Source organism: Bidens hawaiensis, unplaced genomic scaffold (genome assembly GCF_021521415.1).
Source record: "Bidens hawaiensis isolate Kalapana, Puna unplaced genomic scaffold, B.hawaiensis_p1.1 tig00028319_1, whole genome shotgun sequence".
In the NCBI taxonomy this organism is placed as follows: Eukaryota; Viridiplantae; Streptophyta; class Magnoliopsida; order Asterales; family Asteraceae; genus Bidens; species Bidens hawaiensis.
The window spans coordinates 57,896-110,701 of record NW_027494623.1 but is presented as its reverse complement, the minus strand read 5'-3'; the positions used below and the strand labels follow the sequence as shown (position 1 = coordinate 110,701).

Genomic DNA, 52,806 nt, shown 5'->3' with positions numbered 1-52,806 from the left:
GTATTAAATTCCCTTTTTTGATTACAAAACTTCTTGTTTAAGAACGAGTTACAATTAATATACAAAAGTTAGTTAGTCTATCTTGACATTTCCTTTCTGAGCTCGCGCCTCGTGTCGCCACGTGGCGTGACACGTCTGCCATGTGGTCTGACACGTGTCCTGCCCTGCTGCCACGTGTCACCAGAGTGTGACACGTGGGTGATGCGTCATCACGGCCCATCGCGCTACGCGATGGGCGTCTCCTTGGACTCATCGCGTAGCGCGATGGGTCCCTGAATAATATTTTTCATTTTCAGTCCTTCATCTTTTGTAGCTTGTCACTTCTGGTCTAATTCTAGTTATCCAAAAATACTAAGGCGGCTCTTAAAGCGGCTAGCAGCGATGCGAGCGTGCGAAGTGCAAAGTGCGTCATCAAAGCGCCACATTGCGCCCAACGCCCTTTGCCGTCGCCGTCGCCTTCGCCATCGGCCTCGTCCACGCCCGAGCTCGTACCCGTCGGGTGTTGCGCACTCTCCGCTAGGACCACTTGGTGCATGATATTCATAAAAGAATATAACTATGGAAATTCTATCTCTTATAAAGAGCTTCCATTTCTTTACCACTTTCCATGTGGAATGAATTCCATTTTCCTTATTTATACCTTGGTGGAATGCTTCACTTTCTTACATCTTCCAATGTGGGATGGATTTTTAGTTTACTTATTTCCTTTATATGGGAATACTTAACTTAGGAAATATTTTTATTTCCTTATTTTTCTTATATTTCCTTATTTAATAATCTCCCATGACTTGTCTTAGAGATTATTTTTGATCCCTCAACTTTCCTAAGTTGTCAAATTTGGATCGAAATTTTCGGGATGTTACACTGAGTTAGGAGTTTACTTGACTCATTATGAGTCACCCATGAACTCATGAGTCAAGGGGTATGTTTGGCAAGGAGCTTTTAGGAGTTTCAAGCTTTAAGCTTTTAAGAAAAATCTCATATTTAATAAAAAGCTTTGTTTGGTTGAAGTAGCTTCAAGCTTTTAGATTGGTAGAAAAAGCTCCATATTTGAACGCTAGTATTGGTAGCGTTTGAGAAAAAGCTAGCTACAAGCTTTTACATATGAATTTACATGTTTGGTACTTGAACTTATATAAACTTTTGTTAATTTATATAATAGTTACACATTCAACCCTTATTCAAAACTAACTACCCCCACGACTTTTTTATGATCCATAACTTTTTCACACGTTAATACTTTTTTAAACAAATTACATCATAAAAACGAGCATTTTATTCTCTTTAATTTGAGTATAATATTGTTATACTTCTTTAACTTTAAAAATTTAACATACTACGTGATTATCGGTTATGATCGATAACAAGTCAAGTCAGGTGAGCTCGAGTCATGTGTAAGACCAAATTAGGAGTCGAGTCAGATGAACTTGAGTCATGTGTAAAACCAAATTAGGGTCAGAAAGAGTCGATACAAAAAGGGTTAAAATAGTTCGATTCGCGTCGGTACGCTTTTGAGTCGAAATGGGCCAGGTCAGAACATGTTTTAGATTAGAACAGTGCATATTCAGAAAGGGATTCATATCAATATAGGTTGGTTTAAAAAATTATCTATTTAAAATTACTGTATATTTCAGCTTTGTTTCATGATTTTCGGCATCAGTTACACACTTACTAACTTTCCATGAATTATACGTCTACATTCAGGTTATGTATGCACTGTCATCAGGGAATCATGTACTGACACTAATTATGCGGTTAAATGTTAGGTTGTGCGCCCATTCTATTGCACCACGCAGACACCCAGCTAGTTTTATTAAAAGCTTCAGATACTCTGTCAAACACCTAAATATATTTAAAAAGCTACAGCTTCCAGCCTTCAGCTTCCTGCTTACAGCTTACAGCTAACAGCCAGCAGTTAGTTTTGCCAAACATACCCAAGGTATGATCAGTCGGGTATAGGTACAACCCACCTACGTCACCTCATGTTTAGTACAAGACATTACTAATATATATGTAATTGTTCCTCCATATTAATGAATTTTGATTACAAAATTTGTCTTGTATTGTAAAGAAGTCAAGTTTGTACATTTATGTTTGGGAAGAACCTTTTAGGAGCTTCAAGTTTTAAGCTTTTAAGAAAAAACTCATATTTAATAAAAAGCTTTGTTTGGTAGGTTTGAGAAAAAGCCAGCTACAAGCTTTTACATTTGCATTTACAAGTTTGGTACTTGAACTTATATATATTTTTGTTAATTTATATAATAGTTACACATTTAACCCTTATTCAAAACTAACTACCCCCACGACTTTTTTAGGAGCCACAACTTTTTCACAAGTTAATAACTTTTTAAACAAATTACATTTTAAAAACGAGCATTTTATTCTCTTTAATTTAAGTATGATATTGTTATACTTCTTTAACTTTAAAAATTTAACATACTACGTGATTATCGGTTATGATCGATAACAAGTCGAGTTAGGTGAGCTCGAGTCATTTGTAAGACCAAATTAGGAGTCGAGCCAGATGAACTTGAGTCATGTGTAAGACTAAATTAGGGTCAGAACGAGTCGATACAAAAAGGGTTAAAATAGTTCGATTCGTGTCGGTACGCTTTTGAGTCGAAAGGGGTCAGGTCAGAACATGTTTCAGATTAGAACAGTGCATGTTCAGAAAGGGATTCATATCAATATAGGTTGGTTTAAAAAATTATCTATTTGAAATTACTGTATATTTCAGCTTTGTTTCATGATTTTCGTCATCAGTTACACACTTACTATATTTCCATGAATTACACGTCTACATTCAAGTTATGTATGCATTGTCATCAGGTAATCATGTACTGACACTGATTATGCGGTTAAATGTTAGGTTGTGCGCCCATTCCGCCGCACCACGCAGACACCCAACTAGTTTTATTAAAAGCTTTTGCTACTTACCAAACATCTAAATATATTTAAAAAGCTACAGCTAACAGCTACCAGCTTCCAGCATTCAGCTTATAGCCTTCAGCTTCCAGCTTACAGCTAACAGCCAGCAGCTAGTTTTGAATATGGGTTAAAAGCTATTGTTGTACAATCTCGATCGTACGCTCATTTTGCACGTTTAGTCCCTAACTTTAAAAAATTACGAGAACTTAATCCAACTGTTTGGAAGCGGGTAATACATTTTAGGAAGTATGGTAACCTAAACTCTTGTGGTGACACAACGACTGTCAAGTGGCATCCGGCGGTATGATTAAGTCAAACTTTGAAGTCAGCGTGGGTCCGGTTAAAACAACATAGCCTGGCCAAAATGAAACAACATGAGTCCCTAATTTGGAAAGTACGATAACCTAAACACAAGAAAAAAAATCATTTTTCCAAAAAAAAAGCCTGTTATAAATATATAATATTATGGTTATCAATACCTAATATAGATTAGTCTTCTCCCCAAGTTTTCCTACCCTATATATACATCTCATGTCCCTCTTTGTAATAGACACCTTATTAATGAAATCTCTCTTTTTCTCCCTACATCCCATTCTCCTATGTTTTAGTTATTAGGCTTGTTTTACAACACGTTATCAGCACGAATCATATTCATGAAGTCATGATATATACAGATTTGTTCAAGATTGGATCATCATCTTTTCCAAAAAAAACTATGGTGACAAAATCAACATTCAAGCTTCTCCACATGCCAGGTTTTTACTCTTTTATTAGTTCTAAAATACTTTCTTGAATTCAATTCACAATATTTTTATTAGCTTTCTACTTTTCTAATCTATATTAAATATACGTAGATAAATCTATTCTACATGGCATGATAAGTCAAGTTTTACAAAACTAATAATTGATTACGCAAATACCGAGTTTTGTTGATACATACAAGCAGTTTTGCGGTGTTCGTAATCTAAATGTTAAAATTTGAATTCACGTACAAGACAGTATCATGAATTTTGAAACTAATCTTCATGTTAAAATTCTTATTCATTTATCCTTGTGGTTTTACAAAAGAAAAACAATTAAAATCAATTAAATTAATCATAAATAAAGTTACTAAAAGACTTCTTAACAAAACTAAGATTTAATGTCATGTTTTAGAATTAATAATCCTTTTATAGAACATAAAACGGGTTATATTTTAAAGGAAAAAGCTTAGACAATTCGTGGATTATGTTAAAAATTATTTTTGTTTTTCTTGTATACCTCTTAAAGAATCTATATTATAATCATATAAATTTGGTTTGAATGAAGACTTATTGTCATTCTTTCGATATACAATTATAAATTATGTGTTTTCAATGAGAATCAAACTATTTATGATAATTATATAGCATTAAAAGAAGATTTACTGATGATGAGAAAATAGAAACTAAATTATATAAATATTTTAAAATAGGAACACATCAAATTTAGTTTACGTAGATTATGGTTTCCTTTATTTGCGTTTTATTCAATCATCGATGATTTAAATTGATTGGTCATCATTTATTTTGTTATTTAGATATGATATATATACTACTGAGCTTTTACTTTTAATTTACTTCTTTATTTAGTCAATTAAAGTTCATGTTTTCTTTATTAAATATATTGTTAATTGAATTTTTATATAATATGAAACCAAATTATATAATTTATGCATGTAATTGGTTGTTGTACGGTATGTTGATCTCATTATCTCATATGCTCCCATAATTGGTTAATTGGTTCTTATTTTGTGGCTATTCAATTTTTGAGAAAACCAAATACAACTTGTTTATATTTTCTACACAATAATATAATCATATTGAAGAAACACTAACCCGGACCCCGGGCAGATTACTGGTAACCTGGGGGTTAGATAGATGTTTCCCACAAGGGGTTAGACCCTGAGAAGATGGTTCTTCTGATAACCTGCAAAACAGACACCGTGAGCTTGTCACTGAGAAGAGGGGGGGGGGGTTCCTCCTTGTGACCACCCTCCGGCGTGAGAATCAGACTAGATTGCTCTTTAAATATAAATGTATATTAAGAGATTGCTAGAGCAGATATCAGGTATAATATGATGATACAAGATAAGATGAGATTGTCATACCATTTGTGGTATTTATAGCCGAAGGTAGGTTTCCAAGGAGGTGTGGCCGGCTGCAACAGTATTCCTGTTCCACCAACAGTAGCCTACGCACGTGCCCTGCTGGTAGTTGGTGGGTAGGCAGCGGCTGATAGAGACCAGGCCTGCTGTATACTATTCCTTTTCCACCAACTGCCGGCTACGCACGTGGTATGACAAGAGTTGGTGAGTAGGCAGCGGCTAATAGTGACATACAGTGCAGGAGCATGCTGCTCGCCATACTGTTGTCAATAAGCTGTCGTATCTTTAGTCAGATCTTTTGCCCATACCTCGTCAGGTACAGTACAGAAGATCTTCCTGTATCGTACGGACTGGCTTATTTGGGCGGGAGTATTCCCCCTCCCGCTCCTGTGCGGGATTGTTCCCGGCTTTGCTCATTCCTTCAGGTGACACTGAATGATTGAGAGCTAAGTGCCTTGTGCGTGTAGCCTTGCTGCGCGGGTGGCCTTCCCTAATGGCTTATATCCGAGGCTGCGGGGACAGGCGGAGTCCTTCACCATTGGGAGGCATTTCCTGCGGGAACAGCTTGCGTACTGCGCGTAAGGACGTCACGTCTCTGAGCTTGGTTGGTCCTGCGGATCCAGTTGGTTTCTGCGCAGACGTCCCTCTTCAAGGTTAGTCTTGCGGGTCCAACTGGGCTCTGCTGGGACCTACCTCTTCACATATTATATTCTCAAAAGAATTTATCATTAGTATTTCCTGTCCACATGTGTATACACGTGTTGGAATATGCCTATATACATACATTTATATATAATGATGGTAAACTTAAATTTATTGGAGAGTCATATTCTATTAGCGAAAAATTGGTATTTACAAAAAATAAGTGATTTATACATAACGGTACATTCTAATACCAAAGTATTAAGTATTGTTTTGCTTTATTGATTATAATAAGCCTTTTGTTTAACCACTATCGATATGGGATTTCATATGAATATGATTTATGCTAAATAAGTAAATAATAAAGTTAAGTTCAAGTATTAATCCAAATGCATGCTTATATAATAGTAATTTATATATGACTCCAGAGCATGTTTTCATGGTGTCTTTTATGAAAGAGTGTATATATATATTTGGTTTAATTATATTTCATAGATTTTTATTTATACTCGATGATATGTTACTATGTAATTTGACATTATGTTAATATTGTATCCTTTATGCTATTATTTGTTTGTATATATACTACTGAATAGAATTACATGAGCAAAGTTTTGTTTTATTATTTCTCTAGTGATAGAAATATTCTTAGATATAACATTGAAATGTCATATTCCCTAAATCCCATTTTATTTTTACAAATGATCATAAGATTTAAGACCCACAAGATTTACATGAGTCGGCCATGTCACTATTTCTCAATTTCTATTATGCGAAGCGAAATATTACGTGAAAGGAAAATCGGATAAACAATTTTTATTTCTCAAACCTCAAATAAGCTCTTGTAAGAGCAATATTGGTAAAAGAGTATGAAAGGTTTGAAGTAATTTTATATTCGTATGTCCAATTAAATATTGAAAAACTTTCTACTACATATCTTGAAGTGAATGTGACTATAGACTATATGTTAATAACTGTGACTATGGACATAAAAGAGAAAAATTGTTATAATGATCATGCTAATAATGAGATTGGCCACTAGTAGTGGCAAATGAGATTGATCATATGTGAGAACAAAATATGGATATATAAAGTGATAGAATTTGAATGCGATAACAAATTCTTCTCTCATATTTATAGCATTGTATTAAAGAAACATAATACATATACGATCATAAACAGGAAGTTTATGGATTATGATTATATAATGGCATGATCGGTTAGGCCACACCGAGTCAATGATGTGAAATATATTGAAAAACCAAATGATTCTTCGTGATAATTGAACATGCAAAGTTTTCTTTCAAGGGAAATTATTTATTTACCAACTAAATGATGGTGTGAATCTTTAAATTATATGGAATTGAGAAAATGATACACATATCCTAACATGATACCATTTAGTGTTTTGAAAATCGATGCATCGTCTAAATGGTTATCAAGATCGCAACTTCATGTTTGCATGATCTATGGCTTAGCTAATAAGATAGCAAGCATATTATTCCATATTGGTATATTTACATTCGGTTATAATAATGAATTTGATTCCCAAGTTAATAATGATCATTATAATAAGTGTTGAACTTTATAACAAATTATGTTTTTACATAAATTGTTTTGTTAAAGACGATTACTCAACGTCTGTAATTGGTTGCAAAGGCAATTATCACGAGAACAAAGGTTCATGTTTGTATTTGAGTACATATGATTTTACATGTCTTTAAACTAATTCATATCAAGCCAACAAGTTATGATACTTCCAACCCATTACAATTGGTTTTTTGGTCAATAACCAAATATTTCTCATATAATATTTCGTATGTGTTATATATTGAAATTAATCCACCACAAGACACAAAGATGAGACCACAAAGGAAGTTGAGAATTTATGTCTGTATTAAATATTATATATGATTAAATACTTAGAGCCATTAATGAGATATTTGTTTATGACTCATTGGTCTTCACTTTAACATCAGGGGGAGATATAATGCAATTGAAAAATGATTTTAGTTGGAATGAATTATTGATTCTCAAACTAAGTTATATAAACTAAAAATTCAAAGGATTATTCATGTATACATCTTAACGAATCAATTAGCAGACAATTCACTGACCAAAATAGAGTGTTTATCTAAGATACATATACCAACTGCTAATGCTCCAATTAAAGTTGTCTAAAAAGGACAAACGCATATTGATAATTGGAGCAAGTAATAAAGATGATCGAGTCGAGGTACAATAAAAAGGTCTCTTGAAAGACATTAGACATGATGGTTCTCGAAGAACCTCAGTTACCTGAAAATAAATAGCTCTTAGTAAACTGCTATTTTGTATCATGTCTATAAAAAAATATGGAATCGAAATAAAGTCGACGTCGTTATACTTTTATATATATAATATAGCACTTGAAAATGATGAGGATCAAGATATAAGATCTGCCTATGAAAAATGATTGGCCAAAGAGGAGAGACGCAACTAGGGCAAAGTTAAATTCTCTAAATAACGGAAAGTTTTTTTTTGGGCCAACAGTCCGTATAACTAAAGTTGTAAAATATGTTAGATATAAACGGGTCTTTTATGTGAGTTATGAAAATTCAATAAAGTGATATAAGGCAAAATTGGTAGCACAAGGATTTTGCAAAGACCCATGATTAATTATGAGGAGACACACTCTCCAATGGTGAAAGCATCAACTTTCTGATATCTAGTCTGGTAATAAAAAGAGAGAATTGATACGCGTCTAATAAATATTGTGATTCAGTTGATATTGAAAGTTTACAAGAAAGTCTTCGAAGGATTTGAATTAACAAATCATGTAAATTAAATACTCGAGAACACTATGACTCATGTTGTATACATATTCATATTTGAATATGTTTCGATTATTGAATATATTGAACATAAATGTAACTCCTAAAGAGTTTCCTAAGGTAGTTGAATACCTGAAATGTTAACTAATACATCTTAATGATGGAATTCTTGTGCATCAATAAGCATACACGTAGAAGAGAATCTATATGATGGGTACAATATCTCAATAAACAAAGAAATGGTACAATATGGATTTTTGATATGTGATACAAAACTGATGTGTTAAATGGGCAAGTTTATGCAACAAAAATCCTAGAAAAGTGAATACACATGCATAATTTGTCAAGTTGGAAAAGAGTTCATGATAGATTGGAAAATGCATTGAGTTACGCTTATTGCGTATGGACTAATATAATCGGATTGAGCATGGTACAATCAATAATTATTTTGATAAGGAGGGAGATAAGTTGGATGTCATTAGTCATACTTTTATTAAAATTTTACTCTTAAAGGTTCATATAATCACAGTTTACAGTGATGATGTACACATCATTGAGAGAAACTGCAGAACTTTTAGAAGGATAATTTTTGAAATACCATGACACGATGTGATTATTGCTCGACCTGTGATTTGAATATATGTGTAATTATATGTTTATCAATCTATCAAAGTACATCTGAAAATGTTGAGACAGTTTACCAAAGACAAGTTTCATTCTTTGAGTACGTTAGAGGATGTCCAACAATGCACTCTATATCATTTCCTATCACAATATGAAATATTATGAGTTCAAAAGTATCATAATTAAATGCATATGCACATTAATATTTATTGCTAACTATACAGGATTTCTATTCTTTTATTTATATTTGTCAGCATGTGTTTAGCCATGAGACATCAGAGTGGGTTAAAATATATTCAGGTATGAAAGATATGTACTTATATTTTACTAACTCATCAAAACAAGTTTGGCTAGTATTATCGATGCAGAAAAATACAACAGGGTTATCAATACAGTGGTATATGTTTACGAGATGATGCAATAGAATTTTTCAAATGAAGATCATGAAACGTTATTCAACCTAAGGATTCGCAAGTCAATGGCTGAAGATGCAAATGATTGACTACAAAAGTTTTGGACAACTTTAACAGAAGATCAAGATTTACCATTTTAACGGATATATAAATCAGGGGGAGATAATACGCGTTGCACTCTTTTTCCCTTAGCTATGGTTTTGTCCCACTGGGTTTTCCTAGCAAGGTTTTTAATGAGGCAACATCTTCAAGCGTATAATGTTGATAACTAAGGGGGGTGTTATAAATATATAATATTATGGTTATCAATACCTAATATAGATTAGCATTCTCCCCAAGTTTTCCTACCCTATATATACATCTCATGTCCCTCTTTGTAATAGACACATTATTAATGAAATCTCTCTTTTTCTTCCTACATCCCATTCTCCTATGTTTTAGCTATTAGGCTTGTTTTACAACAAGGCCACCTTTTTTTCCCTTTTAAAACTAACGTCGCAAAAACGATTTTTAGAAGATAAAACTTGGGCAATCTAAATGGTATGGGTATATACCATTTAAAACTAGACGAGTGCCCGCGCGATGCAGCGGGTCTTTGAACACAGACTCTATTAATCACATAACAATTATGAGTGTTCATGGTTCGGTTTAAAACCTTGAAACCGTTTAAACTGGTCATTGGATTGGTTTCACGGCTAGGTTGTTTACTTTCAGTCGTTTTTTTTACTTCCTTTATCCTTTCAAGTATCATATTTTGACTTAGTTGGAATTGATGATTCAATTATATTAATAATCATTTTAAGCAACTTTTATTATTAAAGCTTAAACTCTTAAATCAAACAAGAACCAGACCGTTAATAACAGTTTGGTTTCAATTTTAATGGTTTAGTTTTCGTTTAAAAACAATCAAAACCAGCATTGAACACCCTAAGTAACATATTATTTTTTTTCAATTGAAAAAATTATAATAATATTATATACAAATTAAAGAGAATAAAATACTCGTTTTTACGGGGCAATATTTTTACAAAAATATTAACGTATGAAAAACTTATTGTCGTTTAAAAATCGTGGGTGAGAAGTTGGTTTAAAGTTGAAACTAAAAACATGATATGGTTAAAGATGAGGGGGCAAACTTGTAAGTTGAGTGAATTGTGTTTAAAAGACAAGTTTACCCTTAATTATACATGTACTTCATGCTTTAAGTGTTGTAAATTACTTAAAAATGAGTGTCTTAATTTGCCCTTGTTTTATGTATTATATATAGTATAGATTTAAAACTGAAATTTGATCACTTTCATCAACTTTAATTCTAAAAATTAATGCTTTTAAATTCAAGTGTTTTAAGAGACTTTATTATTAAGCTTGGCCTTTCAATAAACGTGCAGTGGTTACGTCCTTGCCACGTACACGCTCACACCGGGCACAATCACATGATTTTTTTTTTATTTTTTGAATAAATGATATATCATTATTCATTAATAAAAAAACATTCGAACAATCATAATTAAGTGGCAGGTAAACGGGCAACAAGTTGCGCTGTAACACCGCAATTTTATTTTGGTTAGCAAACTCAATCATACTAAAAACAAGGTTATGGTTTTTAGCAGCCGAAAAATTACTATGCACAATTCGTTGAACCCTGTTCAAAAAGTCTACAGCCTCCGGTGCCAAGAAACCAAATGTGTGAAAGGCAAAAAGGATAAACACATGTTGATTCTCTAAACAAGCTTCCTCGTGTTTAGCAACCTTACATGATGCCTCTCTCACCGCAGCCTTGACCTGCCACGAACCTGGTGTCTCTAAACCCAACATAAAAGGACACCTATGTAAAGTCCACACAAATATGCATATCGGCTGGTCCCGACTAATCTATTTCATGGGGTTATACTTATAACTTACGTCATAAGCATAAAATCCTTTTTTTGTATTGGCACTTTACATTCAACCCAAATATTATTGAAAAATATTACATGATATATTTTCCTCCTAACTTACCAACTCGAAAACACTTAAATGCATTATTATACAAAACAAATTTGTTATATTATAACAGGATTACGAGCCCTACCGAAGTTCAGTATATGAAGCTCGAACTCAAGTTTGTTTATCACTCTAGGTTAGACTTGAGCACGTTTTGAATTTTAAAAGAGTCATCGTGGTGGCATTGATAGCTGAAGACAATGGTACATGCACCAGTTTGTCGGTGTTCCGATGGTTGAATGTTGTATGCCTTATATCCAAGATTTAATGTAAACTACTATCGAGTCAGGATGTCTCACTGGAAACATCATCTCTATTCCTACGTGTCAAGTTGATGAGTTTTGGGTTGTTGGACCAAACTGAATTGATGAACACGAACCCAAACATGACCTATAATGCTACATATTTTGTCAAAAGTCAACCCTAACTTGCACATACTTAAAATGATGTAACATAAACACAACTTATAAATTCATTTATCTAAACAGGTAAAACAAGCTATTAACTTATAAACCGGTTATCAGGTTGACCTTCTAATTAAACAACTCAAACATGTAAATCGAAAAGTAAAAGTAAATGAATAGTTGAGGGTTCACCTTAAAAAACACACAACCCAAATCCCCAATTTCATTCCTTTTGCTTTTTTACTGTCGTACTATATACTCTTGTAAATCTAACTTGTTCATATGTACTTTTAACCCAGCAAAACCCATTTTTCGAATCAAACATGGGTAAGTGGAACTACCGACGAACATGGCGACCCAAGAATTATTATCGAGATCAAAGAATCCCATCTCCGCCTACTTATTACGATACCGAATTCAAACTCAGAGGTAATTGTTTATATAGTTTTGGTGTTCTTAAGGCTAATTGAAAATGGGTTTATGAGGATTTGATTATGGGTTTTTATGGTTATTGATTATTGGTTGTGGATTTGGGAATTAGGGTTTAGTTTAATTTTTGATGGGGTGGTTATATTTTATAAACTGGTTAATCGAACCGACCCGAAAAACAAATGGAAACCGAACCGATTTGGAACTGATTCAAACCATAGATTCGGAACCCGTTTGTAACTTTCTCTATCAAAACCAGTTCCAAACCGGTTAACCGAACCGAAACCGGACAAAACCCGAACTGAAACAGATCATAAACCGGTTTTGACTTTTGTTGACCAAACCGGTTTGTGCACCTCTAGTTAGAGGTAGGGGTAGGGGTGGCAAATTTGTCGGGTCGAAACGGGTTAGGGAAATAGGGTTTTGTTTAGATTGTAAGTTAGTGTGGATGGGGTTATTAAGATGTGAAATTACAGAAAGGTCCTTGATTGGTTGCGGTTAGAGGTAGGAAATTATTTGCAAATGTGAATATATATATAAACTTATAAAGTGGTAATAGAATGTGTAATGTTTTAGTGGCTGATGTATGATATTAGGGTTTCTAGGGTTTGCAAATAGGAGTTATAAACAGTTAAAGTTAGATTGTGAATATTTGATTAGGCGTTGTTGGTATTGTTTTTGACAAAGGTTGATTTGTTTTATGAATAGGATGAGTAATACATGATAAAAGTAGTTAAATTAATAATTTGAATGAAACATGGAAGGCTTGAAATGTTGTGACGATATGAGCAAACACGTGTTATCAATGAATCCCTGTTTATATTTTAACGGAATAGTATCAAGGGATATAACCTGCAGGTTGTTTTAGAAGTGTGGAATGTATTGGAAGTTTTATATGAAGTCTCTTAAAAGACCACAAAATAGGCCTCAGGCAAAAAAACAAAAAAACAAAACGCAATGAAAGGAAAACTATATGAAGCTTTATATGATTAAGATAAAGAATTAGACATGTATGCTCACTAAAGATAAATAAAAAGATGAAGTGAGTTGTGTTTATTCTCAGTCTCTCACTAAAGGTAAAAATAAAGAGAGAATGAGTCGCGGGCGGTGTGTGCTCTCTAAATTTAATTGTTTGGATAATAAACTTAAAAGACTGCACATGATATTCTAGGCATCGTTCGGGTGGGTAACACAATGCGTGGAGCAGGCTGGCCCAAGGGTCATTGAAATTGAGTTAGGGATTTTGGGCACCGGTTTTAGAAGGGAAAATCTGTATAAGGCATTTTAGGTTTGACACTTGATCTGAAAGTGGGCTTGTGAAGCGTCTGGTTATAGGAAATAGATAATTTAGGTTGGCGTCCACTTTACCGTTTCTCTCTGTGGCATCTAGCACTCATTATAGTCAAGAGTGATTAATTACGAGCAATTGGTGAATTCGAATGCAATGAAGTTTGTCGATGTCACGAAATGTCTGTCTTTCATCGCTTTTGATTATTGGGACGCCAGGCGCCACCGAGAGAAACGTAAATGGGCACTAATGACTAAAATGATTTATTTTCTATGACCAGACGCCTCTCAAGCCCACTTTCATATATCAGTTGTCAAGCTCAAAATCTTTTATAATTCTGTTTTTCTAAAACCGAGGCTCTATTTTAGTGGATGGCAAAAGACCTAGCTTGATTTTGATAGCCCTTGGGCTGACTCTGCTTCTAGCATTAAACACTCTTTAATGAATTTTGGGTACTATTTCACTGACTTGTTGCTTTCTGTTAAATTGTCAATTCATTTTTCCGTTATTGTAATTAGGATACCTTGATATGTAAAAGGAGATAATTCGTATGAGATTATATGATGAAACGCCCTACATGGACACAAATGAAGATAGTATGCTATGATTAACACGGTAGGGAATAGTATAGGACTTACATAAAATGATGAACATTATCATGCCTTTGCGTGTTTACATGTTTTTTCATTTAACGAGAGAGTATGTGGAAAACATATTTTATGAACCGGTCCTAATGTTTTAAGACAACCCATTGTCTCACTTAGCCTTATAGTTAACAAATAGCAAGTTAGAAGAGAAACTTTTGCAATAGACATTGGATTAATGCTCACTTTTGCTTATGAACGAGATGTGGCAACTAGCAACCAGACTATTTGTCTTTATTCTCAACGGTTTTTAATATTTTAGTTCCCGGAATGGGACCTCTGAGTTGCTATTATGTAAAAAGAAAATTTTGAGCTTAGGGTGTTTTTGAAGATTCCATTGATTAAGGTTAGGTGTCATTAATGTTAGTTTTTGTGCTTCGTCTACTTTTTTTCTTTTTCGTGTTTAGTTCGTTATGTTTTGTCGATTAATACTATTGGTATTTGGTAGACTGTAACATATTATTAACATCAGTAAAATATCTCTTTCACCTTCACATTTATAATCAACACTTTAGTTGTTTATTAAATTTCGAAAAATATTGGACAAAAACTGTTTTCGGGTTCGTGCAACCCAGCCTGTGTGTTGTCTGTTGACCCAAACCTAGTTTGACAGACCCGTTAACCAACTCGTCCGACCAGCCCATTTTTCAACCTCTATTTAAATAAATTCTAAGTACATATATTTATAAGTTCTTGCTGAAAATGTAATGCTAACTTTCGACAGGAACCTGGAAAAACAATGACCTACCATGGGAACAAAGATTCTGCATTTCAGTAGGGATTCCATGGGAGAAAGTAGTCAATGCCAAAGACGACTTGCAATACTATGAAAGCGTGTCAACGTGGGACGATTCAGCTGGCGAGTTAAATTTTCTCGAGGCCAAAAAACGATTTTAGGCACAAATTAATAATGTCCCGACCGATGACCCGCAGCCGGATCCCAACATGTATAACGAAGATATTGATTGGAATCCAGAAATCGACCGTGCATTAGTTAAGGAACTAGATTTAGCATATTTCAATCCTGATGAAGCGGAGAAACTAGAAAGTTACAATGCCACCAAGAGAAATGACGGTTTTGCCCCTGGATGCATTTTAGGATTGAACGATAACAATGATCACAATCCTTGGGAAGGCAACACAAACGAACGATCAAGTAAGGCTGAAAATAAGAATATCGCCGATCCGTGGGAACAGGGAATTACTCACGACGATAGAGATAAAAAAGACGTGTGGGACGGTGGTGCAAATAGCGCGTGGAATAAAAATGTTACATGGGGAAATGATGCAAGAAATGCAGGAAATAATGAAAATGCATGGGGTATTGATGTAACCAACTCGTGGCATTATAATCAATTTAGGGCTCCTAAGGAAACGGGATGGCAAAATAGTAAATATGACCACGCCAGCACTTCATGTGGGACCCGACAATATCAAGGTCCAAATAGACAAAGGGGCAACTACGGGGGCTTTGGTAGGGGGTCGGATGGTAGTTGCAGAAAACGAGAGGGTGGTCATGAGTATACGACTTACAAAAGTTACAAAAGTGTGCGAGTTCAGTCGGATGATTACAGGGAACGGAATCGGTATAGAAGGTAAGCGAGCGACGGATAATATGGTTGGTTTTTTTGGTGATATATGGTTTGTGATGCATATATGAATTCAAAGAATTCTTGCCATATGTTATCATGTGCTCCTTTTTGTTAGCTTTTGTTTTGGCAAGAAAACGAACTGTAATATCGTTTTGGTACGCATATACTGGTTTAATGTCGCGTTAACAGTTTCTTTACTCTTTATCTTGTAAGACGGGTTAAATATGTCGTTTAAAGAAATTACTCATCGGAGAGTTGATGGAGCTATATGCGTACTCGCGTATGTAGCTCCATCAGTGTTCTCAGTCATTTGTTTGTTTGTTAATTTTTTATTCTTTTTTTTTTGGAGATTGTAGGCAAGGAAATGATTGTCGTTGCTAGCTAGGGCCGTAAATGAATAGAGCCAAGTCGAGGTCTGCCTAAGTTCGAGCTCAGTTAGGCTTACGCTTGTTTCTTATTTTATTATGTAAATGTAAAATTTTTAAGTAAATAGTTAATATTTACATTATATAAACAACACGCTTAGGGTCACTAGGTATTTTTTAGGCTCAGGAACTTAGCGAATTTCCGTATATAAAGCTTTAGCACGTCTAAATTCAACTTGATTCAAACTTTTTGTGAGTTGATGACGAGTAATTAGTGAACGGGTCGAGTCATTTTTACCTCTCTTGGTAAAGCTTTTGGTCATAAGATCTATTATACATACACTTACTAACATGTCTTGTGTGTATGGACATTATAACTTCCTTGCAACTCTTTTTCAATTATTAATTTGCAATTATTTCTTATGTTTTTGTTAAATGTGATGCTAGGTCTTGTCTTCACATTTATTATCCATTATAAACCGAAGACAATGTGTAATGTCTCACTTTTAACTAGTGCAAAAAGTCAATCACTGGATTTAAAGGTATAGTCCATATTATATGTGGTCACTAGATTGTTAGCTATTTATTTTCTTAACAGCCAACGAAAACATTTTATTAAAACATACCTTCCAAGGTTACAAAAAGACCAGCATAGCAAGACGTTATAAACAAGCCAAAAAACAAAAAACATACCAGAGTCAAATACAGAACCATACTCACTGCACTGAAAATCTAACCTAACCCGCCCATAAGATTGAAGAACCAACGTAAATCACGAGTTAGTTACACATATAATTGTCATGTGGTATGCCGTGAACGTGACAAGTTTGTTTATTTATCATATATATATATATATATATATAGATAAATACGCATTAGGTGTCACAAATCAATTTTGTTGAATCTTTTATTGGGTTGCTAATTTATTTTTGGGTTTAATGTCGTTACCGTAACGAAGCTAACTGATACGACCCATGACGGATTTTGTCACCTAGTTTCTTTTAAGAGTCATAGATCCGGTATCTACTATTTATCGATTGATAACACTTTTGCTGCTTCTTGTTAATTAACATAAAGAAAATCTACAAAATACAAATGAAATAACCATCATACTATTTTTCCTGAGAAACAAAAAATAATAAATTATGATATCTATGAACATAGTGATATATCTACAAGATCAACTAACTATACAGTTTAAAATAGTTTCTACTTTGTAATTATTTTTGTTTAAACTGCTTGTTATATATAGAGAGAGACACTATAACGTCCCTACATCTTCAATAATCAGCACATGAAGCCAATACTTGATGATTCACACTCACTAATAATATCCTTGTCATATTTCTATATTAGTGGGTAAAATTTTAGATGTTGGTTTTGAAAAATTACATTTAGATAACTTCTTTTAAATTGTTAACAAGTTATAACTTATAATAAGCCAATGACCCTTGGCTTAATAGGCCGATATTAGCTGGGTTAAGTAGTAGCGAAACTATGACAGATCCGCAGGAACAGGGGACGAGAGGGAGAGAGAGGATGAATTAATACGAAAAATTTTCAATGAAAATGTATAAATTTATACTATTGAGCAGGGGGGGTCCACCTTTATGCTTCGCCAATGGGGTTAAGCGTGGGGCAAGGGGATGTACCAGTTCGAACAACGCATGTGATAAAAATTACGCGGGAACCTTATGGTGTCCCGGGTCAATTCCAACAAGGGAGAATACCATTGTTCTAGGTTTCGAACTCAGGTAAAATGGGTAGTATGAGAGGTGGTAAACCTTTTGGAGTCCTGGAAACCAGTTACACTAAGCTGCTAAAAAAAGTTATGCGCGAGGTATTTAAAGTGGAATTATGTTACCACCTATTTTATTTTTATGTGAGATTTTATAAAAAAAGATATGTTAAAAGTGTCATATAAACAATTAAACATGAGATAACAAACAAGCAACGTGTCGGATGGCTCCACATGAAATAAAATATATAGGAAATAGAATGACTTCCAAAAGAAGTAGCAATCACTGTTACCGTTTAACTTATTCTAGAAGACTAGAAGATGTGATAGCTTCAGGATAGTGGGGGTGGTAGTGGGTACCATGGCTCGGGTACAGTGGGTACTGTAGGGGTATGGTACTAAACCCGATTTTACGACCCTAAATTTATTATGTTTGGCTTATTTTATTATATGGACTAATACAATGTTATTGGGCTGAGGGGGTTTTGTGGAGGTAACCCTAACTGGGCTAGGCCCATTAGGGTACCATGATGGTGACCTTGAGACTCTATATAAGGAGGTCTCCACCTCCTTATTGAGGGGTCATGCTCAATAAGAGCCACCACCACTTTTTGTGTCTGTAAACAAGAGATCTTAGGATTTCTTAGCAGTCACCTCCACACCCCCGAAAAACCATTGCAGGTCTCAAGCAGCTGAAGAAGAAGATCAAGACGTGGTTCGTTCATCTCAAAATCCGTGGAAACATCGTCATGGATCAGGTCAGATTTCATTTCGTGTTTCGACATTGGCGCCATCCGTGGGACGGCAACGAACTACCCTTCGATCTTCATCTCGGCTGTCGGATCTCTCCCAGGAAAAACCCAGATCTGGAAGTTTACAGAAAAAGGCTTCAAGGCTTGTTCTATTAAAGCTCAAAAAGATCCATAGATCTAAAAAGAGGCTTCCAGATCTGGGCAAGAAGAAACGGCCTGATTCAAATGATCAGGTCTCCGGATCTGTGATGGTTTTAAATCTGCTCCGAGCTTCAGATCTATCTAGGCTGATTTACAGATCTAGGTCTAGATTACAGACCTGGATTTTAGGTCTAAAGTTGCAGATCTGACTCTAAAATTGCAGATCCAGAAATTACCAGATTTCCGCCGCCATGTACGCGCCCCCGTGGATTCTCACTCCGCAGCCGTGCATGTGCCGCCGCGGAAACCACCATCTGGGTTTTGCGCAAGAGACCTCCGCCATGCACGCGCACTCACGAGTCACCACTCCATCGCCGTGCATGCGCGCATCAGGCCACGCGCCAAACTTCAAAGGTTGGGAATCCTCATAATATCCCATATGGCTACGCGCCAAACTCAAAGGTCGGGAATCCTCATAATATCCCTTACGGCTACGCGCCAAACTCAAAGGTCGGGAATCCTCATAATATCCCATACGGCCACGCGCCAAACTTCAAGGTTGGGAATCCTCATAATATCCCATACGGCCACGCGCCAAACTTCAAGGTTGGGAATCCTCATAATATCCCATATGGCCACGCGCCAAACTTCAAGGTTGGGAATCCTCATAATATCCCATATGGCCACGCGCCAAACTTCAAGGTTGGGAATCCTCATAATATCCCATATGGCCACGCGCCAAACTTCAAGGTTGGGAATCCTCATAATATCCCATATGGCTACGCGCCAAACTCAAAGGTTGGGAATCCTCATAATATCCCATATGGCTACGCGCCAAACTCAAAGGTTGGGAATCCTCATAATATCCCATATGGCTACGCGCCAAACTCAAAGGTTGGGAATCCTCATAATATCCCATATGGCTACGCGCCAAACTTCAAGGTTGGGAATCCTCATAATATCCCATATCGCTACGCGCCAAACTTCAAGGTTGGGAATCCTCATAATATCCCATATCGCTACGCGCCAAACTTCAAGGTTGGGAATCCTCACAATATCCCATATGGACACACGCCAAACTCAAGGGTTGGGAATCCTCATACCACATGCTCATGCACCACATATGCTCACGCATCACATATGCTCACGCATATTACGCATGCTTATGCATCACATGCTCACACATATCACTGTCTACGCGTACGCGCATGCAACATCTGCACGTGGCGCGGGACATAAAGTAGCTCATAAGCCGCCTCACGCGCAAGCTCCACTATTATTACAGCTCATAAGTCGCCTCACGCGCAAGCTGTTATTATTCTTATAGCCTGTAAGTCGCCTCACGCGCAGGCTTTATTATTCATACAGCTCATAAGACGCCTCGCGCGCAAGCTGTTATTATTCTTTTAGCTCGTAAGACGCCTCACGCGCAAGGTCCACTATTATTACAGCTCATAAGTCGCCTCACGCGCAAGCTGTTATTATTCTTACTGCCCGTAAGTCGCCTCACGCGCAGGCTTTATTATTCATACAGCTCATAAGACGCCTCGCGCACAAGCTGTTATTATTCTTTTAGCTCGTAAGACGCCTCGCGCGCAAGCTCTATTATTATAGCTCGTAAGCCGCCTCACGCGCAAGCTTCATTATTCTTACAGCCCGTAAGTCGCCTCACGCGCAGGCTTTATTATTCATACGGCTCATAAGACGCCTCGCGCGCAAGCTGTTATTATTCTTATAGCTCGTAAGACGCCTCGCGCGCAAGCTTTTATTATTTATACAGCTCGTAAGACGCCTCGCGCGCAAGCTGTTATTATTCTTATAGCTCGTAAGACGCCTCGCGCGCAAGCTTTTATTATTCATACAGCTCGTAAGACGCCTCGCGCGCAAGCTTTTATTATTCATACAGCTCGTAAGACGCCTCGCGCGCAAGCTTTTATTATTCATACAGCTCGTAAGACGCCTCGCGCGCAAGCTTTTATTATTCATACAGCTCGTAAGACGCCTCGCGCGCAAGCTGTTATTATTCTTATAGCTCGTAAGACGCCTCACGCGCAAGCTTTTATTATTTATACAGCTCGTAAGACGCCTCGCGCGCAAGCTGTCATTATTCTTATAGCTCGTAAGTCGCTTCACGCGCCAGCTTCATTATTATTACAGCTCATAAGTCGCCTTGCGCGCAGGCTCCATTATTATTATAGCTCATAAGTCCCCTTGCGCGCAGGCTCCATTATTATTATAACTCGTAAGTCGCCTCACGCGCAAGCTTCATTATTATCATAGCTCGTAAGCCGCAACTCGCGCCTGCTTCATTATTATTATAGCTCGTAAGTCGCCTCACGCGCAAGCTTCGTTATTATCATAGCTCGTAAGCCGCAACTCGCGCCAGCTTCATTATTATTATAGCTCGTAAGTCGCCTCACGCGCAAGCTTCGTTATTATCATAGCTCGTAAGCCGCAACTAGCGCAAGCTGTCATTATTCTTATAGCTCGTAAGTCGCCTCACGCGCCAGTTTCATTATTATTACAGCTCATAAGTCGCAATGCGCGCAGGCTTCATTATTCTTATAGCTCGTAAGTCGCCTTACGCGCAGGCTTTATTATAGCTTGTAAGACGCCACGCGCGCAGGCTTCATTATTCTCATAGATCCATAAGTCGCCTCGCGCGCAGGCTTCATTATTTTTACAGCTCGTCACCATCATGAAGAAAAACCTCCAAAAACTCAAAGACAATAAAGACAAGGCCAAAGAACAGGGAAAAAACCGCCTCATAGCCTAACACACCTTATAAAGTCCAGCGATCCACCTAGACGCTTGCGCGTCCAGGAGCAACACTGGACTTGGGGGGGCTTGTAGGGGTATGGTACTAAACCCGGTTTTACGACCCTAAATTTATTATGTTTGGCTTATTTTATTATATGGACTAATACAATGTTATTGGGCTGAGGGGGTTTTGTGGAGGTAACCCTAACTGGGCTAGGCCCATTAGGGTACCATGATGGTGGCCATGAGACTCTATATAAGGAGGTCTCCACCTCCTTATTGAGGGGTCATGCTCAATAAGAGCCACCACCACTTTTTGTGTCTGTAAACAAGAGATCTTAGGATTTCTTAGCAGTCACCTCCACACCCCCGAAAAACCATTGCAGGTCTCAAGCAGCTGAAGAAGAAGATCAAGACGTGGTTTGTTCATCTCAAAATCCGTGGAAACATCGTCATGGATCAGGTCAGATTTCATTTCGTGTTTCGACAGGTACCACGGTAACACCGCCACCATCCCAATTTCCTTTCTCGGGTGTCATTTTCGGGTTATACTACCCGTGACCAAAAGTAAAAAATATAGCCGTTGTAGCTGCTATATTCCCCATTTAGTTGCTCATTTCTAGTTTTAATATTTTATGGTGATTGAAAGGAGTGGGCGGAGTAACACTATCATATGAGACATTTAGAATAAACTTAGGTGACAGTGCAGTCGTGTGGAATTATGGTCTTAGAATAGTTTTTTAAGTTGAAAGGAACACCCCCTCCCCATAATAAGTAAGCAAATAATGCATAATGACTTGGTACTCATTTCTTGTTAAAATATGACATATAACATCACATAACTACATCTCTCGTATTTGGTTAGTATTATGTATAACTGTTCAAAATTGATGTATTAAGTATACAAATAATGTATAAATACTAATACATTTCTTGCGAATGTGATGCATATAGTTAGACTATGTCGTGGTTTTGTTAGTTAAAGTGTCACGTCACTGTCACATATGTGGTGAGCTTTAATTAACCAACCCCGTAATAGGAGTGTTGTGATTTAACTAGATAATAAGGAAAAAAAAGGTGATTGGATGAATTGGGATGGACCCCACCTTTTTGAGCTTTAGTGGGGTGGCTAGTAGAGGGGGGGGGGGGGGGGGGGGCTTTGTCGCCGGGGAGGCGTTGTGGTTTAGTGGTGGATTAACGGGTGAGGTGGCATGATTGGCGTCATAATCCACCATCACAACACTTGGTTTTATAGCATCGCATAACTACATATCTTTTTTCGTATTTAGGTAGTATTATGTGCAATTGTTTATATAATCTTACATTCTTTTTTAAAATGGATAGTTTATTAATTGAATACACTCTCCACACACACACATGTATCCTAGTTCAATACATAACATCACAAACGAATTCTTATTCAATTTGAAGTCTAAATAGCACTTACGACAACATAGCAAACCTAATGGTTCATTAAATTCATACCTAAACACGTATGTCTCTCCTCTTTTTACTATTGTAGTCATCGCCACCAATGCTACCACGTACCGTCTTCATCATTGCCTTCTACAACCACCACCATCACCTCCGGTCTCCACCATTGTTTATTCCCTTTAATAGACTCATTGCACTTATATTTTCATAAATGTTTGTAAATTTGTTCATGTCATGTATGATAGTGTGCATTTGAAGATTTTCATCATCTAAAAACTTCATCCAACACCACCACAAGGCACAAACCATCAAAACCAAAATAAAATATAAGGACCAAAATTCACAATTACAATATTATCAATATAGAAAGTATTTTAGTTCATCATAAACGTACACTTTACAGATAAACTATGTTTCAACTCAGTTAGCGTTTAAAATACCATCATTATCATTTCTATATGTTATCTTAAAACCATCCTAACACATACACCATGCATCCTTCAAATTTTTTAAAAGAGTTAGAAAAAAGAACTATAAGGATGATGAAATGTCTTAATTAAAGGTTTCAAAAAGAAAACATTTGAACATGCAATGGACCCATGAAGTGGATAAAAGAAGCCATAATAATTCACTTAAGTGTTTCTACCACCATTCCTTTTAATCCGGCTAATTCAGCCTTTTGTCCCCAAACCCATGTGTACATTTTTTTTTATAACGACAAACATGTGTTTGGTAAGCAACCATTGCGTCTAAACAACTGCTTGTTACCATCAACCACACAAGTACTGTTTCATCCATAATTCATTTTTAACTTTTTGGTTACTATCTATTCATTCAGTTTCGTCTAGTAATGGCTGATGATGCATAAACTAGTAATCAAGCCTTCAATATGAACCAAATCTTTAAATATAATATGATGAAAATCGTCATCACCACTTTGGTAGGGTTTTCTTGTGGGGATCTCAGGTTTGAATCCAGGCTCATGTGCGTACTCTAGAATATGGACAGTGTAAGAGGGATACAGACTCGGGACTTGAGTAATGGGGTCGACGTGTGTTATGTCCTTTGGGAGAGAGACACCGTGACGGTTGTCTTTAAGAAAAAGAAAATAAAATTACGTAAACCGCATAAATAGTTGTACTTGATGAATGAATAGACAAATAATTAGTGAGCCATAAATAAAAATGCATGTTAATGGCATGCAGTGCGAGAGAGTATGAGATAGAAATAAAAAAAAATCATGTTATGCATCACATTTAAAACAATATGCATAAATATAACGTAGCTATAACTTTGTTATTGTATCAAGTGTACCAGTACTTTAGTTTTTTATCATGTATAATATTACTTATTAAATTTTAAGTAGAATATATATTGATTTTTATTTCAACATCCATTTAGTTATAAGTTATAAATTACTTGATTTAAAATTTTATAAGATTACTTGTATTATAATATATTTCTTATGTCATATTTGCTAATATTATTCAAGAAAACTTCACTCAAATATTTAATCTAAAATAAACGTACGCTTTCAACTTTTTATTTAGTGTAAACTCTTATAAAATCTTTAAAAAATTTTAACCTTTTTAAAAATACTGATCCAAATAAAACACACATAATTTGCCTACAGTTTAGTGAATTTGTTTTTTCCTCACCTGACCTTAATCTAAACAATTAATAAACTATGTTATTATTTAGTAAAAAACAAATCCTTCATTATTACCTTTTACATTAATCGGAAAAGAGAATAATTACCTAATAATAATTAAAATTAATATTAATATTCAATATTCAAAAAAGTTCAAGTGATTTTAATCTAAAATATTTTAATGAAATAGTTAAAAACTTCATTGCATTTAAGTTTTAATTAACTACTTGTTTTTTTAGAACAACAAAAATCATCAGTATGACTGGGTGGTTGTATGTTGGTTTGCGGCCGACCCAGTTTATAACTCTTAAAGAGTTTATCTGAAAGGACCTAAATCCTGGTTTCCGGGTCACTCTGAGGACAAGAATCTTTTCTTTACGTCAGACACGAAAGCAAGACAAAACCCACGTATGACTTGGATTTAAACTATCGTCTCATAAAGAAAGTTTAACTCTTATTTTCATTGTCATAACCAACTTGGTTTGCTTCGGATCATTTATTTTTCATAAAACAAAAACAAGAAACCAGCTCATATTCCACTACATACATATGACACAAATCACCCATTTAAACTTTTCAACCCGAACACAAGATCCGAATCCACCTGTCAACATGGCATTCTTGCAAACATTCTTCATCTCTTCCACTTCACTCGGACTACTCAACTCCAACTCCTTTCCATTAATAGAATTCACCAATTCCCAATAACCCAAATTCACTCCTCAATTTCCCACCCAATCCAATCTTATTCATCTGCACCACTTTCCCAAACCACTGATGATTCAAGATGGCCAAAACAAGGTGGCTCACTCTGATCAAGAAACTCTTTATTTCAGATTCTTGTCAAAACAGATCAAAGGTAAAGAAATTAAAGTTTTGATTTTTATCAAGAAAATCAAAACCCATGTTGGTTTGGGTGTGTATCAAACTGGGTTTGTTTTACTTTTAGGAAAAAAATGATTTTTATCAAGAAAACAAAACCATGTTGGTTTGGTTGTATATTAAACTGGGTTTGTTTTACTTTTAGGAATATTTTGATTTTTAAAAATTAAAAATTTTGATTTTTTATCAAGAATATCAAAACCCATGTATGTTTGGGTGTATATTAAACTGGGCTTGTTTTACTTTTAGGAAAAATATGGTTTTTAAAAATTTGATCTTTAAAAATTTATAATTTTGATTTTTAGCAAGAAAATCAAAACCAATGTTGGTTTGGGTGTATATTAAACTGGGTTTGTTTTACTTTTAGGAAAAGAAGAGAAGGTGGGTGTTTGGAAGGCCTAAATTGAAGAGATTGACATCACAACCAGCAGTTGTTGTCAGACCACAATCTGTGCCTGAAGGTGGTGGTTTTATTTTGGGCCAAGAAATTGGTGAAATTAAATTGAAGGATGATGAGAATGGTGCTGCAATCAAGATTCAGACGGCTTTTCGGGGATTACTTGTATGCTTTCTTAACTCAAATTTTTATTTTTTTATAAAATTTGGATGTGTTTTGCAGGGGAGGCTTTGAGGGTGGGTGATGTGGGCGTTCGGTCAGGCCGCGTTTTTTTTCAGGGGCACAAATTTTTTTAAAAAATTCCCTTTTTTTCAGCCTTCAACCGATCCCCTAACGGCTAATATCATGATTTTTCTAATTGTTATGTTTATTGCTATAACTTTAATCGTCGTTTAAAAAAAGTAGTTTACATTATTTAGTTCGTTAAGGCTTAAGGACATATTTTTCCGGCTCAACCGGGACATGTGAATTCTCAGGGACGCCACTGGTTTTTTGATCTGAATTCTTCATTGTTTACGATTAATTGTTTGGTTGTATGTGTCGGATCTGGGTTTGTTGATTTTGTACAGCCAGAAGCCCAGAATGTAATGTTTGACTTTTGAGGTCAGAATCAGTGGCTTTCAAGAGTTTAATTAGTATGAATTTTTTTTGAATTAAATAAAGTTTTTTAAAGCAAGTTGTTATAAAGTAGATCGGATACTACTCGGGACTAGAATTATGGCAAAAAAGGTAGATGAAATGCATAAAGAATTGAATTTTAAATCTTTGAAGTTTGACCTGAAAAGTCAAGATATATAATAATAATAATAGTTTTTTCCTGATGTTCTTGGCAAGAAAAGCTTTAAGATTTTGACTTTTAAGGTCAAATTCACTAATTTTTAAAATCTTAAGATACGAATTCATCATAATTTGAAAAATTCGAAAACAAATTATTATAATCAGATACTACTTTTGAAAAGAAGTCTGGCAAAAGAGCTAGATGAATTGCATAAGTAATTGAATTTCAAAAGTTTGAAGTTTGACCTGAAAAGTCAAAAAATTTCTTAATGGTTTTCGAGTTTTGCCTGATGTTATAGTTAAAGAAAGCTCAGTCTAAGGGCATTTATTGGAACTGAGTTTGTTTATTTGGTACGGCCAAAATGTTGTCTTTGACTTTTAAGGTCAAAATGGAGGACTTTCAAGATCTTTATTCGTATGAATTCGTCGACATGTATGAAAATTCAATAGCAAAATATCGTAAACCGGATCAGATGCTACTTTGGAAAGAATTCTGACAAAAGAGCTAGATGAACTTCATAAATAATTGAATTACAAAAGTCAAAAGTTTGACCCGAAAAGTCAAAACATACAATAATGGTTCTTTTTTTATGTTGTAGGCAAGAAAAGCTCTAAGGGCACTAAAGGGAGTAGTGAAACTACAAGCTCTTATTCGCGGTCATTTAGTCCGACACCAAGCGGTCACAACTTTAAAACGTTTACAATCTGTCGTCAATATTCACTCGCATGCGTGTGCTAAGAGAATCCAAGTGGCAAACCGCGGTTTTTATGATAACTATCAAGAACTTAGAGGAAAGGATATAAAGGTAATTTTAGCTTCGTGTTTTTTACATTAGTTACCACCCTTAATAAATTAATTGTAATTGTGGATGAATATGTATAGATGGAAATGAACAGTCAGAAGAGGTGGGACGATAGCATTTTAACAAAGGAAGAGGAGGATACTATGTTGTTTAGTAAAAGAGTAGCGGCTATCAAGCGAGAGAGGATCAGAGAGTATGCGTTGAACCATAGAGTATGTGTACACTTCATGTTAATTATAGTTAAAGGTTTAAATTTTTTGTTCATAAGTTAAAACCCTGAATTTTGACTTTAAAATTGGTTTGATTTGTTTGAATTCTTGATATAAAAATCAATCGCTGCATCAAACTTGATAGAACATTTTACATGTTAAAAGGGTGTTTGAATGCATGTTTTAAAAGTAATTATCTGATTTTGAATAGTTAAAATCGACTATAAATAAACCACGGTGGCAATTCTTGACACGGCACGAAAAAATCAGTTTTGGGTTGTTATGTTTAACCCGTTTAACATACGGGTCGTGTTTGGTTGGCCTGTTTAATTAAACTGGTTGTGTTCGATTGACTGTTTAGCCCGTTTAGTTGAATTGGTCGACCCGCCAGCACGTTTGACTTGTTAGATAAATGAGTGTTAGGTTACGTTCGGGTCGACATGTTTAACTGAGCATGTTGTGTTCAGATTGACGTGTTTAACCCGTTTAGTTAAACAGGTCGGGCCGCCAACCCATTTATCTGTTATACAACCTTACAAACCCTTTTGACACATTCACAACTTGATTACAACTTGTCAACTCATTTGACTCGTCGGGTTAAACGGGTCGTGTTTGGGTTACACGAGATTAATTGTGTCCAAGTTAAGTTTGATGTCTTTGACAGAAATAATAATACGTGTCGTGTTCAGGTGCAACCAACCGCGAACCCAACATGATATATGAATTTGACATATATATTTGACCTCAAAAAAGTCAAACATGACATCTTTACTAATGCCTTATTTCTTCCTCTCAGATGTCTACAGAATCCGAACAAAGCAAAGTAAACATGAAATGGCGGTACTGGTTAGAACGCTGGGTCGACAACGAACTAGCCAAACAAGGAAATCCACAAAGCCTAGGAAAAAACGTAGAATTCGAAAGTCAAAAAGTCAAACTAAGGAACCTGAAGCTAACCGACACTCCAAATCATCTCCAAAAACCGACCCGTCACAGAAAACAACGGTCCATAGGAGAAGAACACTTGCGTTCACCCGTGTTACCCACTTACATGGCTGCAACCGAGTCTGCACGGGCCCGAGCCCAGGCCCGATCACTGAGCTCACCACGGTTAAGACCGTTAAGCGTTGGTACCTGGTCTGCAAGTAACTCCCCATATAAACATAAGTTGTTGTCTCCTATTTCTTCTATTAATAGCGATGCAAGCAGTCGGATTTGGAATGCTAATGCTCGGGTCGGGTCTTCTCAGAGATCACCGAGCCTTAACGGGTTTCGGGGTCATGTGAAATCGAGCAAAGCTTCAAGGAATCTCAGCTTTAGTTCGGAATCTTCGATGCCAAATTTGGATCAGATTGGTCTTTTGAGATGATCATATGGATTCAAGAATCAAGATTATGATATTGGTATATATTATTATTATTATTATTACTATATTATTATTATTATTATTATTTAGTGACTGTTTTGTTTAATTGTGGTATTTCTCATAATTATTTTTTTTTGTGGATTTATGATAATTTTATAGAAAATGTTTCATGAAACTGTATTAATCTTGAAGTTAAAGAGTAACATGCTTAGCAATAAAAGTTTGTTTGATTTTTATTGGTTTGCCTGGACCAATACTTTTATTTTTGTAAGTAAAAAGCCCAATATTTATTAAGATGTTGGCCATTAAAATTTGCATGAGGTCCAATATAGAGAAACTATTACAAGGAATCTTAAAATTCATAGGTAGGGGCCAACCAAGAGGATCAAATTAGTAGAATTTTATTTTTATTTTTGTATAAAATATGTTTATATACAAAGAGGGAGTGTGGCATAGAGGTGGACAACCAAACTGGTTCACAAACAAGTTTGGGACCGGTTAGTATATGGGCCAAGTAACCGGTTAGGAACATGGTTTTTTACCTGGTTTGAGAAACCGATTACGACCCGGTTTGAAACCTGTGTTTTACCGTCCGAAGAAACTAATAGTTGGAAAACGTTTTAACTTTTTTAATTAAAAAAATATTTTTGTTTTATCTACAACCGGTGCTAGGATTTTCCAATTCACAAACCGGTGTCAAACCTGATCATGTTTCACCCAAACCGGTTTGACTGAAAGCGAAGCAGTTTTCAAACCGAACTGACTTCGAGAAAAAAACTTAAAATATACCTCATTCGGGCACACTCGTATTTAGGTACTCACATAGTCACATGAGAGTATAGTTTTGCAAAACTATTTAACACTACAAAACTAAATCAAACAAAAATAGTTTTACATCATAAGCTTAGTACAAAATATTGTAGAGCTGACAAAATGAGTTTGCTTTTGAAGTAAACGGATTCAGATCGTAAACAGGTCGACATATTAATGACACGGTTAAAAACAACAGGGGTGATTATCACATACATAACCAGTTAAGTCTGCTAATTTTCTTTTAGAATTTACAACCTTTTGGAAAAAGAAAATATATATCACCGCGTTTATTTTTGCATACACGAGAGATGGGTCAGGCAGGACGGATGCAACCATCGGAGACGACATTGCAGTTCTGCTTGTAAACTCGACCAACCCCGAGTTCATTACCAATCTGCACTTTAAATCCTATCAGCAAGCTTCTAAGCCTAACAGCCACTGCTTCAAGTGCAGCCTGAACCTGCAGTTTCCGGGTCAATACCCGATTCACAGCCTGCAGTTTCTTAACTTCTTCCTCTAAGTAAACATGTTGCGCTTTCTTCTTCTCTCGGTACTTTTTCACCGCCACTCGGTTTCCTGATGGCCTCTCTGGTTTCACCGAACCATGATCACCCGTTCTTTTGTTCTTCAATGAATCCTTTTGAAGTGAATCTTCAAGCTTTGATTGCTTTACTTCTCCATCGTCCATGTTCATTCGCAGACTACTCGACCTGAAGTTATAAATGGCAAAAATTCAAATCCTAGTTCTGGGATTTGTTTTAGCGGATATGTTCACCGGTAATTATCACTTATGAAGAGCATATATTCTACACTAAGGATGATCAGTTGTCATAATCGGATGCTCGTTGAAGTGTAAAATATTCTGAATGCAGAGAGAATATGCCTCAGCCATTTCTGTAATGCTCAAAAGAATCAGGAGCTAAAAAGGTGTTTTATGTCTGAAAGAATTTCAAATATGTTTTATATGATAAAAGTATAGATTCACACACTTGTCTCATTTGTGTAAAGATCAAAATTAGAAGTTACATTCAATGCATAAAACATTGTCTTTGTATTTGGTCTGGATGACAGGTATGCTATCAAACACCACCTCAAATCTTTACACCATCATCTGTGTCAATCATACGTGTCGTATAAGGTCAGGCGGTCTCCGTATTACTTTTGTAGACCATCGTCCAGACTCCAACTCCGGACATCATATTTATGAGATTATGCAAACAGTATAACTTTCATAGATAAGCTTAAACTATTATTCTATTAGTATAACACCTCGTACGTGTGCCATATACACGTGTTGCAAAAATCCCGACTAGTCCCCACTTCACTAACTAATTATGTGCTAAATGGTCAAATCCGGTCAAAATCATAATTAATTATACTTAATCGGCGGTTTCCAACGAGATTCCAGCCAGAATCAACGGTTTCCAACGAGATTCCATCAAAAATCAGCGGAATTCCAGCCAATTTCCGGCCAAAATGTGTTTGTGTATGTATAAAACTAAAAATTACATATAAAAATGTGTGCGTGTATATATAAAACTGAAAATTATACATTAAATTCCGATCTGATTAATCCCGATTAATCGCTAGTCACCACCCCACCACCCAACTAGAGACTGGCGATTTTTCCAACACCGCATAATACGGCCCATATGATATGTTGAAAAGATATACGGCCAGTATAACATATCACTGACCGGTCACCGGTGTATGGATAGTATGTCAGTAACGCGCATATAAGTTAAGCCAAATTGTATTTACCAACAAATCATGTCATTGTTTATAAAAAAATAACTATGAACTTTTTTAAAAAACAATGTTACACTAAGAATTGCAGTCTATCCGATTTCTAGTAATCAATTGCATTCTATACATTTTGGTAAACAAACACTTCCAATAAATTTTATAACTTTGTTTTCACAGGATCGAGTTTAAGGGGTAGCAGGGCAGCCTTTTAGTGCCTCTATGTTGTAACCGGATCCTTTTGTTTGGTTTAATTCAAGATTAATCTAACCCGAAGGCGGATCATTCTTCAAAAACTCATCAACCGTGACCGGAAACTCAAAAGCATCACCACCCGCAACAACCGCAGCTTTCGCCAACACCAAATGCGCCAGCCTCAACGGCTCCCGTCCACTCCTCACCAGATAACTAATCCAACCATCCAATCTCTCAACTTCCTTTTTACACTTAACCCCTTTAACTTTCACAATCTTGTCATAAAACTCCTCATCCACAACATCTGGTATATCCATCATCATCTCCGTTACCTTCTCGTCAAACTCAGTCAACCCCAGAAGCTGAATCATTGTATCAATTGTATCAATAACCTCAACGACGTCGTTTTGGGATAGTAAGTTGTTTTCTTCCAGATTGTTTAATTGAGGGTTTGTGTTGGGGTTTGAGAGGAATTCGTGAGGTGGGTGTTCGACTGAATTGTCGTTTAAGGTTGACGAGGTTGTCGTTGTGTTTTGGTTAAGGAAGTAGAGTGGAGAGGTGTACGAGGATTCGGTTTGTTGTTGTTGTGTTAAGGTTTGAGGTTGTTGTGATGGGTTGTTTTTGTCGTCGAGTTTGAGACGTTTTTCGACTTGTTTAAGGGAAGAGAAGAAGTGGTGTTTGTGTGGAGGCTTCATTTGATCAAGTGTTTAGTTGTGTAGAGGAGTGAATAATGTTATGTTAGGTTTTAAAGTGTTAAACATGGATCAAGTTTGATTTTCGGTTTGGTTTTAAGTTGTGTAGCATGTATTGAATTAGAGTTTCTGTATTTAAGATTCGAGTTTGGTTTAAACCGAATAATTGTGATTTCGGTTGAATAAAAACTCCAACCAAACCAATTAACAACATTATGAAATAAATAGGATGATTGTGGGTTTTTTGAAATTGCGAAGCCATCCATTAATAGTAATAGAACTCTGCACAAAGTTTCATCTCCTGGGTTTTATGAAAGAACCGTTCAAGGGAAAATCAATCAATGATCTCGACAATTTTTACGAGAAATTGGGATAGGTCACTAATAGAATTTCTTAGTGTATTATCAAAACACTTTACAATTGTAGTTTTAAAATATATGATTTTTTAAAGGGTATCTACATAAATCATATTTGAGTATTTACTTTTAATTAGTGTTGGAACCTTTATTGAATCAGACATGATTGTATGAGAGTTTGATTAGAGGTTTTAGTAAGAACGATGATCAAGCAAGAAAGAAAGAAAAACAAGCACAGTGATTATTATTAAGAATGGTTTGGTCACATAAATCTACCCTTTATCATACACATGACACTTTTTTATATAGGCTCCAGGGGTACCCTTTTTATCAACTGGATTTTTGACATATTCTTTGTCTTCTGGTTTCTTCCTTTCCCCATCGGAGTTGCAGGAGGTTTCCTTTTGTCCGTTGGATCTTGCTTTTACCTTCTGGAGCACGCGTGCCTTGGGCACTTCCCCGGTCAGGTGTACAGTGATCTCCCCTAGCCTTTGACTCGGTCTTTATCTTATTATACTTTCCACCTTTTGGACTTAGGCCTTATTTCTTGGGCTAGTGGCTCTTTCCTTGCTTGCTAGGCTGTGAACCACCTCAAAGAGCCCAATTCCTAAGTAGGCTCTTCAAGTCTTTCAGTCTATTATCCTTGCTATTTATGACAGGGATAACTGTCACACCCTATATCGGCGGAACCGCAAGCACTTTTGTGGGCTTTTACGAAATTAAACAAGTAGCTAGCTACTACATACTTATATATGTGTGATATTATAAGTAAAAATATGTCTACTTTTATACAAAAAAAACATCTAACTAGTTTAAAAGAATATATAATCTTAAAGATATATATATTCTTATGTATAGTTAAAATAAGTTCTTGACAACTAATTACTTTATTAAATAAACTTAAAATTTGTAAAGTAACACTCAAGTGTCTCTTTTTAAATAAATTTCTTCATAACTAGTTTTGATATTTTAAAAAAGAATATAATATCTTCAAGACACAAAAATAATAAATTTATAACATTTTATTCTATTCAAGTAACTTATTAGTTTAAGTTTAACCACCATCTTATTTAATCTTATTTAGTGTGTCAACAAATAATTCTTTGTTCAAACATAACTCATTTTATATGTTTTTAGTCCACTAATTCTATGTTAAGTTTAGTTTTTGGCCATCATAAGTTCTATGTCCTGTATTTACTAGGTGCATCTTACAAGATTTATGAGTTATAAATATATTTTAAGTGACAACATCTTAGTTTCCATAGTCTTATGTTGTTCATATTTACCAAATGCTAGTTTAAGGAGTTTTGCCACTTTGCTACATTATTAGTTTTGTTTTGTTGTTTTTACTTGGATAAACTAAGCATAGCCTAAACTAGATTATTAGTGTAAATAGAGGGTTAGAATGATGTTCATACCACTAGACAAGCTAGGTGGAGATTTCTAGTGAGGAAACAAAGATGAGCTCGAACACTAGTACTTGACTTCAACTCCTAAAACTTGAATCTCCTTCTTAAACGTGCTTAGCCCTTCCCGAACCTAGTGTGCGTGACGTTGAGGCAATCTTGTGGAGGTGGCGACAGGCTTCGGGTGGTTTACGGTGAAAGTTATGGTGGCGTGTGGTGGTTTACGGTTGGAACCGTGAATGATGAAGGTGGTGGTGGCAAGTGTTTAAAAAAAAACAGAAGAGAGGGACGGACGAGAGTAATTGTGTTTTTATGTTTGTTGCTTGTGGTTTTATATCAAGTGTTTAATGTTCATATATAGGCCCCCAATGCATGTCATTAGGCCATGCATGTATTTGTATGTGATAAATGTGTGTGAGTGCTTATCAATTGAAATTGGGGTAGTGGAAAGGGACGGATGGAGGATTTATGGAGGGAAAGGCTGAAGGTATTTTTCATGTTTTGTCTTGGGTTTCATCCCATAATAGCATAAAGGTTTATTTGGGTAAGTCTTTTGGTCTAGAAATAACTTAACATGCATGTCAACATACTATTCTTTCCATTGTTTTGTGAAAGCTTAGGGATGAGTGTGGTCTTGTGTGTATATGTTGAGATGATGGCAAGAAAAGGGAAGGGATCAGGGGTTGGGATTTGGTTGAGAAAATGGAATGGATTTCAATTTATTTTCTTAGTATATGGCTAGTTTCTACTATTTTGGTGTTAAAAATCTTTAAAGTATGCTTATTTTATTATGTCAAATGTATCCATGCGTGTCTTATCATGGCAGAGTAAAAGGACTGACAAAAACTATGCATTCCAACTTTAAATACTGAAAGGAAAGTATTATACGCACTTTAAATATTTACTGGTCTTTCATCATCATTTGGTGAAATATTTTGTTACTTAACGTACGACTTGGTTTATGTTTATTAAATTAGTTTAGATGATTTTCTTATTTATTAGTTTAGTTCCTATACTCTAATAGTTACGATAGGATATGATTAAGGTAAGTCTTGGGTTGTGTTTTGTTAAACCAACTGGTGTAGTGGATTTATAGAAAAGGCTATTATTTTAACTTGAGGTTCACACTCGTAATTACTCATTATATATGCTCACTTACGCTAGTTTGTTCATCAAATTCTAATGTTTCTGTTATGTTTCGAACATGAATCAGAGTCGTTATTTATATGCACTATATAATATATAAGAATTATTATTTTAGTACTTAAAATATATAATATAGTGTGACAGGTGTTTGTACATGTGACGCGGTAATTCCTATGATTACCTAGTGTACGTAACTAACATGTTTGGAATTTCTGTCCTCTAGGTGATGAATGATCATGCATGCGCGTTAAAATGCCTATGATAAGTAATAACGATTTATTATTATTAATGAATTGTACGGATTTTGACTTGAATATTTTCCGGTTGTCACAATAATGGACTTAGTCTGATCCAAACCTTCATTCTCAGCCCCATCTTCATGATGTCTCCTTTAATTCTGGCCTATTATACCTATCTTTTTGACTTGTCTTTCAAGAAAATTAGGAGAATTATGTCCCCCTCCCCCCTCCCCTTTACAAGTATTGTTATCCCTTATATATGGGGGAGGGGGAGGTCCCCTTTACATATTTTATCCCTTGATTATCCTAGATGAGTAGTTCCCTTGGTCCGGTTTCTTCCCTTCTCCCCGAAGTCCTCATCTTTCGGCCTTATATCCTTCGACCATGGATTGGGCTTAGGAAGCATACTTGCCTTAAGCCTCTCACCTGGTCAGGAACAGTGATCTTGAAAAGGTCTCCTAATGTGATCTCTTATTGACTAATTTTTCTCCTCTCTTCTTTTTGTTTGGGCCCCATGTGCTTTTCTTACTAGCCCTATGCTAACCTCTTCATCCGTCTGGCCCGCCTCAAAAGCCCAAACCCGAGGTAGGCTCTTCTAGCCTCCCCATTCCGTTGTGCTGGTGATATATGACTAGTATAATGGACTTACAACAAGTCTCTATTCTACCTTTGTCATGACATCTTGCGTGATACACCTTAAACTTCAATTGAATGTTGATTGTTGACTTAGGAGCTTTCTTTTGGAAGCATTGTTCTATTTGACTTTGCCCCATCCATTCCAAAAACATGGCCTGGCACTGTGTTGTTCTAACCATTTCTTTTGGGTTGATTCTACCAACTTGTTTATATCGATTGGATAAGTCCTTAACCCCCACCCTCCCTAGAACCTTTGGTTTCGTTTAGTTACTTTGGGACGTTTTTAAGTACTTTCTTTTGGGCTTCCTTACTTTAGCAACACTTAATTTGGGGCCCGTGTACTGGGCTTATTTCTCTTATCATTCGGGGAACTTATTACAAATTAACCTCTTCAAGTCTCTGGAAGTGTCCATTTATGCCGTTTTCTTTATAGGCCCAATTTTCATGTTATCTCAAATGGTTCAACACTTCTCTATGTATATTATGAAGACATTTACCCATCTTTGAACTTTCTTCGCAAGGATAGTTTCGATATCGTTTACCGATCTCACCATCACCTTAACGATTGCTAATACGAGAATGTTATCATTGGGATCATTTCCTGGGTAGCCTCATCGAGTATGTCCCGTATATTATACTTATTATTTATGATAAATGTAATGAACTAAACCACGACTGGGCTTATCCTTATCTTTCTTGGACTTAAATTATCCAAATCTCCATTTTATCTCCTCAGCCCATTACTGGGCTCACACCTAAACTGGTGACAATTTTGAAAATGCCTCTCATGCCTCCCTTAAGAGGTCGTGATTCCTTTCGGATCGCCTACCTTTCTCTTAACTGCTTGCTATTTTTCTCACTTTCAAATTTGCATTTCTTATCTCCCTCTTATTTGGTTGGTTGGATGTTTGGTTAGAGTAATTAGTACAACTCAAGATTCTTGGTTTCTTCTGGAGTTTTCTGACTTGGACCCCTCATAGGACGGAGACCCATTCTCATAGCATCATTTATGCTAATTATTTATGATTGGGCTAAGGGACTTTAAACCCAAGTTTCCTTAACGTACACAAACAATTTCCGATGTGATGATATATGATGGAATGTATCGAACCACCAACATTAATCATGATGATTTGAAAGGGCTTTTAGAAGTGGATATTTTATACTCGGGATAATATAAGTATTGAGCCTCATGGATGGGGCTATTCTCCCTGATGGAAAGTATAAGTATGGAGCCTCATTGATGGGGTCATTTTCTTCGGGGGAAATTATAAGCATGGAGCCTCATTGATGGGGCTATTTTCCTTGGAGGGAAATTATAAGTATTGCGCCTCATTGATGAGGCTAATTTTGTATATGGATTCAAACCCCTTAGCCGGGCCTTCCTTTCACACTTGTGAAGGATAATTGATGTCGTTTTCCCATTAGTGGGGAATTATAAGTAATGTGCCTCTTAAAGATGGCTTTATCCCATCTTGGGGAATTATAAGTATGGTGTCTCTTTTAGAGGGTTTTATCCCATCCGGGTATTATAAGAATGGTGCCTCCTTTAAAGGGCTAAATTCCATCTGGGAGAATTATAAGTATGGTGCCTCCTTTAGAGGGCTTTATCCCATCTGGGGGAGTTATAAGTATGATGCTTGATGTATGCTGTGCGTTGCGGTTAAATATTAATAGATGGAATGATTTGCTTTTGCATAAGATCGTGTTTTAAATTTATAAAAGTGATTTCTACAAAGACTAAAAACACACAAAATAGGCAAGTGTACCTATCGTATATGTAGAATAGTATTGGTAAGAACCAAGTATCGATCCGTGGACACAAATGTTTCTAATGATAAATCGTTGTTTTACGTTAATCGGAGGTTTTAATCATTTTGGGGTTAATTTTTTCGAACTTTTATAAAATATAAATACTTATATATATAATATAGGTGACCAAGACAAGATATTCTAAACGAGTATTTCAATTACGTGAAGGTTACCATCTAAGATCAAGAACTCACTCCATTTTAGCATTGATAATTAATATTCAAACATATGGTAAACTTGCCGTAGCAATATATGATAGATAGCTCCTAAAGCCTTAAGTGAGCATCTTTGGCACTAGGGAGGCAACATGCGCATTTTAAAGTCGACCCTTTCCTAATGTCATGCCACCTCCAAAATGTCAATTTAAGTTGGCAATTAGTTTCGTAAAGTAGAAAGATTAGGATTGACTTCTATTTCTCAAATACCAATTCTAACAATTTCGGGTGGTTGTAGTTTACTCACACAACTTCCCCTTGGTTGTTTTATGTAGGTTATAATTACACATTCCGTTAACATATGATTTCTTTAACTAGCATGATATTCTAAGCAAAGCCATTTTCGGATTACCAGGACTTAGAGAAATACATCATAACTTATATCTCAACATTTCTAAGTACAATATAAGGATCCATGTTTCGATAATGTATCAAAGTATTTTTATCTTTCAAGAACATGAATCGATCATGAACGATTTCCAATTTGGAATTGGCAATCACCAACTTTGAAGTAGTATTTTAAGATGGTGAAACATTTCTCATCAAATGATAATTGTAAGATAACCATGTACTTTACTAGACTACAACACATGTTTTAATTAATCATCAAGTAAAACAAAGCTTCTTCATAGATTTTAGATGGTAAATGGAGTTTAGCTCATAATGAGCATGGTGATTAACATTAGGATGGATGATAACAATAAACACATGATCAAACTAGAGCAATCTAACCAAATGTAGATGAATCTTCCTTTTTAATGATGATGATGATGGTTGATGGGGATGACCTCCAAGCCTTCAAACTCTTCACTAGATCTTCAATGAGAGTGTTACTGTGTGTTTGTATAAGTGAAAACCGAATAGGAATCTTTTCAAGGCACACCTCTCAAATGACACAAGAGCCTCTATTTATAGGCTGTCTGGAGATAGAAGCATGGCCAGTGCTTTATTAAGCACGGACTCGTGTCTATGTGTCCCAGTTGCATGTTGCAGATCGTACATGATGGCTAACCACGGCCCTGTGCTTCCTAAGGCATGGTCCCGTGCTTTTTAGTGACATGTGCTAATTCTTTTTGTCGTTTCTGAAAGGTGACCACGGCCCCGTACTTCCTGAGGCATGGCCCCATGCTTTTTAGTGACATGTGCTAATTCTTTTTGTCGTTTCTGAAAGGTGACCACGGCCCCGTGTCCATTGAAGCACGGCCTCGTGTCTAGTTGTCCGCTATTTTGTCTTTTCTTGTAGATTTTTGTCTTTTCTGAAAGGTAAGCACAGCCCCGTGCTTACAGAAGCACAACCCCGTATTTTCAGAAGCACAGCCCCGTGCTTTCAGAAGCACAACCCCATGTTTTCTGAAGCACAACCTCATGCTTTCTGAAGCACAACCCAATGTTTTGCTGTTTTCTTGGGTTTTCTTTGGTTTTTCTTTGGCTTTTCCTTCGTTTCTTCGTTTGAGGTGTGGATTCACATGAAAATACATTTTAACATGATAAGTAGTTATTTTAACTTTATTATATGATAGAAGTTGCGGTTTTTAGAGATTATTTGATGCTAAAAAGATGTATATTTTTATATACATCAAACATCCCCACACTTAAACCTTTCTTGTCCTCAAGCAAGTTATTTATAAATATTCTCTAAAAATATCAAGTTAGGACTATAGCTTAAACATCCCAAAAGAGTTCCAAGAAAATGGGAACAAAATAGCTAACCTTAAATCATAGGAATATATATAGTAATATATAAAAAGGTGATTTGTTTTTATGAGCTTCTGTTTATGCAAAACGTCACGTTCTCACAATTCTCACTCACACTCGGTTTTATATCTTATCATACCTGTGATGTATGTATGTGAACACTCTTAGCCAAAATGTGACATGTGACAAACAAGCTTGTAACAAGTTTAAATCTCTACCTTTGTGAAGGGTTGCATAGATCAGAAGGTAATAATGGTTGGTTTTGGGTAAGAAGGGATTTTGGTATTGGTGGTCCGAGGGTTTGAGTTAATGGTGGTGAGGATGGTAAATACAACTTTTGCTGATTGTCGGGGATCCTGAGATATCTTCGATGGTTAGCTCTTTCTCCCGAAATACATATATATATATATATATATATATATATATATATATATTTAAATACCTAGTGACTCTTTTAAGGTCAGATCGTCAAGACTAGCTTTTTCGAGGATGTGGATTAGTTCTTCCTCAATCCTGTTCTGAACATAACTCCCAACTCTAATGGATCGTTCGGCTTTGAGCCTAATAGCCCCCACCCTCATTAGTTCGGTATATTCATGCTGAGACTGAGTTTGACTCTTTCTACATCTTCCTTCGTGGAACCAGTTTCCACAGCCTAAACATCGTTTATATCTTTTTGCTATTCTTTTCATCGCGCTTTTGGAAATTCCACAAAATGGTGGCCTTTGTTCGTCTTGGCGCCACTTTTTCCTCACCTCATTGCTAAAGAGAAGGATTCTCTCCCTAAGTTCTGGAGGCAACCTAGGTTTTGCGAAATGTATGCAGCAAAGGAAATTGAAATCAAAAGAATGCATTTCCAGTTCTTTAGGGTCTGCCAGTAAAAGACCAGTGTTGTATTTTACCGGTGAGAGGGATAAAGTGGTATGGTAAGGTTTTGTAGGGTTTTGTGATTTGAAGAATGATTTGATGGGACTGTGACAATATTACCTTCTTCCTTATATAACGCTTCGTGCGGTCTTGAAATGAATAATTGCGACAAGTTATAAATCACATGAAACATGTGACTCACTCAAAGCTTTCGAAAAAAATATTTATATGGCATGAGGTTTATCTCACAATAACGGAGGGATTGGGTATAAACGTCATATTCTGCATAAATTTCTTCTCAAAATTACAAAAAAAAAATTTTACTTTTTCACTTTTCAGTTATAGTAGATTAATAATTGGTTATTTGCAAAAACTTTTTCTTGGATTTTTCTTTAGGTTTTGTTGTAAAAATAGTCTTTATTTGCTGCAAAAAAAAAAAAAAAAAAATTCATTGAATAGAGTTTTTTTATAATTATTTGAACAAGCAATTGGTCTAGTAATTTTCCCTCCCCACACTTGAATCTCACATTGTCCTCAATGTGAAGAGATTCATGACAAGATAAAGATTCTAATTGAGTATAGTGGGTTAAAATGGAGAGTTACTTCCCTGCGGGTTAACGAAATTTTGACAGAGCATCCCCTTTTTATCGTCTGTTTTCCTGTTTTTTGTACCTGTATAATATAAAACTGCAAACAATCACAAACAACCAAGCATAAACTGATGAAAATTGGGTATGGAATCCTCCATCCCTTGCCCTATCGGGCTAAATTAGTACCTACCATAATGTCTTGGCACCTACGGCTATAAAAAGTGTTCAACCCAACAAATAAACAAGTACGACAGAAAGTAAATTGTTTAAAAACACACATAATAATAATGTCATGAAGTACTACCAACCCATGCCCATGCCCATTCCCGACCTACCAGTGCCGTCACTCATCAGTTACCCGTGTCCAGGTCAAATGGTCCCCACTGTCTGTCCATGCGATAGCCCAAACGATCAATCTCTCACCTTGTCTCTGCATATTCGGCTGCTCACTGTGCATCTGAGGCAGCCATCTGTTCTGTAATCCTGTCAAATTTGGAAGTAGTGTTAGTTGAGAATTGATCAATGAGTCCATATAGACCCTCGAAAGAGTATCGGGTGTCGTGTGACGAGCTGGGCCTGGCCCCTGATGAAGATGGGCCTCCTCGCTGACGGTAGGTGCGGCGGCGGTACTGTCTGGGCAGTGATCCTCTCCTCTCGTGCACATCCTGAAGCATCATTTCTGCAGGGTTATCGGGGTCCCTAACCTGGTTATATCTGTCACAAAATTGCCACACATCTGGGTTCTGCCCAATTTGCTGAATCATCTGCATGCTTTCACAATAGACAAAGGCTGAGGGCTATCGGATCTGGGCTTCGGGTCCCTTCTGTGTTTGCATTGTAGGCCCTATAAAAGTTATAGATCCATGGGCCACCAAAAACGGGGGTATTTCCTTTGGCAGCTGCATTTTTCGTGAAAAGTTTGCAGAATAACATCATGATGTTGCAATGTATGTCATTCTTCATGCAGTACAGTGCTCAAAGATCCCTCTGGTTAACCACCCCCTCACTTTGTCCTCGAGCCATGTAAGTGTGACTGAGCAGACGGTGAATGTATCTCATGAGCGGGTCATGTAGTGCTATGCTCTTTGAGACGCTTGCATTGTATTCTTCAGTACCATAACTCAGTTATTCCCAAGCCTCTAATCGCGTGTTTCCTGCTTCAGCTTCATCATCAGCATCTTCATCTGCAAAGTTTGTTTTATCAGTAAACCAAATGTCTGAGTCGGTTTCCTCGGTTGTTTATATTCCCAGATCAATTCCCAGTTGGGTGACAGAAGTTGTATGCCATTCACCCCCACATCTAAACTCGATTGCATCTTCATCCCACATGTCAAATTTCTTCTTCTTAATGTTGAAAGAGGCCAAAAACTCCTTTGTCAATTCTGTCACTGCCTCTCCCATTTGTTCAAAGACCCTTTTCCACGGCCCTTTCACAAATGTGTTGTATCGGTCCCATTGGTTAACTTGGCGCAATGTGTCTTGGCAAGCGTAGAAATTTGGTTCTGGGAATCATCTGTTTAGGTAAGTTAGTCTTGCATTAGCCTGTATGTCATTTGTCTTTCGTCCGGTAAAGACTAAGAATGCATGAACATCGTCTTCATACTCGACCATCTGCACATCATACCCAAATTAGTCAAAATTTGACAAAAATTTTCAGTTTGCTGGAACAGAGAGCAAAGCACGGCGGCGTGCTTTCAGAAGCACGGTACCGTGCTGTTGCTGCTGTTCATTTCCTTTTAATTTTGAACTTTGGTTAACCAATGGTTGACCATGATTCGTGTTGTTTCGAGCACGGCTCGTGTTTTTAATACTAATTCTACCCTATTCAGATTCGAACCCTCGTTTCTAACCAATTATTACAATTGGGTTTATTAGTTTGTTGGATATTCATCTCAAGATCCAAAACCCAAATTATTCCTTTCAATTAAACATTAAAAATCAAACTTTCAACAATCCATTCATCCTATACTAATAGAATAACCCATATTATTTTCGGGTTTAGACCCGATTTGGTCAATTCGAGAGATTTTAGGGTTAAACTAAACCCAGAATGATGAACTTGAACAATACAATTATTAAATTAACACACCTTTTGCACGGAATTAAAGATTTGATGAAGAAACTGGTGTAATATGGAATGGTCGGCGGTTTATCGTTCTGAAACGAAATGAGTGTTAGGGTTAATGGTTTAAAGAAGTTATTTTATTAATTAAAAAATCGTAACTGTACTGGGGTTAAAAATATGACGCCATGATTTTGGAAGCTTGGGACCGTGCTGCATGATGCAAACATTATTTCTTTTGATTTTGTTTATTTGTCTAGCTGGTTAATTTTTTTAACTGATTTTCTTTGCCGGTTAGTTTAAGAAAGTAATTAAAAGTCCTAAATTTTATTAAAACATAAAACATAAAGGCACAATTAAACATAGTAGAAATGAAAAGTACAACAACATTCCTAGACCCTAACACATAATACTAGCGGGAGCAACTTCAATGTGAAACAAAGTCGGGACTTCAACGACCACCATTCCCGAACAAGTCTTGGATGTGGGGAGGTGCTCGTTTGGCTTCCAAGAGCTCGGAAAGCCTTTTGTCGAGCTTAACGATTTCTCAGTTAAAAAATTTGAGCTTGGAAGCCACATCTTTGTGGTGGCCATCCACAACATGGAAGTTTTCGAACCTCAGTAGTTCGACTTTGTTGATTAGCTCGATTATCCGAGCTTCGGTTTGAATGTTGCTTTCAACTTGGTCTCTCATGATGCATTGTAGCCTCATGACCTCCTCCTCAAGATTTGAGGAAGATTCATGATGCTTGCCCTTCCTCACTGGCCTCCATTCAGCCTTCTTGCTTTCCATTTTAGTAATGTTGTGTTTGGTGTGAATGGAATAGTGAGTTTACGCATGTATTATATAGAGACTGGAAAGTTGAACACGGCCCCGTGCTGCTAGGGGAATAAATGTTTATGAGTTAGAGAATCGTACGGAGTCAGCGCGTATCATGCTGAAGATTCTAGGGTAACCACGGCCTCGTGCTTAGGGAAGCACGGCCCGTGCTTTTTGTCACAGATGATTTTCTTGTCATTTTCAGCAAAATACGAGAGCTGGAATTCTTAGAATGATGTTTAGTATAATAATTTAGTCATCCTAAAAGTTACATTTCATTAAAATTAAAGGGTCCTAAAACAAATACGGGATAAGCCCGGTTTTCCTAAAAATAAGAAAATATTCGGGGTAAGCCCAAAATCCGAACACATTGTGCGTAATGCACTTGTTTATAGGGATGAGCAAAATCGGTGCCGGTACTGTACCAGTACCGATACCGAAATCGGTACCGATTTGGTACCGTCGGTACCGAATCGATACCAAAGTTTTAAGTTTCGGGATCAGTATGGTACCGGTATTTCCCAATTTTTAACCCTAGGTACCGGTACCGTACAGGTACCGAACCGAATATTTCGGTACCGGTACCAAGAATTTCCAATTTTCGGGATCGGGAAAATTGGGATCGGTACCGGTCGGTACCGGTACCATCCCATGCTCATCCCTACTTGTTTACACATAAAAGTAGAAAATTAAGTTTCCTAGATGTCCCCGTAAGGCTCTCCTCCTCTGAATGGTCCTGGTGGTGGAAAGTACGTGAAACCGAGAACTTGAAACTGGAGTTGTTCATTAATGTCACGAAGTTCCATTTTCATATTTTCCACTAATTCGGTGAGTTGAACAAGGCGCATCTCAACAAGGAGGTTCATTTCGGTGAGTTCTTTAACGAGTTCTTGAAGTTTCAAGAGAAGCTCGGTTTTGGAAACATGGTGGACATCGTTTCTCCGGTGTCGAGAAACGGGAATTGCTTCACTCATTTCAGTTGGCATGTTGAATTTTTCAGAGAGGAGTGTATTGTTTTTGGTTGGTGCAAGGAATGCATTGGCAAGAGGTGCCTTTTATAGCCAACCAGACACCTAAACGCGGCCCGTGCTACTGGGAGCACGCCCCCGTGTTTTTGCTCTGACAATTCTGTTAAAAACCAGTCTGACTGAGATTTTTGCAGCGAAGGTTCCGGCCCGCAATTTTTGGCATGGGGTCGTGCTTTTGGAAGCACGCCCCCGTGTTTTTACTTCTTTGCCATTTATTTATGCTTATGTATTTACAAGGCCTAGTTTTGTGAAGGTCTTGGCCAGACCTTGTTTTCTTGATTTCCTGTTCAGGGAGTTGAAGGGCCAATACCTCCAGAACTTCTTCAAATGGTCCATCGATATATGGCTTTAATCGATGTCCATTTACTTTGAACTTTTGGCCATTTGAATTTGAAATCTCAACTCTCCCATAGTCAAAAAACTGATTCAACTATGTATGGAAATGTCCATCGAGATTTCAATTTTCTTGGGAAAAAACGTAAATGAGTGTTTTATAACAGTACACGGTCGCCAGCTTGAAATTTCATGTTTCCTTTTAAATGGGCGTCGTGCAAGCGTTTAGTCTTTTCCTTGTAAGACCAGGAATTTTCATAGTCTAATGTTCTCATTTCCTCGAGCACATGAATTTGATCTTCCCGGTTTATGCCGGTGGGCGTTAGATCAAAGTTTACTACTCTGAGAGCCCAGTAGGCTTTGTGTTTTAATTCTACTGGTAGATGACATGCTTTCCCGTAAACGAGTTTGAAGGGTGTCGTACCTATGGGGGTTTTGTAAGCCGTCCTGAGGGCCCACAAAGCGTCATCTAACTTTTCTGCCCAATTCTTGCGATTCATTCCTATAGTTCTTTCTAAAATCCTTTTAATTCCTCGATTTGAGACCTCCACTTTCCCACTAGTCTGAGGGTGATATGGTGTTGCCAGTCGGTGGTAAACCCCATATCGTGCTAAGACTTTGTCCATCAGAGCGTTACAGAAGTGGGTACCTCTGTCGCTGATTAGGGCTTTTGAAGTGCCGAATCATGAAAATAATTTTTTCAGGAATCTTACAACTACTCGAGCATCGTTAGTGGGAAGAGCTTATGCTTCTACCCATTTAGATACGTAGTAGACTGCTACAAGGATGTATTTATTTCCGAACGAGTTAGGAAATGGGCCCATGAAATCTATTCCCCATACATCAAAGATTTCACAAATTTGAATGCCTTTTTGAGCCATCTCATTTTTGGCTGAGATGTTCCCGGCTCTTTGACAAGCATTGCATGCTTGGATCAAAGTGTGTGTATCTTTGTATATGGTGGGCCAGAAGAATCCTGCATCAAACACTTTCCTGACCGTAGTGGTGGTACTATGGTGCCCACCAGTTGGTCCTCCATGACAGTGTTTGAGAATATCTATGGCTTCCTTGCCTGCTACACATCTACGAATGACTTGATCAGCGCCTATCCTAAACAAGTATGGATCTTCCCAGAAATAGAACTTAAGGTCGGAGAAGAATTTCTTCCGCTGTTGATGAGTAAGTCCTTTTCTTAGGATTCTACAAGCTAGGTAGTTTGCGAAGTTGGCATACCAAGGACTTTCGTCTTTCTCCTCTATGACCGCTTGAATATGCATGAGAATTTCATGTGGGAAATTATTGTTGATAATTTTCTTGTGAAGTTCTTCTGAAGCTGGGCATTCTAAACGTGAGAGGTGGTCTGCGGCGACATTCTTTGCTCCATTTTTGTCTTTGACTTCTATGTCGAAATCTTGGAGTAGTTAGATCCATCGGATAAGTCTGGGTTTGGCATCTTGCTTTTTGAAGAGGTAACGTATTGCGGCATGGTCGGTGTAGACTATGGTTTTGGAAAGTCACTTGCATCGTTAAGAGTTTTACTACTGCTAACAACTCTTTTTCTGTTGTGGTGTAATTTTCTTGTGCATCGTTAAGAGTTTTACTAGCATAGTAGATAGGGTGAAAGTGTTTTTCTTTGTGTATTCCGAGTATGGCTCCAACTGCAAAGTCACTTGCATCGCACATGATTTCGAATGGAAGGGTCCAATCGGGTGTAGTCATGATTGGTGTGTTGACAAGTTTGTCTTTTTAATATGTTGAATGATTCAACACATTCTTCAGAGAAGACGAATGGTGCATCTTTCTCCAGAAGTTTGTTAATAGGTCTAGCAATTTTGGAGAAGTCTTTTATGAAGCGGTGGTAAAAACCTGCGTGACCTAGAAAACTTCTAATGGCTTTGACTGAAGTTGGTGGTGGAAGTTTGGATATGGTTTCTATTTTGGCTCTATCAACTTCTAGTGCGTCTTAAGAAATCTTGTGACCGAGAACAATGCCTGCCTTTTCCATAAAGTGGCATTTTTCCCAGTTGAGCACTAGATTTACTTCTTCATATCTGCTTAACATTTTGTCGAGGTTGTTTAAACAATGATCAAAGGAATCTCCAAAGACTGAGAAGTCATCCATGAAGACTTCCATAGAGTTTTCGATCATTTCCTGAAAGATGGCCACCATGCAACGTTGGAAGGTGGCTGGAGCATTACATAGTCCAAATGGCATTCTTCGGTAGGCGAAGGTTCCATACGGACATGTAAAGGTGGTTTTAACCTGACCTTCTTGATCAACGGGAATTTGGAAATATCCGGAAAATCCGTCAAGAAAACAGTAGAACAATATTCCAGATAATCGCTCAAGCATTTGATCGATGAAAGGAAGTGGAAATGATATTTTCTTGTGGCGTCATTAAGCTTCCGGTAGTCAGTGCAAACTCGCCAGCCTGTGATGGTTCTCATTGGTATCAACTCGTCCTTCTCGTTCATTACGACCGTTATTCCTCCCTTCTTGGGTACTACTTGAACGAGACTTACCCTAGGTGAATCCGAGATCGGGTAGATTAATCCGGCATCAAGTAGTTTGATTACTTCCTTCTTCACCACATCTTGCATGTTGGGATTGAGACGTCTTTGATGTTGGATCACGGGTTTGTATTCTTCCTCCATGAGAATTTTATTAGTACAAAAGGAGGGACTGATGCCCTTGATATCCATGATCTTCCATGCGATGGCCTTCGTATGGTTCTTGAGAACCTTAAGAAGTTCGTCTTTCTCTTCTTTAGAAAGGTGAGATGAAATAATTACTGGGAGTTGAGAGTCTTTTTCTAGATTGGCGTATTCGAGATGTTTTGGTAGTTCTTTTAACTCCAAGGCTGGTGGTTCTTCAATTGATGGTTTTGATTTTTCATTACATTTAGTGATCGCATATACTACTTCTGATGCTTCCTGATAATCATCTTTGATATTTTTGTTTTCTAACATGGGTATGTTGAGTGTTTTGTCTAAGACTTGTGTTTCTAGCGGTGTATTATTGGAGGAATCTCGCATATAGCAACTTACGATGAAATCTATGATGTCAACACAATATAATGTGTCATCGTGCTGTTGCGGATATTGCATAGATTTTCCTATGTCAAAAGTGATTGCCTCGTCATTGACCCTGAGAGTGAGCTTGCCGGTGCAAACATCAATAATAGCTTTTGCGGTGGCTAAAAAGGGTCTTCCTAAAATCAGAGGTACACTTTTGTCTTCCTCCATGTCTAAAATCACAAAATCTATTGGGAAAAAAAATTTGTCAATCTTAACAAGCATGTTTTCAACAATGCCCCAAGGATATTTAACAGATCGGTCAGCTAATTGAATGCTCATGCGGGTGGGCTTTGGTTCCCCTATCCCTACTTTTGCAAAAACCGCATAAGGCATTAAATTAATACTAGCTCCTAGGTCAGCCAGGGCATTGCTAACAGACAAATTTCCTATAAGACAAGGGATAGTATAACTCCCTGGATCAGTCAATTTTGGTGGTTTCTTGTTTTGGAGGACTGCTGAACATTCTTCACTTAGGGTAACATGTGAGAGTTCCTCCAGCTTTGTTTTGTTTGTCAGCACTTCTTTGAGAAACTTGGCATATTTTGGCCTTTGAGCGATGGCTTCGACAAAAGGGATGTTGATATGGAGTTGTTTGAAGAGTTCTAAAAACTTCCCGTATTGAGCTTCCAATCATTCCTGCTTCAGTCTTCCAGGGTATTGGATAGGTGGAACATAAGTTCGGACTGGCTCCTTGGGTTGTACGGTGCCCGTCGGGGTCAGTTTTTCCTGCGTTTCATCAGGAGGCTCCTTTTCCGTAATTGGTTCTGAAGTTGGTGAGGCAGCAGTGGTCGTACCACTTCTGAGTGTAACAGCGTTAGCTGTTGCATTTGGGTTGGTGATTGTGTTGCTTGGAAGAGTGTCAGGTGGTCTTTCGGATAATTGTCGGGCAATTTGTCCGATTTGAGTTTCTAGATTCTGTAGTGATGCTTGTTAACTTTTGAGATCGGCTTCATGTTTTAATAATACTCCGCTGATATCAACATCTCTTGAGTCGGCCTTCTTCTCTGCTTCATTTGTTTTCGTCATGAATTGGATTAGCATTTCTTCGATTTTTGAGTAGCTTGGGTTTTGATGGCTACTAGAACTTTGATCTTTAAATTGGGGTTTAGGCTGGAAGGATTGATTCATCGGTCTTTTTTCGAATCCTGGTAAGGGTTGAGTGTTACCTCCGTCTTTCTAGCTGAAATTCGGGTGGTTTCTCCATTTTGGATTGTAGTTGCTGCTGAAAGCGTTGTTCCGTCGAGCGATGAAATCGACTTCTTCCATGGACATGATGACTTGTTTACAGTCACTCGTCTTATGATTTCCTCCACAAGTTTCACAGATGAGTCTGGTTTTTGATAACTCGGCTTGAAGTTGTTCGAATTTTTTAGAAAGGGCTTCAAGCTTTGCTGTGACAAGAGTATTGGAATCGACGTGGTGTATTCCTTTATGGGTAGGTGTAGATCTTGGTAGGTTGTAAGCGAAACTCTTCTTTGCAGCCTTCTCCAGGACTTCAAATGCTTCGTTAGGTAATTTGGATCCCAGGTCTCCACCAGCTATTTGGTCGATGGCCTGTTTGTTTTGACTGGATTGTGAAGAAATTATGTACTTGCAACCATACGCTCAGTCCATGATGAGGGCATCTTCTCAGAAGACTTTTGCATCTCTCCCATGCTGCGTGTAGCGACTCATCATCATCGGTCCGGAATCCGGTAATGCTAGCTCGGTATTTGGCAGTTTTATCAGGCGGAAAATATTTGAGGAAACTGTTCAAACCATCTGGTCCCAGGTAGTGATTGAACCAGAGGAAAGAGATTCTATCCATTTTAAGGCTTGATCCCTTAGAGTGAAAGAAAAGAGTTTGAGTTTGATTTGATCTTCTGAACAGTTTTGGATTTTAAAGGTTTCGCAGATTCGTAAGAATCGAGATATGTGAGAAAGAGGGTCTTCGTCGAGGAGACCATGAAATTGAACTGAATTTTCCACCATGTGAATGGTGCTTGATTTGATTTCTAAATGTTCTGTGATATCGGGTGGAACCACTCCATTGCCGTAGCCTTCGAGTGTTGGCTTGGCATACTGGCTCATGTTAGGCTCATTGTTCTGGGCCGCTATCATTTATTCGGTTTGATTTTTTCCAGATGTGGTGGCGTCTACTGATTCTTCTTTAATTGCTTTGGCGGTTTCTGCTATTCGTGTACGTGCTCGTCGACGAAAGAGTCGTCCGGTTCAGAAATTGGAGAAACAAGCTCGGTTTCAAAAGTGGAGGACATACATGGGATTAAATCAAAATGAAAACTGAAGTAAAAGTTAGTTAAGATTAGTCTAAGTTAAACTATCAGTTAGGCTAAGCTATTTTAAATTAAACTAAGGTCTAAATTAATTAAGCTAGAGTAAAGTAAGGTAATTAAAAGTAAAAAGTAGGCTAGCTGTAAAATTATATTTTTTAGTATTTAGTAAAAACAATAAAGATAAAATAAAACAGAAGTTAAAAATTTGAACAATTATAGACAATTATTAATTTAAAACTTGGATCGTTCTTAGAAATGTACCGTGTCCCCGGCAACGGCGCCAAAAACTTGATGTATGCTGTGCGTTGCGGTTAAATATTAATAGATGGAATGATTTGCTTTTGCATAAGATCGTGTTTTAAATTTATAAAAGTGATTTCTACAAAGACTAAACACACAAAAAATAGGCAAGTGTACCTATCGTATATGTAGAATAGTATTGGTAAGAACCAAGTATCGATCCGTGGACACAAATGTTTCTAATGATAAATCGTTGTTTTACTTTAATCGGAGGTTTTAATCATTTTGGGGTTAATTTTTTCGAACTTTTTATAAAATATAAATACATATATATATAATATAGGTGACCAAGACAATACATTCTAAACGAGTATTTCAATTACGTGAAGGTTACCATCTAAGATCAAGAATCCACTCCATTTTAGCATTGATAATCATTATTCAAACATGTGGTAAACTTGTCGTAGCAATATATGATAGATAGTTCCTTAAGCCTTAAGTGAGCATCTTTGGCACTAGGGAGGTAACATGCGCATTTTAAAGTCGACCCTTTCCTAATGTCATGCCACCTCCAAAATGTCAATTTAAGTTGGCAAGTAGTTTCGTAAAGTAGAAAGATTAGGATTGACTTCGATTTCTCAAATACCAATTCTAACAACTTTGGGTGGTTGTAGTTTACTCACACAACCTCCCCTTGGTTGATTTATATAGGTTATAATTACACATTACGTAAACATATAATTTCTTTAACTAGCATGATATCCTAAGCAAAGCCATTTTCGGATTACCAGGACTTAGAGAAATACATCATAACTTATATCTCAACATTTCTAAGTACAATATAAGGATCCATGTTTCGATAATGTATCAAAGTATTTCTATCTTTCAAGAACATGAATCGATCATGAATGATTGCCAATTTGGAATTGGCAATCACCAACTTTGAAGTAGTATTTTAAGATGGTGAAACATTTCTCATCAAAAGATAATTGTAAGATAACCATGTACTTTACTGGACTACACCACATGTTTTAATTAATCATTAAGTAAAACAAAGCTTCTTGATAGATTTTAGATGGTAAATGGAGTTTAGCTCATAATGAGCATGGTGATTAACATTAGGATGGATGATAACAATAAACACATGATCAAACTAGAGCAATCTAAGTAAATGTAGATGAATCTTCCTTCTTAATGATGATGATGGTTGATGGTGATGACCTCCAAGCCTTCAAACTCTTCACTAGATCTTCAATGAGAGTGTTAGTGTGTGTTTGTATAAGTGAAAACCGAATAGGACTATTTTCAAGGCACACCTCTCAAATGACACAAGAGCCTCTATTTATAGGCTGTCTGGAGATAGAAGCACGGCCCCATGCTTTATTAAGCACAGACTCGTGTCTATGT

General features: G+C 36.7%; 2 protein-coding genes across 2 annotated transcripts; one reads left to right on the top strand and one right to left on the bottom strand.

The window, feature by feature from the left end:
* Nucleotides 1-25,470: 25,470 nt before the first annotated feature.
* On the top strand, nt 25,471-29,378 carry LOC143576843 (protein IQ-DOMAIN 11-like). The gene is made up of 5 exons (XM_077060853.1): nt 25,471-25,585; nt 25,976-26,170; nt 27,382-27,588; nt 27,666-27,797; nt 28,591-29,378. The coding sequence occupies exons 1-5, from the start codon at nt 25,514-25,516 to the stop codon at nt 29,161-29,163; spliced, it is 1,179 nt and encodes a 392-aa protein (XP_076916968.1). The 5' UTR covers nt 25,471-25,513; the 3' UTR covers nt 29,164-29,378.
* Nucleotides 29,379-30,286: 908 nt separating this feature from the next.
* Nucleotides 30,287-30,661, bottom strand: LOC143576837 (basic leucine zipper 23-like). The gene has a single exon (XM_077060849.1). The coding sequence runs from the start codon at nt 30,659-30,661 to the stop codon at nt 30,287-30,289; it is 375 nt and encodes a 124-aa protein (XP_076916964.1).
* Between the last annotated feature and the right edge of the window lie 22,145 nt (nt 30,662-52,806).

Coding starts and splice junctions, on each gene's coding strand:
- LOC143576837 (XM_077060849.1), bottom strand. CDS start 30,661: ATGGACGATGGAGAAGTAAAGCAATCAAAGCTTGAAGATTCACTTCAA.
- LOC143576843 (XM_077060853.1), top strand. CDS start 25,514: ATGGCCAAAACAAGGTGGCTCACTCTGATCAAGAAACTCTTTATTTCA. Junction 27,589..27,665: donor TTAGAGGAAAGGATATAAAG/GTAATTTTAGCT, acceptor GAATATGTATAG/ATGGAAATGAACAGTCAGAA. Junction 27,798..28,590: donor AGTATGCGTTGAACCATAGA/GTATGTGTACAC, acceptor TCTTCCTCTCAG/ATGTCTACAGAATCCGAACA.